This window comes from Prionailurus bengalensis, chromosome E2, assembly GCF_016509475.1.
Source record: "Prionailurus bengalensis isolate Pbe53 chromosome E2, Fcat_Pben_1.1_paternal_pri, whole genome shotgun sequence".
In the NCBI taxonomy this organism is placed as follows: domain Eukaryota; kingdom Metazoa; phylum Chordata; class Mammalia; order Carnivora; family Felidae; genus Prionailurus; species Prionailurus bengalensis.
Window position 1 is genome coordinate 30,060,014 of NC_057352.1, and position 72,089 is coordinate 30,132,102.

Here is a 72,089-nt window from a genome sequence, read left to right on the forward strand (position 1 = left end):
CTATATTTGTTATTGTTGTTATTGAAATTTTTATGATCGTACTTGTTTGCTTACCAGTAGATCTCTAGTTCCAAACATACAGCCTGATTAGTAATAATTATCAGCCGTTGCTTACTGATAATTATTCACTAATAAAATAAAGAAACCTATATATTGAATAAATGAATTCCTGGTTGTGATAGGCAGCTTCTAATCTGACTCCCAGTGATCTCTGCTCCTAGGAATTTTATATCCTTGGGTGTGGCCTGGGCCTAATGACTTGCTTCTAACGAACAGTCCAGCAGAAGTGATAAGATGTCACTTCTGAGATTGAGTTACAAAAAAACTGATTTTTATCTCACTTTTTCTTTTTTTCTCTCTCTCTCTCTCCCTGCCTTCTTGCTGGCTCATTCTGTTGAAGCAAGCCGCCATGTTGTGAGTTGCCCTATAGAGAGGCCCCACGTGACAAGGAACTAAGGGCACTCACTCCAACAGCCCATGAAAAGCTGAATCTTGCCAACAACCACTGAGTGATCTTGGAAGTGGACTCCTCTGGTCTAGCCTTGCGACCACAGCAGCCCCGGCTGATAACTTCATTGCAGCCTCGTGAGAGATTTTGAGCCAAGGAACCCAACTAAGCTGCACCTAGATTCCTGACTCATGGAAACTGTCAGATAATAAATGTTTTGAGGCCATTGAGCTTCGGGGTAATTTGTTACACAGCACATGAAAACGAATACAATGATAAAGATAATAATACATGATAGAATGATTTGGATATTCAGGAAGAGATTTTTTTTAAACCCGAGCTTCTAACAGAGGATCTATTTCCCTGGGCTCAGTCACTAGCACGTCCAGAATCATCCTTTTCCCTTTGTGTCTTTTTTCCCATTTCCTGCTTGACTGTTGGAGGCCCATAGCAAGGAATTAAAAACCCGACTCCCTTATGTATCAACTGTGTGAACCTGGCCAAGTTACAATACTGCTCTGAGCAACTTTCGTCACTAATAAAATGGAAATAATGACAGCCCCCTCACAGAATTACTATGAGGGTTACAGTGGCCAGAACCTGGATCAAATAGCCCAGAGAATCTGGAACCCAGTGGATATTCAATAAATGTTGGATCTTGTGCCTGATATCTACCCGTTTAATATTTGCCACAGTTTTTAAACCTCATTTATTGCTGGCATCCTCTTCAGAATTATTCTTCAGAAATCAATAGATTTCAAGTATCCTCCTTATGGAAATGAGTTCCAGTGTGGTTTCTCACCAGACAGAGAAGAGTAATAACCCATCTTTGAACTCTTGTAGGCGGGCAAGTGATTCGTAGCATTCAAAAGTGGCAAAATCTAATAAGTATGAGGAAAGAAGAAGAAGAAGAAGAGGAAGGAGAAGAGGAAGGAGGAGGAGGAGGAGGAGGAGGAGGAGGAAGAGAAGGAGAAGGAGAAGGAAAAGGAGAAGAAGAAAAAGAAGAAGAAGAAAGTTTTGGTCTACCTACCAGTTCGCTAGGAAGCAGGCTTATTGTAAGGTCTGATACACAGCCGCCCTGCCTCCCACACCCCATAATACACATGCATTGTTGGCCATTGTGGAGACACAGAACGAAAACAATGCTCTGGAGACAAATCCAACATGTGCATGTATAGTGGGGGCTGGAGAGAAGGCCACAGAACACACACTACTGCTCCGAGAAGGTAGCCTCAGAGAATGCAGCAGCCCCAACACGAGAACTTAGGTCATTCGGAAAAGCAAGGAAGGGCAAAAGTTTTCATTTACATCCTACCTTCCCTTGACATCAAATACCACAATTAAGAACTTGCTTTTTAATAAACACGGTCTTGAGTTGGTAAGAGCCAAAGCATCATTCACATATCATTTCCTGCACCACTCAGCTCATATTAGCAGACTTAGGAAAGCATCAACCACAAACATGTTGCTGATAGAAATTTCCTAATGCAAGCAGTCTTTATAGATTTCTGCTATTTCAGTGTAGGTCTCCGAGGACCATTTGAATCCATATTAATTTCCTTTCTGGCAGTTATGCGGCTGAGTATGAACTGCACTATTTCACTTTTAATCTGTCAGTAATTTAGTAATGTGTAAACTAATTATGCACAGATATTAATGTAATCGGTTTGGGGAGCTATAAAATCAATGTGTTTTTACAGACTGCATTAAAGAGAATTGCGGTATTATAATCACATGTCAGTTACAGATAATGTTAAGGAATTAAAAAACGGATGTCACCCACACTTCAGGGAGCACCCACTAACTCCATCAAATAATATGAGCATGGCCCTCACATTTTCTGGCACTGCAAGAAAAATGCTAATCACACAGCGGGACAATCTTGCTTTGCTCTGATTCTGATCATATCACTGCTGCGACCCTCCTTCCCCACTTCTTCTCCCTTTTCCTCTGTGTTAAAGAAAAACTTGCCATTCAGAATCTCAAAAAGTAAACACAGATCACCCTTCTCGGGGTCGTGCCAATGTCTCACGGTAATGGTCTCTTCAAGGGCAGTCTACACAGTACAATTAACTGGACCATTACGCCGCTGAATATAGGTTGGAATGAATCCAGTAGTTAACGGGGGTGACTACAGCTTTGTATGACGTTTTCACTAGGTCCGTGACCCTATCCTGTGGCTATTTCTATAGGCAGTCTAAGACATGGTCAAATCCTTCCATGAGACTAGGGATATCTCACCATCTTGACCTGTGATTTTCCACCCCAAATAGAAGGAAATTCATCACTCTATGATAAGCCTTGAAATCCTGGGACACTACCTGTTCAATCAAGTGCTTGGACAAATTCTAGAAATTTACCTTCATAAACCTGCATTGAATGGATTCCCCTAACCCCCTGACAATCTTTTCTCTGATTCTTTGCCCTCCTCTAAACAGTTAGGCCATTCTCTTGTGTAGCCCTAAACATCAGTGATGTCTCTGGCAGAACCTGCTATTATATCCCTACCTGACAATATTGGAGAGGTCTCAGGCCCAACCTTGTAGCTTAAGGAGGCATTGATATAGAAAGAAAGTAGGTCTTGGGAGTGCCTGAGTGGCTCAGTCAATTAAGCATCCAACTCTTGATTTCAGCTCAGGTCATGATCCCAGGCTCATGGGATTGAGCCCTAAGTTGGGCTCTACACTGAGTGTGGAGCCTGCTTAAGATTCTCTCTCTCTCTCTCTCTCTCTCTCTCTCTCTCTCTCTGCCACTCTCCCTCACCCCTCTAAAAAAATTAAAATTAAAATTAAAAAATGGCCAAAAACAGAAGAAAGGAAGGAAGTCCTGGATAGGAGATTGAGTTCTAGCTCTGGAGCTGTAACATTGGGCTCTGCTGAAAGACGGATCTGGGGAAATCATGATTCTGATATTCCCCGGATGTGTGGTTCCCCTATCACTTTGAAACTTACTTTCCTTGTTTGCAAAATAGGATGATAACAATATTCCTCGCTTCATGGAGGGTGAAATGGCTCAGTGCTCAGATACAGTGCTTGGATCGTCGTAAGCGTTCAGTACGTAGCAGCCAGTGGTAGCCATGATAATGATCGTAGCAGTAGTGGTAATAATGCTAATTAAAAAGCCTAATTTCTTTCCTACTGTAAAATGAAAGCTAACTAGATAATCTCGAGCGTCCCTTCCAGCTAGTAATTTTGACTCCCTGTGGTGACGGAACTAGCTGCATAAATGCTGCATCAACCATCTACTTGCAAAGAGGATCCTCAGGAGGAAGAAAAGGGTCAGCCCACTCCTAGGCTCCTCCTCTAATAAAGTCTTCTCACCTTCCTCCTGGATTCCCATCAATACATCCTTCCCCTTCATCACTGGTCCCTGCCCATCCTAGGGTTTGGCTTCTATTTAAATCCATCCTTCTTCTTACCCTCTGGTGTATCCCGTATGATCCACATTCAACAAATGGGCTTAGTCCTTCACTCATTCCCCAAGTATCTATTGACGCCTACTAGGGATGGAGAAAACTCTGCAGGGAATACGGGTATGGATCAAATACGTCTCCAGCTTTCTCAGAAATAATTGCCGTGGCGAGATGAGAGAAGTCCACAATACATTTAATTTGTTAGATCAACCTTTTCCAAAGCCCTTTTTGCATTAACTGAAGCCTGGAATCCCTCATGTGATGTCACTTGCTCTAATATCCTCACCAGTGGAAGTCATGTATCCCTTCACGGGCCCATGCGCCGCACAACCACGTTTATACAGCTCTTATGGTATATCTATTTTAAGTTTACCCATTCCACTCCTCATTCCATGGATGTATGCCAATCTCTAAGACTCACATCCACCCTGGTATTTTTGGAACCTGGTGCAATTTTTTTTTTTCTGCCACCCATCCTCTCTTGTCATTTCCCATAGTTTCAATACCCATTCAGCTGTCTTACTTATGTGTTTGGCCTCACCATGGGTCAAACCCGATGAAGGTCAACCACAAGCCACAATGGCCGACTACTGGCCCGACAACTCCAGTCATCATTAAATGAGATGTACTACAAAGAACAGTACCTGACATATAGTTACACCCAGAACTTTCAGCTCCATACTCTCCGCTCCCAGCTTTTTGTTGTTCAGTATCATAGCGATCATGTCCACCAGGAACTCATTCACAAACCACTTCCAAGCGGATATTCTTGGAGACAGTATTTGTCTCCCGTCCTAAACACCAACGACTGACGTTCAGAAGGATGGCACTGGTGGTCATTGTCCATGATCCTTAACATCCCATTATAGGAATTGAACACCATTCACAGGGTCAAGAAAACATAGCTTCATCATTCACATATTTAAATTTTGTGAAATCCAGTTGAGGTACTTGGCCAAAAATCCAAAAAAAGAAATGGAATAAAAAAAAATAGCCAGAAACAGAGTGCTCAAAAATACTATAAAAATATATTTTGCATGAGAAACCCTCATTTTACAATAAATATTAACATATATATTATTATTTGTATACACACGATATCACACAGGGCTATGAACGCAAAGGCACAGAAGTTGTTCTCTGCAGGTCATTTAGGTAGGGGATTTACCAGGGTAATTTTGATCATGTCCTATGACTGCTTTACAATATAATTCATATGAAAGACATTGTCCCATCATGATTTGTTTTACATGATTTTTAAAAAAAAAATTTTTTAACGTTTATTTATTTTTGAGACAAAGAGAGACACAGCACGAACGGGGGAGGGGCAGAGAGAGAGGGGGAGACACAGAATCCGAAACAGGCTCCAGGCTCTGAGCTGTCAGCACAGAGCCCGGCGCGGGGCTCAAACTCACGGACAGCGAGATCATGACCTGAGCCGAAATCGGACACGTAACCGACTGAGCCACCCAGGCACCCCTGTTTTACATGATTTTTGAGCATGTCAGTGAAAACCAAAAAAAGGATTTCAGGCCAGGCCCCAGTTTACCAGAGGTTGGTATTATCCATGACCAGCACTCTCTCATTCCCCAGGGATCCTAGAAAACCATGGATCTTAATTGACCTCATTGCCTTTTCTCAAACATTGTGTGTAATGAGACCCCATGCATCACCAGTAACGTGCTGACAGTTGTCTCTACCCTGAGATAACTGGTCTCCTCTTTTCCTCCCTACCCTGGATTCTTTAGGGGAAACTGAGGGTCCATTGTACCCATTCACACTGGACTCCTTGATCCTCCTCTCCAGCCATTCAGCTGGCTGCCAAAATGTTGCTGATACCAAGACTCCCTAGTTATTTCTCCTTTTCACATTAATCGTGAAGTCTAGTCCTAAAATAATTACCAGTAATCAACGTATACAGGCAGTGGCCTTCGTATCTTTCACCAAAGGAAATGAGGACAATGGTTTTTTCATTCTATCAAGAAGATCTCCCAACATAGCTTTTTATTTGCCAAGATAGTAAGAAAAATTAGCCCTGGAGAATTCTGTGTTATGACTGTCAGGACACGGATTATTGAGAAAGGAATTAGAATCATCATCTCTGGCAGAGGAAATTTGGGAAGCTGAGGGGATTCACGGGCAATGAGGACTTTCATGGTGAATGGTCTGGATTGTTGCTTCAGGCTTTAGCCCTGCTCCACTGATGGAGAGTTTATGAACCTTAGATTTTTATCAAGAATAACTCATGGGCTATTGAAAAATGTACATCTGAGTTTTCCGTGTATGGGGAAGATGAGCAATTCAGACATTTAGAGGACTATGACCGAGCTTATCTTGGGCCAACCGGGGATGCCACAAAAACACTGAATGTTGAGTCAGTGGACCTGGGTTCAAATCCTCTGTGTCACTTTGTAGATACTGGCCTGTGCTGTCGAATATGGTAGCAACTAGGCATGTGTGCTTTTTCAGACTTCAATCTAAGTTAGTGAAAATTAAATACAATTAAAAATCTGGGTTTCCAGGGGCACCTGGGTGGCTCCGTCGGTTAAGCATCTGACTCTTGATTTGGGCTCAGGTCATAATCTCGTGGTTATGAGTTCAAGTCCCACGTTGGGCCTGTGCTTCCAGTATAGAGCCTACCTGGGATTCTCTCTCTCCCTCTCCCTCTGCCTCTCCCCCATTCCCATGTGCCCACATGTGCGCATGTGAGCATTCTCTCTATCTCTCAAGATAAATAAATAGACTTAACAAAAATCCAGCTCCTTAGTCCCACGAACCATATTTCAAGTGCTCAATACCCCTGGGTAGCTAGGTGCTACTGCTTACACAGTACGGCTAGAGACTAAAGACAAATAAGCTTTGCCAAGGCCCAATTTCCTCTTCCGTTAAACAAAGAAAAAGATCTGTCCCATTTAACTCCCAAGTGTGTTCTAAGATAACGAACACAAAAGCACCTAAAAAATTATAAACATTGTATAAAAGATGAACGATTCGAAGGAAGGCAATTAATTTCGTCTTGAGCTTTTGAGCTTGAGCTAAGTAGAGGAAATCCCCACATTCTTATTTAAATCACTTGGTGGATTAAAAAAAAATAAATCTATGTGTTTCTCTAGTTATTGTAAAGTTGTTCCCGTCAGAAAAATAGGAACAGGCCAAGCTATGTCTAGATAGAGAATTATACCAAAGAAGCCAGGGTGGTGGCTTATACAGAGGAAACGTTGGTGGTCGGCTTGTCTAGTGGGACAGCAACGGGGAAGTGGCATTTCTTGGCGTCTCCCTGATTACTAAGGAAACAATGGGAATCCGGCTGTATTGGGGATTTATGTTCGTTTACTGTATGAATTGTCCTCAGCAAATACATGCGTCTTCGCTGCATTTGAAAATATCCATCTGAATTCTGCAAGCAAGGAACAGATCTTCATGGGTATCAGCATCTGGACAAGGGTAACTGGCCTCAAGAAGTAGGTAAAGGAGGGGGGACCTAGTAAGGGGAACATTGCTGAGGGAAGAATGGGGAAAATTTGCCAAAAGCTCAGAGGCACCTGGCAAGAAGAGCTGAAAGTATCCTGTAAGTTTAAGAGATAAGGGGTAAGGATTCTATAGCACAGCCCAGGCTGGTGGAGTAGGTATAATTGCCTTGGTTATATGCAACTGGTCATTATCCCCTCCATTATCATCATCATCATCATCACCATTATCATCATCATCTTCAAGCTTTGCATTGATATTGGATCTGTAGGTTTCAAAGTCCTTTCACATACATGCAGACATTTGTTCATTATAATAACTCACATACAAAGTACACTGGACAACCCTGGTTTTTGCCTGTCTAGCACCCATGTCTGCTTGCTCTGGTAACACCACCATAATTTACTCTGGAAAACCATCTCTTTCTCTCGATTTCAACGTAGGTGTTTCAAGTGGGGTGGATGCTACCCTGGATCCAAGTGTGAGTATAACCCTCAGGCCCTGACTCACCAGTATATTACATCCACCAACTGCAATGATTGGTCCAGGGACAAGTACGTGACCCCAGTCTGTCCAATGAAACACAATCCTGGGACTTTAGCTGAGACCATTAAGAAAGAGAAACCGGGGCGCCTGGGTGGCGCAGTCGGTTAGGCGCCCGACTTCAGCCGGGTCACTATCTCGCGGTCTGTGAGTTCGAGCCCCGCGTCGGGCTCTGGGCTGATGGCTCAGAGCCTGGAGCCTGTTTCTGATTCTGTGTCTTCCTCTCTCTCTGCCCCTCCCCCGTTCATGCTCTGTCTCTCTCTGTCCCAAAAATAAATAAACGTTGAAAAAAAAAAAAAAAAAGAAAGAGAAACCATCTGGGGCCACTAAGTTTACAGGATGAAGTCAGCAGCTTCTCTGGCCTTTGCTTGGTTGAGAACTTCTCTGAGAATGAACTCGGAACCAAGGAAAATGCAGCCAAAAGCTGGAAAGAGAGCAAGACTGAGTCCCAAGGACATGGTTTGAACCCTTAGGTTTCTATCTGCATGAGATCATGCTACCTCTGGACATTTTTGTTTGAGCCAGTCTGACTTGAGTATCTGCTATTGGCAAAGAGGTCCGGATAAGGCAGCTAAAAGAGATTGAGATTCACGTTTTCCAGATTAGAAAAACTCAGGCTTAGTACAATATCTATTCAACCATAATCTGGACCATTCCATTGTTTCTGGATATGGAATTTCTGAAGAATTTTCGAATCCAGTTAGCAGGAAAGATGGGAAGGAAAGGGTTGGCAGGCTGTAGCTGCAAAGAACGTTTAAGGGTCTCATTAAAAGGAAAGTGAAACAAGACAGAACAGAGCCATGCTCATGGCATTACAAGCCCTTTGGGAGAGTAGAAATGCTGAAGTTTACAAATGCATAAGAGGCAGCAGATAACTACAGTTGAGTTTACTAAAGAAACAGTGCTTGAAAATGGGACGGAATTACCAACAGTGGGATACCCATTGTCTGAGAGAAAACCACAGCATGTATCTACTTTAATTATTTCGTAAGTTGATATGCAATATTTCAAAGATATATAAAAGTATCCCTTAGTATCCCAGTGTAGGGGATATCTCCAAATACAGCATTCATACAGTGATCCTTCCAGTGGGTGAAATTCATGTACTAGGGTGATAGCTCTCAAAGGGCCATCCCTGGCCCAGCAGCTTTAACATCACAAAAATTCTTAGAACCTACCCCAGACCCACTGAACTCAAAATTCTGGAGGGGGCTTCAGCAACATGTGGTCGAATAAGCCTTCCAGGTGATTCCAATGTATGCTGAAGCCTGAGAACCACTGTGGAAGGATACCTGAACAAATACGTACGTATATGTTCACATGCGTGTTTCTGCGTAACTTTTTTTTTCAACGCTTATCAACCTCTTTTTCTGGGGGCCTTGACAGAGTGCAAAGAGTGTCATCTGTCTGAATCTAGCCCAGAGAAGGAATTACAGATTCAGATTCCTTTAGGTCTTTCTGCTTTGAGGAGTCTTCTATAGTCATACAGCCAACGACACTCAAAGTGGTTTGCAATGTGACCAGCCAATTTTCAACTTCTATCTTAGTTATACTTGAGTGGTAGAGTGGCTTCTAAAGATATGCTGTGCCTTTCCCACCCCCATCAAGCTTCCGATCTCTTGGTTATGTGATCTGATGCTAATCTAGGTACGGCTGTGAAGGGATGTTGTGGACATAATGGAAGTCCCAAATCAGTGTAACCTTAAGGTGGGAAGGTTATCCAGGTGGGACTGATCCCATCATGTGAGCACCCTTTAAAAGCAGAGCACTGGGGCACCCGGGTGGCTCAGTCGGTGAAGCACCTGACTCTTGACTTTGGCTCAGGTCATGATCTCATGACTTGTGAGTTCGAGCCCTGCATCTGTCTCTGTGCTGATGGTGTGGATCCTGCTTGGGATTCTCTCTCTTTCCCTCTCTGTGCCCTTCCCCCACTTGTACATTCTCTCTCTCTCTCTCTCTCTCTTTCAAAATAAATATATAAGCTTTTTTTTTAAAAAAAAAAAAGCAGAGCACTTTCTCTAGTTGGAGGCTGGGAGAAAAGTCAGAGAGATTTGAAGTATAAGAAAGTCTCAACATGTCATTGCTAACTTTGAAGGTGGCTAAGCGAGGAGGAATGTGGGCAGCCTCTAGAAACTGAGACAGTCCCCAGGCTGACAGCCAGGAAGGAAACTGGGACCTCAATCCTACTGCCACAAGAAAATGAATTCTTCCAACAACCTCAAAGAGCCTGGAAGTAGAATTACTCTCCAGAGCCTCCCGATGAGGACACAGCTTGGACGATACATTGATTTTAGCCTTGTTTTGCCCTGAAGAGAGAACCCACTCACGCTATGTTTGGTTTCTGACCTATAGAACTGTAGATTAATAAATGAGTGTTGTTTTAAGCTGCTAAATTTGTGATAATTTATATGCAGGATTAGGAAATGAACACAACACGAAAAGGAATATGGCAGCTGGGATCAGGGACTCAAGTATTTGGAGGTGCATGGGATCCGGTCATTTGCAAGTGCATAATTAAGACAGATAAAGTGGGAGAGGGTGGAGAGAGCAGCTGAGGGAAACTTCAGCTCGGTGAAGAAGAAAAAGCACACTGGGAGGAAGAGGAAACCTGACCGATGTGTAATTAGGAGAAACAAAGGAAGTCGTTGACAACCCAAGTGAAGACAGATGATTCCATGGAAGGTGATGGAAAGCGGAAGAGATCTACGCGGCAGGACGGTAGGGAACTGCACGGCAGCATTATTACTTTAGAAGCATGTTTACAGAGCATTTCACAATTCAAAGGCATTGTGGAGATCATATAACTCATCCTTCATTTTTTTTTTTAGATGAATATGTAGACACGGGAAGGATACATGAACTGACCCAGGTTACAGGGCTAATCAGTTTCTAAGTCCAGACCAGAACTCACCATCTCCTGATGCCTGTTTTTATTCCGCAGAACCCCGGCATCACTACAGCAAAGAAATAGCTAGTGTGGCCACTACGAAGAGAGCAGAAGCCTGCACAAAACAGCTGGGCCGTTGGTACTCCAGCATTGCCACATTAATCCAAGCCAAGATATGATGACTTTTGCTCCCTAGCCATCTACAAAGCCCATCACTTTGTCACCAAGCCAAATGCAATTAGTATATAGGGCATGCCCTTCCGGGGAGCCACAAACCTGATTAACAGGTTCGAAACTGGGGCCTGGGGAGCAAGACAGATGATACTGGGAAGCTCCTGCCCAGCAACAAAAGGATTAAGGGTGACCAAATGGTCAGGACAGAGATGTGTGAGGTGCCCAAATTGAGATGCCCTTCCCAGCATACACCCCCCCCCCCCAGCCGCACACGAGATTCAGCCCTGCTAAGCTGCTCTCCATCTATGTGGTTTTGTTTATTAAATAAATGATGGTTTATTAACCTCATAACCGCTGTCTCCCCCCCCCAACCCCCCAAGAAACTAAACAGAATATTCGCCTGGTGCAAAAGATCCTTTTGCTCACATTGGAAGAGAAGTTACCCACGGGCTGGTATCTGTTTCCGTGGAAACCAAAAATAAATATTGATACTGCGTTAATGGTCTGTGTCTCACTTAAGCTCCATTAAACTTCGAGCACTTGCAAGAAAACAGCCCATTGATGGCCCAGCTGAGGGAGAAGGAAGAGGCTTTATAAAAAGCAACAGTGTGGAAGGCACATGGGGTGCAGGCAGGATTTCTGAGCGCTTCTCAGCCAGGGAGCTCTTTATGGAATTCTTCCAGTCGAGGAGACCTACTTATGTGCACTCCACGTGTCTGGTTAAAATGCTAGCCCTGCCTGGATGGGTTTTTGCGGACCTGTCCTTTTTATAAAGAATCGTTGTGTGTTTTGGAAAGCTTATCTGTAGACAACAACATTTTCCAGGAACCCACATGCCCAAAGCACAGTGAACAAATGAACTGAGCATCCAAATTAGAATATTTCTTTCTGTACCGCTTTTCCCAAAGCAACTCAAGTGCAGACAACTGAGGTCAGCATTGTTGCCTTTTATATTTATAATCCTGCTTTAAGGAGCATAGTATTTGATTTATTGCATGAAAGTATTTTATAGCTTTAGCGCTGCTGCTCCTTGGAATAAGGAACATCACAGCCTGCTTAATTTACACAAGGGATGTTAGGACTATTTAATGGCATGTAAACATTTTATAAGGCAAGTTCAAATTGCAGGCGATATTTAATATACTTTAGCAAAATGGACCACAAATGGATTCTCGTTCTTATTTATTGGCCCAATCTTTCTTATGGCATCAAAAGTGAATCGAGTTTTAAAAGGTGTTAAGAGTTTTCAGTACAGTTCGTGACACTGGGCACAATGGGTAAGTCTGCATAAAACGAGCAGCACGTGAATTAATTCCAGAACCAGGGCAACCACGAGTCCCCGAATCAGACTTCATTGTATGGCTTCTGGGGCTCAGGCAGTAGGAGCGCCTGGGCACTCAGCCCCTAGCGAATCTCAAGGCCTCGAAGTCCAGAAAGCCCTGGGATGAACACTGGGAAAGAACAGGGTCCATAAAGGGTGGGTTCTTGCCGTGTAAAGCACTGATGGGAAAATCCCTGACTAGCAGAGTGCAGACTCAGGGAGTATCATTAAGCTAGATCGGAGGGTCCTAGTTGATCATGAGGGTGCCGCATAGTCCGTGTGATGAGCTTCCAAAATTTCTAAGGAGTGGGTCTATGAGTTTTGCCTTTCTAGAATCTCTTCAGGAAGCACTCCGCCCCTCCGACCAGGGCCCATGTGCTGAGGTGGGGCTGACACCACTTTTTCTGCCTGACTCCAGGGCTGTGTGAGGAATTCGGCGTGCTGGCCAACGATGCCGGGAAGGCCCGGGACCCACGCGGGATCAGAGAAAGCCTTCTGTAGATTGAGGTTCTGGTTCTGGGGGAGGGACCCTGGAGCTGTTAGCAGCCATTTGCCCCCTGGAGCGGAGAGATGGCCAACAAGGAAGCCACCTCACAGAAGAGCAGTGCTGAGGGGGTATCACCGAGGAGGACCCAGCCTTGCTGGACCTCACCTTTACTCCTTGTCTCAGGGCCAGTAAATTCCACTTTTTTAAATGTTTATTTATTTTTGAAAGAGAGACAGAGTGTGAGTGGGGGAGGGGCAGAGAGAGAGGGAGACACAGAATCTGAAGCCGGCTCCAGGCTCTGAGCTGTCAGCACAGAGCCCGACGCAGGGCTCGAACTCACAGACCGCGAGGTCATGCCCTGAACCGAAGTGGGACGCTTAACCGACTGAGCCACCCAGGCGGCCCTCCATTTTTGACTTCTTAAAATTTGTGTTTAATCAGGATGTGTCACACATCCCGTAGGATGTTAGAACCAGCCCCCGGCTTGCTGTCGGGTAAAAAGATGGGAGAACTAGCTTCCACGTCCCGTGGGTTGAGTCAAATAAGGGCCTGATTCTAGGAGAGGCCACACAGTGCCCCGAATTCCTGAGATGTTTCCAGTGAGCCTCCCCGAAAAAGAAGTCAGCGTTGACCTCTCTCTCACAGCACGTAGCTTGGGTTCCATTTCTAGCTCGTTTTCCCCTGCCTTCTTCCAGATTCTGTTCCTGGTTCAGACACGGATCTGGACAAAAGCCGTTAGTCTTTCTGAGCTCTGTCATCTCAACTATAATAAACCTCACAGCAACTAATATCCACTTGCATTTTCCCCCAAACCCCTTCACACCCAGATTTCAGGATAACCTTGCGAAGGAGGTGATCTTATTCCCATTGAATAGACAGACAGAGATGAACCAGGTCCCCTGAAGTCACCACACTGGCAGATGGTGAAGCTGGTTCCTTGCTTTCCAGCCCTGGTTGAGGACATCCCACTAACTCCTCGTCCCGGGCCCTGCTTCGCCAGTCACGCCTGCCTCCTCGTTTCTTCCCTCTCTGTCAAGGCAGCCTCGTGGGTCAGGCATCGTCCTTCCTATTTTATAGATGTAGAAACGGAAGCAGAGAAGTTAAAGTGAATTGCTCGGGGCTCTGGTGGAAGGACGGGCACCCAGGGTTTGTTGTGGATAACAGAAGTCATTCTGTCTACTTTGTCACTGCTGGGGCGGTGGACGGGTTGACGTGACAAAGTCCACCGTATAATTTTGCCTCAGCTGGCCATTCATTGACATTTCGCCAAATAGTTTTAAAATGTCTTCCATGTGCTACGTACACAGAAGCAAGGCAGATGTGAGAAGACAAGACAGTCACTACGTCATTATGGTCCATGCTGCTAAGTCATAAGGGAAGATGATGAGATCCTATAGGAGACACCGGAGAACACAGAGCATCGCCCAAGGTGTGGGTGGGCAGAAGGGCACTGGCGAAGAGGCCAGAAAAGGCCAACCAGAGACAGTGCTGCCTAGGTTCCATTTAAAGGATTGTGCAGAATCTAAACCAATAAAAGTGTTCTAAAGGCCCTCCAATATGTAGATTTTCTTTGCGGGCGTAGTTTTAAAAGTCAGAATGACATTTTACCGTAGCTCTTCCCCCATTTAGACTTTCTTCTTCTACTGGCTCCCTCTGGCTTCAGGAAACCCTTTGATGTGTGGCTGCAAAGGGCTCTGCCTGGGGGTGGGGGGGGGGGTGGGGGCTGCTGTGGGCCGGACCATATTTCAACCAAAACAGGGATTCAAAATGGGAGACCATTACCAGTCATGTAATTAAGGCTGCTGAAGACATACTGCTTATGAAAAGGAAAATGCTAGCGCCGATTATGAAATTTATGAGGTGCTTACATCCAGCGGATTGGAGTGAATTATCTAGTTCCACCGATGCTCTGACCCATTTAAAATGAGAACAGAAGAGGGCAATCTGTTTGCCTCTCAACACCCTAAGAGAAGGTAAAAGGGGTAATTTATATCTGTGTATCTGGCCGCTTATTCAGCCTAGCCTGAGATAATGAGTTTGTATTTACATCTGGAAACCTCGCCCAGCCAGGAGATGATACGCCACAGGGGAAAGCAGAGTGAAATTCGCACATGTCCTCTTTCTGGGCACCTCCGCCCAGGAAGAGAATTCATTCTGCTCATGAAGAGCCTGTCTGACGTGGGATGTGCACGGGTAGGAGTGAGGAGGCCTGCGATTTCTCCCCGTTCCATGCTGGCCTGTTCTCGTTTGCTGGGAAGAGATGTCAGAGCTGAAGGGCGTTGTGTGGGGTTCTCGGCACCGGGCCTCCCTAGACAGGCATCCTCTGGTCCTTGGGGGTTCGTGAGGCAGGCATATTTTGGTCATGGCTGGAGCAGACTTATTGACTCTGCGATTATAAAGAACTGTTTTGTTACCCAACCCCTTCTCTGCACTCCAAATTTAAAACAAAGACTCTAAGCCGCGACACCCAATTCATTTTTTAAAATATAAGACAACATTTTACAAAACACCTAAAAATCAAGTTCTACCTAAAGAGAGTGGGAAACATTTTCCTGAAGCGCTGTTGGCTGAGGGGAAGTTTACATTCCGTCTGGGCAAAGAGCGTCCCCAGAGCATGTGGTACTCAACTGGGGATGACTTTTGTGTCCCCCACGGGGAACTTTGGCCACGTCTGGAGACATTCTGTTTTAACGGTTACTTATTTATTCTGAGAAAGAGAGAGAGACAGCGTGTCAGCAGGGGAGAGGCAGAGATAGAGGGAGAGAGGGAATCCCAAGCAGGCTCTAGTCAGGACAGAGCCTGATGTGGAGCTCAAACTCACAAACAGTGAGATCATGACCCGAGCCAAAATCAAGAGTGAGGTGTTCAACCAACTGAGCCACCCAGGCACCCCTGTCTGGAGAGATTTTTGACGGTCACAGCTGAGGGGATGCTAACGGCATCTAATGGGTAGAGGCCAGGGATGTCGCTAAACATCCTACAGTGCACAGGACAGTCACTGCCCCAATAAAGAATGACCTGATCCAAAATGATGAGGGTACAAAGGGCGAGAAGCCCTGTGTGCCTGTCACACAGAGTTAAACACTGCTCCCACCCTTCAGCCGCTTGGATTCTACTGGAGCGAGCACCAGCCAAATGGACATTTCCAAAGAATTAATAACATTTTAATACAGTCTTAGGAGCCAGACCTATCAGAAGGGAGATTCAACACAACAAGGATATGGGGACGGAGACACATCACTGAGAGTCTGGAATGATTTGGTCAGGGCTGAGAGGTGGCCCCCGAGTATCATGTTTAGAGAGACCTTGGTGAGCTCTGAAGGCTATTTTGAGGGGGCAGAGGGGGCAGAGCCCAGAATGCAATGACCTGAATGTAGAACAGCGCGTGAGGATTCATATTTTCTCAGGAAGTAGCCAGCAAAAAAAAAAAAAAAAAAAAAAAAAAAAAGGCATTTTTAAATCTTTTAGTGTATGGATTGTTCACCTAATCAAAAAACACATTATAAAAGTAATGTGACAGCTAATGTATATTCAGCAGTAACATACATTAAGTTAGAAATTGCGAGGGGTGCCTGGGTGGCTCAGTCAGTTAAGCCCCCAACTCTTGATTTCGGCTCAGGTCGCGATCTCACAGCTTGTGAGTTTGAGGCTCACATCAGGCTCTGCGCTGACAGCGTGGAGCCTGCTTGGGTTTCTCTCTCTCTCTCCCTCTGTCTCTCTCCGCCCCTCCCGAACTCGTGCAAAATTGTACTCTGCCTGATTCCCAGCGAGAATTCACTGAGTGACAGTTATGATGCTATTCTTACTATCCGTTGCTTACCATAACCATCTTGTCTAGAGGTCAATACTCAAACAGGCCACAGGAGGTAGGTATGAAATACATATGTTGCAGGAGGCCCTGTGTGATACAGTAGGGACTGGTGGGGACTACGAGAAAACAAAAATGCATGCCCTGTCTACAAGCATTAAAATAATAATAATAATGATGATGATAATAATAATAATAATGGCTTCTGGGCACACACGATATATTTGTGGATTGTGTGGTTCACAAGCCACCAGTTTCTAAATGCTCGTCAAATCCAATCCCCTTTGTAATTAGAAGGAAAGAAAGGCCCAGCGAAGGAAAGAGAATTAATGGTGGAATCATTCCTATCACTTTCTCACATTCTTCTCCTGCCCTCTCACAAGATTATGAAATCGCAGAACGTTATTCATATTCCTTCCGCAAAACCGAAGGGTGTGGAGACGACTCCATTTAATGAACCCAAGGACATAAGCAGAATAGTTGGGAGCAACCGAGGAAGAATCATTAAGAAATTAAGTTCTTCAAGAAACCTCTTGTTTTCTCTTTTTCGGCAACTGATTTCTGTTCCCATGGAGTATAAATGTCACAGAAGTTTAGAGGACAGGGTTCCTGCCCCCGCTCCATTAACAACCTTGCTGACATTAAAGATGAAGTGGGAATAAAATACATAATTTCAAAATCATAAAAACACATGATTTCATTAGTGCCATATTCAGGGGTTCTCACCTACATCTCAGAAGACTGAGGTATTGATCTGACTATGGAGCTGTGGCAATAAAACAATGCTCTATTGACTGCCCCCGCAGGGTCGCCTAATATCATTTATTGAAGGAAGTTGAATAGCAGAGGGAAAGCGTTGCCCCAGTAATAAGTGGTAATTGCCGGGAAGTGAGGCATTGCAGTCCTCATTGACCCCTGCATCCTGATATTTTGATGGATTCTATGTAACTCCATTAGGATTGGCATTGTAATATTACACCAGCTCAGCTGTAGAACAACAGACCTCCGTTTGGATCATTGATTTTTGATTATACAGCTCCTCAGCATACCCTACAAGCAATTCCCATTGCTGGGGCTGGGGTATCGGAGCTGATAGGGGTAACAGACGGAACACTCCCTAACTTCCAGTTGCTTCCACAGTACTAGAAAAGAGCCGCCTCCTCCAGGAGCATGAACATGGAGACAGTCACAACACCCACCTTCTTAGTGGATGGAGTAAACTCGACTTTCATATTGGGGCCACAAGGGGGACGGCACAATTAGGGCACGTGTTTTTGAAACAAACTTAAGGTATGCATTGAAGTTGGCTCACTATGTGGGTTTTTACATCTCCGTGATAGTTTCACCTGTTGTTGTTCTTGAAAATTCACATCGGAAGAGATGCTTCCATTTTTCTTCCTCCTTTCATTCAAACAACGCTACTTATAGTCCATGAATCAGTGTCCCTTCTGGTTGGTCGCCCTTGGGAGAGGAGGTGAATACTCAGATGGGTTCTCAAAGCCCATCTCCATGACCACAGAACTCCGGACAGCCCCTTCCATTGGATGTGATTCTGATCATGTGGCTGCACAAACTTTAGGTTAGGTTGTGAAAAAAAAAAAAAAAGGAGATAAAGAACTTGAGTGATATGATAAAAGACGCGTAGGGAAGATTTTCAGAACAAAAGCAATGAGTATTCTCACTGTGATGATGTTTGGTAACTATCCTTCAATAGGAGAAAGCCTGAGTACCCCACAGGCTCCATTAATTAATTTATAAGTTGAGACTGGGCTCCCTTCTATGAATAACAATTTTCCATGGCATGTCATAGCTGATTGTTTCAGAGGCTGTGTTGTCTACAACGATTCCCATGATGCATTTCTACTTGTCTCTCTCAGAAGTGAGGATAGTGTTGGGCACATGGTAGGTCTAAGAGCCAAAAGGTTTTCTTGGGAAAAACCCTGAGCCTCAGGGGTTTTGCTCTCTGGCATCAAACCTTGGCAAACTCTACAATCATCGAAGAGGATTATGGGTCAGAGAAGAATGGGTTTCCTCTGAATAAGGTCCAAAGATATCCATGGGCAAGGCTGAAAATGACAGAAGAGAAAATGGAAGCCCTCTCTGCCTTGTTTCCACGGAGGTTTCTCTCTTGTCACACTATTTTCATGCTTCCTGACTTTGTTCGTGTGGTTTCCTCTTCCTAGAGCACCTTTTCTCTAGAAAAATATTCATTTGTCAATGCCCAGAAGTTCTTCTCTCAATATCTGTGGTCTTTAGCCTTATCCACGACCCCTTCTGCGGGTGAAGACATCCAACTCATGTGACTTGGGCTTCCCCAACATCTAACGACATTTCATCTGACTTTGTTTCCAGTGCAGAATTTCCACAGGGAGGGAATATGCTAAGAAGTCCCCTGGTGGGTATCTAGGTTGCTCAGTCGTCACCTTTTTCACTATGATTTAATAAGCATCAGCCTGGCATGCATTCATCCGTATGTGTGAGTTTGATTAATAGAAGTCCCTCCCTTGAAAGGAAAATCTATTTTGGTGTTCCTGGTTTTCCTCAGGTGACATGCAGCCTCAAAAGGGATCCTTCCATCCCAACCACAAGTCCAGTTACATCACTCTGTTCAGAGGAGTTCGTTTAAGACGTTCTACGATTTCTGGGGGCGCCTGGGTGGCTCAGTCGGCTGGGCGTCCGACTTCAGCTCAGGCCATGATCTCACGGTTCGTGAGTTCGAGCCCCGCGTCGGGCTCTGTGCTGACAGCTCAGAGCCTGGAGCCTGCTTCTGATTCTGTGTGTGTCTCTCTCTCTGCTTCTCCCCTGCTTGCACTCTGTCTCTCTCTCCCTCAAAATAGATAAACATTAAAAAAATAAAAAAGTTAAGAAACAAGCTAAAGAAAAAAAAAGAAAGAAAGAGGTTCTACGATTTCTGGGATTCCACCAAGCCCATGTGTGACTGGCGAGAAGAAGAGCCTCTCCAAACCAACGTCAAGGCACTGTGATTCTAGAAAACAGTTGGTGAGGGTTAGGGTGTGGCTAAACAATTAACTCCACAGTGATTCTCAGGAATAATGAGGAGGGAGGGAGCCCAGGATGAGACTGGACTTTCTGATAAATCGCATAGCTGGGGACGTGGAGTGATGGTAACCTGCCCCCATTCAGGTCAGTCAGGACTTCCGTCCCCATCTCACCACTGGAAGAGACAGCAGCTGGTCACTCAGGCACTGGAGCCAGGCCACCCTCTCCACTGCCTGGTGGCTCAAAGGGCACAGCATTAATGGATTCTCGGGCTCCCTCTGTGATTTCCTTAGTTTTGATTGACAAAGTCAGTCTGTCTGTCTTTCTTGGTTTCTTTTTCTAAAATATGTTTTTAATGCTTATTTATTTTTGAGAGACAGAGAGACAGGTAGGGGAAGAGAGATGGAGACAGAATCCGAAGCAGGCTCCAGGTTCTGAACTGTCAGCAGAGAGCCCGACGCAGGGCTTGAACCCACGAACCGTGAGATGGTGACCTGAGCCAAGTGGGACACTCAACCCCCTGAGCCACCCAGGTGCCATCAACAGAGTCTTTCTTTAGACATGTTAATAGAGTGTTACTCAAAGGTTTGCTTTGTTCTGGTTTTGCTCTCTTTCAAAGTATTACTCCTGCAAGGGACTCACAAAAAAGGTGATCCATGACCACAAGTATGGGAAATGTGGCACACGAGTGCTCTTGGGATTAGTGTGCCACAGGTTCCGAAAAGTCCTGCTCGCCAGAAACATTTTTACAATCTTTCAATTTTTTTTTTAAGTTTACTTTTTTATTTTCAGAGAAAGAGTGCGCGTGCGCGCATGCGCGTGTGAGAGCAGGGGCGGGGCAGAAAAAGAGTGAGAGAGAGAATCCCAAGCCGACTCTGGGCAATCAGCGAGGAGGAGCCCAAAGTGGGGCTGCATCTGATCTCAGGAACCCTGAGATCGTGACCTGAGCCCAAATCACGAGTCAGACGCTTAACCAGCGGAGCCACGCAGGCGCCCTTCATTGAAATGATTTTCAATGCACCATCTCTAAGCTATTTGATGGCAGAAATCTTTTTTTTATTTTTCCTAGCCTAACAATTACGCCGGTCAAGGGATTAGTGATCCACGGAACATAACTTCAGGGAGCATTTCGTCAGAAATTAGTCAAGTCTTGCCCGAGAGGCATCCTGTTTCTTGAAGGTGATTTTCCTCCTCTTTCATCGTATTCAAATGTTCATTATTATTTCGTGAACGTGGCCTCCTAGAGACTAACCCCCTTTCCTTATTTCCAGAAGTTTCTCGGGGTGCCTCACTGCTGCCCCTGTGCCAGCCCACACTACCGGGTTTTCTAATATGATTCTAAATTACTGCCCCAAATAAATATGTGTTGCTAAATGTCAGACCCTTTAATGTGACGAAGGAAACCTTGTTCCTATATACTTCCTCCTAAATGCATTCTGCTAGAGGGCATTTAAAAAAAACACACACACATTAAATTTTATGATGACTTTAACAAACAAGTCAGTGATCATGATTTCAGTATGAGCAGCATGCCGTGCAGGAGAAAAGTCAGCAAAGTCAGGGCATGTAGAGTGTCTGCTTGGGGACGGCTGCCTCTCTCTCTGCAGCGAACGCAGGTCAGCTGACTCTCTGATGCTATAGTTAAAACATAGATTCTAAATAGTCAGGCTAATGACTCCGAAATTAAAATAGTCCTGGCCCCTGGATGCAGCTAGTAATTAACTTTTAATTTTATACAGAAGCATGTCATGCTTTTGACCCTTGACTTTATTTAGTTCTCTCCTGGCATTTCAAAAGCAGGATCTGCTAAATAAGGTTGTTAAAATCAGTATTACAGAGAGAAGCAATTGCACAAATGTGCATATGGAAATTATAGCCGGAGGGGCACTTCCGAGAGAAGCTGCCTCCGTGAACTTAAATTTGTGCTAATTGCTATGGCTATATTATTCAAAATTATAAATTAGACTATTAGCAAATGGAGTTATGTAAGACCTATGGGAGCACAACAATTGTCTTAGAGCCGTGGAATGTTACAGCTGAAAGGCAATTTATGGAATATCTGTTAATACTGTTCTCTTACTTTACAGTTGGGGAAACTGAGGCTGAGTGAAGGAGCCTGGATTGCCTGAGGTCAGACTATTAGGGGGAATGTGGTTTAGTATGCTGAGGAGGGGGGGGGCGGGGGGGGCCTGAAAGTGGGCTTTTTTTTTTAAGTTTATTTATTTATTTTGAGAGAGAGAGAGAGCATGAGAGGGGCAGGAGCAGAGAGAGAGAGAGAGAGAGAGAGAGAATCCCAAGCAGGCTCTTGGCTGAGCCTGAGTGGGGCTAGAACTCACAAACCATGAGATCATAACCTGAGCCAAAACCAAGAGTTGGATGCTTAACTGACTGAGCCACCCAGGCGCCCCTGAAGGTGGGCATTTTTATTACTGTTATTTTCCAGTTTTCTAAAAAGCAGTCTGGCCTTGAACTTTAATGTCTGTACTCTTGAATAGTGGCTCTCACCAGATGTGCATCTGGTCCAACAAGGAAGGGTCCCACCCAGCTAGTTGTTCTATACTCAGACCAGCTCTACTCTACCTGGTCCTCAACCCACTGGATTCACTTCCTGCCAGCCGGTGAAATTACTCAGACAAGCCAATCACATCCTCCTGCAGGACCCAAGGGACACTTCAACCACATGTTACTGGAAATCTTGCCTCCCATAGCCCCTGCTGGTTCGTTCTACTTCTGAGTACAGTTCTGTGTGGCCCTGCAAGGCATGTAACGTTCTCCTTCCCCAGGCTGTGCATATATCCAACTCACAAATCGCTGTCAATCTCATCTGTCCAGTATCGAGTGTTTTTAGAACAAGGGATCCCTCCTTTACAATGGTGTGAATACTGAGTCATCAGAAATCTCTCCTAGGAACACAAGAGTCCTCCAGTTCGCAGGATCCTGTCTCTTTGGAACACTCTGATTGCTCTAGCCTGCCCCACTGGGGTCCATGCCACAACATTCTTTGCAAGGGGCTTTCCAACATCTTTCTCTTAATCGTACACGGTTTTCTACAGGAGAGTCTAGGTAAACACAATTTTCTCCATCTCCTGACATTTTCAGTGATGTTTCATCTGTTCTTATTGATTGGCACTCTGGGAAGCTTCCTTTAATTGGCTCTATGTGTGTGTGTGTGCCCAGTGTCTTAAAAGAAGCTGGATGTCAAGAAAATAAAAAAGCCCATTGCAGAAGCTAGGCTGTTATAATCCAGCAACTAATACACCGAGGACAAGAGATGCGGTCTGGTCTCTGGAAGGAAATTCTAAACCATGACTATAAAGTTAGCAACCTATAAGGTCTGCTTTACAACAACAACAACAACAACAACAAAACACCTAAATTTTATACCTCTATCACCAAAACCAAAACCAAAACAAAAACAAAAAACAGTAAGTTTTTAAAAATCACATTGTCTATTTCCATATAGCCTACTCTACTACAGGTAATCTCAATATTTAAAAACAGGTTATATTTCTAAGGTTCATGTATAAGTCAATTTAGGAGTGGCCTTGGAAAGCATTTGCCCGACGCATCAGTATCAGAAATTATATGTAAGTTCATATGTGAGACCTGAAAGGCTTCCTTAACCAAATTACTTCACGGCTGGAAAATATTATATGCCATGAACCACAGTAGAAAATAATACTTTTGAAATATTTTGAATCAAACATAATGTTAAAAAAATGTCACCCAAAATTGTGGCGTTCCTATCTAGGGTCAATTTTGTTACCTGAAAAAAATGTGGATTAGGCAATGTCATTAGTGTTTTTCAACGTGACTAAATGTAAAATTATTGAATATAAAATACATTTTGTAAGATTTTTTAAAAGTAGGCTTCATGCCCAGAACAGAGCCCAACACAGGGCTTGAACTCACGACCCTCTGAGATCAAGACCTGAGCTGAGATCTAGAGTTGGACGCTTAACCAACTGAGCCACCCAGGTGCCCCCATTTTGTAAGATCTTAACTTCAAACTCAAGAAGACATAATGAGCATGTTTATTCCTTCTTTCTCCCAATACTTCATAAAATGACAGGAAAACAACCAACTAAGAAAATATTACAACAAAGAAAGTAGAAAGGAGGCCATCAGTAGCTGAGACATATTAACACAGAAAACATGAGAGAAAGAGACAAAATTGAGATAGGATTTCAATCAACTAAATTTAGCATCATACAAACAGGGATTCGAGAAAGAGAAAAGAAATCAGAGGAAACGAGCTGGGAGAAAAATCATATAAATCATACAAAAATTATATAGAGTTAAAGAAAGAGATGAATCTTTACCAAAGGCCATCCAGTGAAAAAAAGACTCACAAATATCATTGTGAAATTTTAGATCAATAGAGGTCCTAAAATAAAAGACACTAAAAATGAAGTAAAAAATCCTAAAAGCTCCTGGGTATATAGAAAAAAAATACTAGATTAGCCACAATGAATCCAAATTTGATGGCATCTTTTTGTTACTGACTCTGGATGTGAGAAGACAATGGAGCAATATATCCAAAGTGCAGAGACAATTGTTTTTGAATCAAGAATTCTATATCTAGCCAAACTATCATCTCACTGTAAGGGGACAAGACAGTATTTTCAAACCTTTAGGGAACATTCAGAAAGTATCAAAATGCATCCATTCTGAGAAAGGAGCTCCCTAGTAATTAATCCCAGGATATTAGCTGTGCAGAAGACCTAGAAATCATTTGGTTCACATCAAGTCATTAGGTTCTTTTTTTTTTTTTTAATTATTTATTTACTTTTGAGAGAGACAGAGCATGAGCATGAGCAGGGGAGGGGCAGATAGAGACAGAGACACAGAATTCAAAGTAGGCTCCAGGCTCTGAGCTGTCAGCACAGAGCCCAATGTGAGGCTTGAACTCACAAGCTGTGAGATCATGACCTGAGCAGAAGTTGGATGCCCAACCAACTGAGCCTCCCAGGCACCCCTCAAGTCATTAGGTTCTAAGAAGAAAGTCAGCAAAAAAAGAATGGTGTAGATCTCATGAAATAGATAGAAATAGTAAGAAACTAAGACAAATTCTGACACAGCAAGAAGTTAGGCATGCATTGAATACATTGCTTACGTTTGATCAAGATGAAAAGAGCCTAAGATAGTGTTTAATCCACATTTTCTAGATACAAAATTTGAGGCCTGAATGGGACAGCCATTTTGGGGATGACACACTGTTCAAATGTTTTGTCTGATTTCAAATTTTCCAAAAATATTATTCTCTACTGTGGTTCATGGAAAATATTCTTTTTTTTCCCTTTCCAGCTGTATAACCAAATAATTTTGTTAAAAGGGTCTCTCAGGTCTAATGTGTGAACATGATGTCTAACATGATGTCTAACACTGAATTGTGGGGAAAACGCTTTTTAAGGCAACCATCCAAAATTCAAATGACAAAGAAACAAAAACCAGCATCAATCAGCAGCAAAAACAGCAATCGAACCAAATCAAACCAGAAGGTAGGTATGTGGAGCTTCGAATGGCATATGCCATTGTGCAATCGATAACAATACCAGTAAGAAAAATCCATTTGCCTTTGACGCAAAGCCCATTCTCTTTTGAGTGGTGAAAAAGTCATGACACTAAACTTCTAGAAAGGAGACATAATTCAGATATCCTTCCTTGTTCTTCAGGAAGCAATGTTTACATAGTTGTATCACTGAACATAACATTTCTGAAATGACAGTCAAGCCATTAGCAATCTTGAAAAATTGACTAACAAAATATCCAAATAGTATAACTCAGAGATTCGAGGGAAATTATCTAAAGTTGCTGGAACAAGGGATAAAAATTTAAGTATATCATTTGATATTGCAGTGATATAACTTTCAAATACTGGGTAACATAGAGGTTAAGGGATGCTACACATGTGCTAAATTTGCACTTTTATGGCAAAGATTCTCAGTTGGTGGATAATATCCGGAGTTGATTCACCAAGAAAGAGTAGTTATAGCATAGTCGGCTTATAGAGGTAACAAGAGAACTAATGCAGAAATGTTAAAAGTTGGTGTTTGGGGAGAAGAATGGTGGGTGGAATGGGGAGGGGCAGAGGACCATTTCTTTTTGTTACAAACTTTCAGCTATTGTTGTTTGCTACTGGTGGAATTGCTACTGTTTCACGTGCATACTGCATCCATATATACCCACATATGTTATCTTTAATGCTAAGGCACAGCACATGGAATTTCTATGAATACTATACAAGAGTTTCTTCATATTCCTAATTTCCTTTACCAACATTAATTCCTTTTTCCTTGGACAGGTATGTCACTTGAACTCCAGCCTATGAGATTCCTTCCATGCGATTTGCCCCCTTTTGTGTAAACCTCATATCCCTGTCTTCCTCCTTCTCAAGTTTTATAGACCTTCTTCTTGGTTCTGGAGGCCCCCAAAGTTATTTGCCTCAGGGCCTTTACATTGGCTTTTCCCTATTCCTTGGGAGACTCTCTCGGGCCTTCTTTAGACATGTCTTTCCACATCGCTCAGGTCTCTGCTCAATATCACCTCTTCAGGAGGCCCTTCCTTGTATCTCTTGTTAGACACAACTCTTTTTTCACTTTTCAGGAAACTCATTTTCTGTGAAATGTATATTCATATTCAAGAGTGCATCCACATGCTTATATGCCTTTTGAATAGTATTTATAAATCGAAATAGAATGAACCCAGTGCATCTCAAATCCAGCTGATAAATAAGACATTACTGCATGTTGGAAGCCCTGGTGGTTCTCTAACCAATTTTCTTCCCCTCTTTCTTCCTCAGACTTAGCAATACTGATGAATTTCATGTTAATAACGGCCAAGCTTTCTTTATATTTTTCCCTTATCACAGCCGTATATGTATTCTTGAACATTTCACTGTTTGGTTTTGCCCATTTTTGAACTTTCCATAAATAGAATCATTCTACAGAATTCTATAGACTCATTCTATAGTTGCTATTTCATTCAATGTATCTTTGATATTGACTGATGTTGATGTGTGTAGCTACAGTTTATTGGTTTTCATTATGAATATTATTCTATTATCAGACAATACCACACTTTATTCCCTCTGCTACAGGTGAGCATTTGGATTTTTCCAGATCTTTGTTATTGTGAACAACGATCCTATAAATGTCTTTGTACATATTCTGGCCTTGGCAAGACTTTCTCCAGGATTGGAGTGGTGGCATCACCGGCCATATGCATGATCACCTTTGGTCTAAACACTGGTTGAACACACAAATAAACTATTCTTGCCATATAGGTTATACGTAGAGTCACTGACTTAAAAATAGAAAAAGTGATGAGAGAGGAAGACTTGATCATGAGTAAACAAGAAGGTAGCAGAGATGAAGAAATGGAGTGTGGGGGAGGGGAAGTATGCACGCGTTAAAAAAAAAAAGGATGCAGTGGAGTTGGAAATTAATGGAGCTACGGAGGCAGAGGTAAAGTAGCATGAGGGCATGAGTACAATGTCCCTATTTAGGAGGGTGGAGAGGAGGGTACCGAAAAGGAGCCAGAACGGAAGGTCACCTAAAAAACAATTCCTTGCCCCAGTCACCAGGTGGCAGGATTGACCCAGGACAGTGTAGTTGCTACTCTGCTTTCAGGTGTGAGGAAAAGCACCAGCCAGTGTCAGATGATTTATGAATGTCAAGTGTCGCCAGAAATGAGTACATTGGTGCCTTTGTAAGTTAGGCGCTTACAATTTTGGAGACTCTGTTGTCTATACAGTCTCTGTTATGGTGACCTAGACATTGAAATATTAGTTGGCAAAGTGATGGATATAGGTGATTTTGTTTGAATTCTGCTGCTCGGCTTCCTTCCCAAAACAATCAGTGTTTGGTGACGGAACGATTTAATCGACACACATATTTGTGTCTAATATAAAGTATGTTCTTATCTCTTCTTTTCTGACCGTAGACTCCATCTCACGGATATTTAACACACCCTTCTACAAATCCAGTTTTAAAATGGCAGTTGGTAGGCTTCAAGTCTGAGTTACTTTTGACTGAATTTGATGAAGAGTTGATGATTATTTGCTTAAGCCGTAATCAAATAAATCAGCTGCCCACAGGCTTCAGGAGCAACATGTAGGTAATTAACTTTCCAAAAGTTGAGACCAGTGGCGTGACCTGGCTGACAGGATCAATGAAGGATTCTCTGTGCCAAGTTTAGTACCTAATCAAACTTCACGGGCTTCGAGTGGTGAACCCAACTCCAACCCATCAGCATTCAAGACTATTTACCTTTGATAAAACATCATTTCCTCTTTCTAATGAAGAAAAAACAAATGATGTTTTAAGATTTTTTTTTTTAAGAAAAAGAAAGAAGTGAAATGGGCTTTAGATGTTAAATGCTTCTTCCTGAACAACTTAACACGTAAATAGGTCAAACAAATAAGTGAAAGGAAAGGAAAAGGGGGGGGGCAGCCATCGAGAGAGTTGAGACAAGAGTTTAGGAGATTGTCTTGGTGAGTTCAAGGAGTTAACAGTAAGGAGCACTTTGTTTCTCAGGAAAAAAATAGGAATGCTGACTTTGACTTTCTCTGGATTGGGTTGGGAATAGAGAATACCGAAGGACTTGTGATTCACCTTACTTCAGAACCCAGCCATCTTGAATTGGTTGGGAGAAGATGAACTTCTACAGTCCATGGAAGATTCCGCTGGTCTCACTTGGAGATCACAGTCTTTGATTTCTGTCCAAAAAGGGATGAAATGGACCCCCGAATAAGTTTCATGGTTTCAAGTATCCACTCCTTTTTCTGGGCTACTGAGGCCCAGGGGCAATTTTGGAGTATCCCCAAAAGTGTATCCTTTCTCTCTTCTCCTAGTGTGTCTCTGGAAAAACCACACACAACTTCAGATCCAACCTACAACTTGTTCATCTGAATGACTAATCTCAACAGAGATTTATCAACAGGAGAAATTCTTTATGACTCGAAGTGCTTTCCTAATTCATATGTAGTACACCTCTGATCCCAAGGGGCTCGAAAAGTGCAGTAATTACCCAGAAATGCGTTGCTCAGAGTGTTTTATTGCAGTTACAAAATGAAATGTATACATAAAAATTAGGAGAACCGTTAGATGCAATGTATTAACTAGGTATTATGGGCATCCTGGCTGTGGCTATGACATCATCCAAAGCCAATCAGAAGTCTCCTAGCAACCTGCTTCTAACCACAATTCATAACCAGGTCGTATTTCAGGGCCTGCTTCTTTCACAGAAATTGTTCATAAAACAAAATAAAGGCCTGTAATGTACATGAAGCTTATCTGATCTGACTGTTTACATTTCACCGCACTCTCCAGAGCTCTCCTTTCTTCTCCAAAATAGGAAATTCCCTTTGAAGAAAACGGGAAGATATTATTAAAAATAGAAAATTCTTTTGAAACTATATCTTAGGATCATACTAAAACCTGGGAGTTTGAGGAACTAAAGGGAGAGGTTATTTCCAGAGAAAACTGTAACCTTACTGAAACAGAAGAATATGAATTATTACTGTTACTATGTGCACTATTATTATATTACTGGAATATGCATTATAAAAAATTGCTTGCTCCTCAGGATTTTGCAAAATAAGTTATGTTTTCTGACCACAAAATAAATTATTTCAGTTATATATGTGACAAATGTGGTCCAAAGGGTAGAAAAAAATCTACCTCTGGGAAAATGGAAATAGTAGGATTTGCAGACAAAAAATTAAATTGTTGTTTTTCCCACTACAATGATTTTCATCATTCATTCATGACATAACCACCCTAAGATTTGCCCAGATCTCAATGATGTCTTTTCCTCATCATCATGTTATTTTTTTTTCAAAAAAGACTTTTTTTTTTTTAAATGTTTATTTATTTTTGAGAGAAAAAGAACGTGAGCGGGGAAGGGGCAGGGAGAGGGAGACACAGAATCTGAAGCAGGCTCCAGGCTCTGAGCTGTCATCACAGAGCCCGACGCCGGGCTTAAACTCACCAATGGTGAGATCAGGACCTGAGCTGAAGTCAGACGTTTAACCAACTGAGCCGCCCAGGTACCCCTGTTCTGAATTTTTAAAAGTTTTCCATTAAAATAAATACACATACAGGAAAGCAAACAAAGAATAATATAATCTCTGGATCTGTTAAAGTGTTAAAAAAAAGGTTCCAACTTTTCTGTTCTTCCTTAAATTCAAATATCCAAATTTGATTTGAAATAACTAGTTTCATTTTAACAAACTTAAAATAGCATTTAAGGGACGCCGGGTGGCTCAGTCGGTTGGGCGTCCAACTTCAGATCCGGTCATGATCTTACGATTTGTGAGTTCGAGCCCCACATCAGGCTCTGGGCTGACAGCTCAGAACCTGGAGCCTGTTTCAGATTCTGTGTCTCATTCTCTCTTTGCGCCCCACCCCCACTTGTGCTCTGTCTCTCTCTGTCTCTCAAAAATAAATAAATGTAAAAAAAAAAAAAAAAAAGAAAATAGCATTTAAGTATGAAAAGATTCTGATATTTTCAAACATTAATTTCTCCTAATTCCCCCATTAACTTTCACACTGGAATAGGACTAAGGTAGAAACAGCTAGCTGCCAAACAAATATCCATTCTTCTCCTTTTCTCTATTAACAGTAGCTTGATTTGGGGCTTACCGCAAAATAGAACTTTCCTAGCCTTACTTGTAGCTAAGTATGGCCATGTGACTAAATTCTGGCCAATGAACTGTAAGTAGAAGTGTGATGGAAACTTCCGGAAAGGTTCATTAAAATTAGACTTCATCTCCACAGAGAAGCCAAAGCAGCCACCACGCCAGCCCTGGAGAGCCTGCACCGATTACGTTAGAGAGAAAAAACCCTCTACAGTTGGAGATGCTGCTAAAACTTGGGGTTCTCCTTTCACACAGAGCCAGACTTGATTCAGAAGTTTCCTCCAAGGAGATGTCACCATCTCGGAGCTGGATGGGAATTAAGCAGCCATTTACGAGTCCCATACCGTGTCATGTTAAGAGGTATTTTCTATACATGATCTCATTTAACCCTCCCAACAATGCCCTGACATAAATATCATTGTCCCCAGTTTTGAGAAGAGGAAACTGAAAACATTCAGTTTCAGGCTACATGTAACATGAACAGTAGTTTCATGCTACACATGTAACATGAACAGGTTCAATCCCAGGTCCGTCTGTGCACTTAACTGCTACATTATGCGGACCCTCATCCCACATGTCATCCTAAAAGGGCATGAGGTCCCACTGGGCCTTGAAATTCTGCAGAAGAACAATGGACAGGAAGGGACATCCTCAAGCACTTACTGTGTCGTATATAGGACTCTGTTTATCACAACCTGGGGATTACCAATGCACGGACAGAAGAGTTGTGGCTGGCCTCTATGCTCATGGGCTTAGGACAGAGTTAATCAGTGGGCAGACATATGGTGGCCTCTGGAATGCCGATCACAGCCCCTTCTCTTCCTGAGGGAGAATCAGGAAACTTCTCGCTTTGCCCTCAAGCGAACATCTTTTCTGTAACGTCTTTCATTATTTCGTCTAATAAGATCAGAGCGATAAAGGTAAACACTGTATTGTCTTGCCCTACACAATAGGGGAAAATAAAGGATTCTATTCTCTGACTCTATGTAATATTTGATTTTTCAGTAGGAATACAGCAAATGATGACAGCCATGTGTAGAAGTAAATGTTTGTGTTCACCTAAGAGGGGTTGTGATGCGTAGAGTAACGTGAGCATCTTTGACAGGCAGAATATTTTGGGCAAAGTGAAATCTTCCTGTTCATCCATCTGGACCAAACCTGGCTATGTTTTAAGGGTTTCTGTTGGTTTATAGCGCTTCATGCTTTGCATTCATGAGTCCCTGGCTGAACTAGTTCCCTTCATCTTGTAACTGTTCCTTTTTTCCTACTAGCATCCCACGGTCTGTGAAAGTCCCCAAGATGCTGCCGAAGGGAAAGATTTGACTTCAAGTGGCTAGCACAGTGTTGAGAGGGAGTACGCATATGTTGACCGATAACAAACTAGAAAAGGAGAAAAACAGAGTGGTTAAGCACTGATGGGGGAGGCAGATGGCCTGGGTCTGTTTCCTGACTCCTGGTGCACGTGGGACGTATGACCTCGCATGAGTCACTGGACCTCAGCGAACCTCTTCCGTAAAGTGGAGAGGATACCAACACTTTCCTGAAGACTTGGTGAGAGAATTCAATGATGCATCTAATAGACACCCTGTAAGCAGTAGCTCCTGCCTTCCATTTTATTGGTCTTTGTTCCAGGGCAGTTCGCCAGAAGGGGGCACTGTGGAACCACCCACTTCCTCTAGGCAACCTTGAATTCTGATTTGCTGATAAGTCAGTTGTGGGAAATACTTGATCTACTCTATTTTCTCCTTTCCCCTCGCCTTTCCTTTCTTCTAAAAGGCATGATGGAGAGAGCACTCTGTATAAATCTTGGGATGAAAATGAAAACAACTCCTCCCTAGCCAGTAGAGTTCAAGTCTGCCAGTGCCCTGAAGGCGCCATGTAGTGGCTTGAAGCCACCACCCCGGACAGGGACGCTTCAAGCTTTGCCCTTAGCCCAAATGCAATCTGCTTCCTCTGTTTATATGGCTATCTCTTTCTGGCACCGGGAGCAGAGACTGACTTATTCATATCTGTATCTCTAATACCTAGCTTAGCACTGAGTACCGAGCGGCCGCTCAATAAATATTTGTTGAAGAAATATTTGAATGGCAAAAAATGAACTAAACAAACCATCCGGTTTGTCCCAGAACTCACATCACCCCTTTCAATTCTGCTCTTTCCCATAATCAGCAGGAGCTATTTAAGGGAATAGAGAGATTCTCACTAAAAGAAAACCAGTGTTTCATCGTGAGGTAGAAGAAGCTTCCGTGTCCTGACTTAGATTATTATGAAACTTTCCTAGCGAAGCAGAGAAGAAAAATTAAGTAGCGAGTGAGAGGAAAGAAGAGATGAAGAGACAGCTTACACGGCCCGCCTGTCCCGCAGTGGACAGAGTACCTCCAAGCTGGCTTAGAGGCCTCACTCGGACAAAGGAAAGGGCTCTTAACTTGTAAGGGTGGGTGTGTCCGCTTGGGACTCTTTGTCTCCCGGGTCCCAAAGGAGAAGGAATTTCCATTTATTTGTCCCATCCAATTGCTGGGTACATGCTTAGCCTCCCTCAGAACAAAAATCCATTATCAGTAACCATTGGTCTCCGAAAATATGCTGCTTAGCTTTGTGCTCAAGGGCCAGATGGCAAAAAAAAAAAAAAAAAAAAAAAAAAAAAAAGCAAGCACTGCTCCCCAGTTGCCTCAAAATTATGTCAAGATCCCCTCTTCAGTCTACTTTGTTTGGTATATAATCAAAGAAAATGTCCTTAGCACTAGAGTTTTTTGTGTGTTTTTGTGTTTTTCGTTTTTGTTCTGTTCTTGTTTGTTTGTTGTTTTTAAAGAAGAAGCTGTCTGAGGCTTCTTAAGCTCGTTTGTCTCCACCATCTCCTCTCTGACTTCCGAATGGTCTTTACTACTGTGTCCCCCAGCCCAGACCACCATGGCATGAGTTGCCATTAATATGTCATTTCCCTTTCCTGTTATCACAATATCAAGGACCTTCGCGTTGACCTTTCTATCAAAACATCCTTTGTTTAGAATGAAAAGCTATTCACTGTTAGACTCTTATCTATAGGGTTTAGCCAGAGGATCAAATCCAAAGAGCAGAATTCGTTTACTTTGTATTAAATGAGCTCAGTTAAGAAGTCTCAATTTTGGCAGAAAGGTGCATTAATCACAAGGAAAAGAACAGATCTCGCTTTTCACAGCTTCTGGTTTACTTTCAATACAGTTACACAGTGAGGCTTTTGTTCCTGAAAAGTAGCACTGTATTTAAATACAGTAAATATAACAAAATTGCCTTCTTAAAATTACACAAGAGTTCCTCCAGCTCAGGATATGCCCATAATGACCTCAGTGTTGCACGAATAACTTTACGGCTTCAAAAAGGCTCTAAATTAGTTTGGACAGATGGGTTTTATCCCGGGGAAATCAATGAGTTTTTGTGAGTCTGACTTAATTTTTATGCAGCTAGCACTTTGAGATGAAATTAAAATATGTATGAAAAACATATTAAAGTTTCCCTTGGGTCTATAGTTGTTTGTACATTTACAAGGTGTTAAAGAGATGATTTAAAAACTAACTCTATAAGGGATCAATGCAAGCAGACCATGATTTATGGTCTTTCGTGACATTTTTGACACTTTAGGCCTAATGTCTTGTGCGTGTTGAACCGCTAATTATCTTTTAATTCATAAGGGCTTCGTGGTATTTTATAAGTGTAATATAATATATAGGGCTGGATCACATAGAAAAGCTCAGAGAACAACATGCTTTACACGTTTGGTTGAGTGGCTAACACGTGTAAGCAAATTTGGGCCGAACCTGGCTGGAAACACTTCTTCTTGATGCCGTAACATTGAACCAATGCTTTTACCTGCCCGGCTCTAGAAAAAATCACAGATTTACTCTTTGTTAAGGTATGTGCAGGGTTAAGGCCTCAGTGGATTAGAAATCATATTTCTAATACAGACCAAATAGTTATCCCGTGCCTGGAATACGGTAGGCACGCAATCAATCTTGACGGAATGAATCAGTAATTGAATGGTAACTGAATCGGAGGTGTATTTCATTCTAGCTTTTCTCTTTCCTCCCAAATCCGATTATTCAGCAAGGGTCATCTGGTGATACAATAAATACTTCCCAAACATGCCCTGTACAGCAGACGGTGTTCTAGGCACTGGGCGGGGAGGGGGCAAGAAAGCTGTAAGGTCCGGCTGACGGGGAGCTCACAGCCTGAGCTCCCAAGTCACAGTAACGCCTTGAGGAATGTCAATTTGGGTCTGCTAAGGAATTCTCTAATTAGCCTCCCCAAATGGGGCAGGAGTCCTTCAGGGCCTGGGCACCACGAAGAGAAGAGGAGGCCCCTTCTAGGTACATTTTATGATCGTTCTCTACCGTTCCCGGTTTATACCAGCCCTCGGAGGTAAGGACTGATATCAAACCCGTATTACAGAGGATGAAACCAAGTCATAGAGTGGCTGCTATTGATCAAGAAGCTGGAAAGAAGCTGAGGCAGGCAGGCTGACTGCAAGACCACATTCTCAACCACCACACCGTACATATATTTGGAATCTTCTGAGCACAGTCTGGGGAACCTGTGTGGGGCCCAAGAGCCCTCTCTGTGAGTGCTGGGACCAGCATGGGACGCTGGTCTCAGGAAGCAACAGCCTCGTAGGGCAGTAAGACAGGTAAGCGCCTTAACTAGGCACAGCACAGGGTAGATGGGGCTGAGTATCAAGAGACAGGGAAAGGGCTGCTCCTACGAAGGAGAACGTATCCAGGCGGGGGGAAGAGAAGAATCACACAGGATATGGATTTATGGAGCCACGTATCAGGAAGGCGTTCGAATGACAATCCCGGGAAATCCCGGGAAATCCAGTCCTCCGCGCCTGCGATTTTCCTCATGCAAGAAAGTCTGGGGGTGCTGCAGACGTGCGGATAAGAGCTAGAAGGTCTAGTTTAGCCAAAGCATAGCAGGTGTGGAGCAGTTAAGTGGGGACTGCAAGGGCATATTGGGATAGAATCACAGATTCCCTTGCCTTGAATACCTCCTCGCTTGCAAGGTAGATTTTATTTATTTATTTATTTATTTATTTATTTAACGTCTTTATTAATGTAATTTACTTATTTATTTATCTTGTAAGATACATTTTAATTCTAGAGATAGCAAGAGTGCACGAATAGTATTTTGGGTTATTTTTTTTTCAACCTTATTGAGAGAAAACTGATGCACAACAAATTGCACTATTTAAAATGTTTAATTTGCTGAGTAGCAACATGCGAATACACCCAGGAAATCATCACCGCAATCAAGAAAATGAATATTTACATTACCCCTCGCCTAAACTTCCCTCCCGCTCCTTTGTAATCATCTCTCTTTCCACCCCTGCCTCCAGGCGATCATTGATCTGCTTTTTCTCACTATAGATGAGCTTGCATCTTCTGGAGTTTTTGAGATTCACTTATTTTGCTGCGTGAATCAATAGTTGTTATTATTATTGTTATTATTGCTGAGTAGTATTACTTTATCCGTTCACCTGTTCATGAACATTTGGGTTGATTCCAGTTTCTGTTACTAATAACTCGCTGTGAACACTCATGTGTAAGACTTTGGGTGGGTGTGCCTTCGTGGGTGTGCAATGGTCTCCTTCTGTCATTTTAATTTGAAACTCCTTAATAACCAATGATGCTGAGCATCTTTTCATGTGCTTACAGTCTGTTCTTCTATTTTATTTGACGAAGGGTCTGCTTGCATTTTTACTCATTTTTTTTAAAAAAATGAGTTGTTTTCTTATCACTGAGTCCGATGAGTTCTTTATATATTCTGGATACGAGCCTGTTGTCTGATATATGTGTTGCAAATATTTTCTCCCGGGTGGTGGCCTATCTTCCTTTTAACAATGCCTTTGGAAGAGCAAAAGTTTTTTAGGTTTTGCATTTAGGTCTAGAATCCAGTTTCAGTAAATTTTTTTTAAGGATTTTTTTTAAGTTTATTTATGTATTTTGAAGGAAGGGGTGAGAATGAGCAGGGGAGGGGCAGAGAGAGAGGGAGAGAGAGAATCCCAAGCAGGCCACACACTGTCACCGTGAGATCATGACCCGAGTCAAAACTAAGAGTCAGCTGCTTAACCGATTGAGCCACCCAAGGAGCCCCTCACTCTGAGTTTCTTTTGATGTATGGTATGAAGTAAGGGTTGATGTTCTTTTCGCCCCCCACCCCCAAATAGATATTCAATGGATTTGGCATTATTCGTTGAAAAGACTTTCCCCTTTCCATTGAATTGCCCCAGAACTTTTGCTGAAAATAGATTGGTCATATATGTGTAGGTCTATTTATGAAATCTCTATTCTATTTCATTGGTCTCTATATCTATATATTTTTTAATATCAAACTATCTTTATTAGGGTAGATTCAAATTAAGTCTCGGGGCGCTTGGGTGGTTCTGTCGGTTAAGCATCCAACTCTTGATTTTAGCTCAGGTCATAATCTCATGGTTCGTGGGATGGATCCCTGTGTTGGGCTCTGAGCTGACAGCATGGAGCTTTCTTGGGATTCTCTCTCTTTCTCTGCCCCTCCCCTGCTCACTCTCTCTTTCTCAAAATAAATAAACTTTAAAAAATTAAAAAGATAATAAAGGAAGTCTTGAAATCAGATAGATTAAGTCCTCCAAATTGTCTTCAGTTATTCTATGCTCTTTGTGTTTTCATATAAATTTGAGGATCAGCTTGCCTGCCAATTTCTAGTTTAAAAAAATCTACTGGAATTCAGTCGAGGTTGTGTTGAATTTACGATCAATTCAGAGAGAACTGCCATCTTAGTAATAGATGTAATAATCTATGAACTATCTATGAAGGCTTTCTTCAGTAATACTTATGAATAACATCTATAATGATGATCAATGAATGATATCTCTAATAATCCATGAAGTTATCTATAAACATTATCTATTTCTCCAAGCAGGCCTACTTTATTTCCTCTCAGCAATATTTTATAGTTTTTAATGTAGAGGTCTTGGGCACTTTTCATTAGATTCATTCCTAAGTATACTATGTCATAGACAAACCTGAGCAGTGGATGACCAAGGCTGTCCAACAGTGGACAACAGAAAGAGTTAAAGAAAGGGTTAGGGGGATATAACAAAGTCAGCTGAAGAAATAAATTAGGTGAACATCCAATGTCAGCAAACACTGACCTTTGTGAAGACGGAGTTTTTGGAAGGTGATGGCATACAGGACATGTCACCCGGGAACCACCACCGGGAGGGTAGAGAGCCGACAGGGCACAGAACCCTCCAGTGAAAGACGAAGTTCAGAGTATTAAATGTTGCTGACTTCTAAATTCAGCTTGTATGGAAATAAGGTTCAACGTGGTCCAGACAAGTGGCTTCTGAAATGCCTTCTCCTGCAAGATGCCTTTTAAACAAAAGGTGGCCCTCTTTGCCTTAAGACTACTGAGGACACAACTGGGGCCGGGAATCTGAGGTTTGAACCAAGGAGGTGAAAGCTTCTGGAAGCTTGGAGACCACCCAGACCGTCCTTTCCAATGAAATGGAAGGCCTCACGTATGTGGAAAATCTAACTTCGCATCTAAGAATCTGTAGACGTGTGAATATAGATATGAATATAGATATTAATACACGTTCTTAGATCAGTATATGCATAATATGCATATTTTAGATGAATATATGTACTAATACGCACATTGGTATGCATATTCTCAGATGAAATATATACTAATGTACATATTAATATACATATTCTTTCATGTACGTGTGTACATCTCTTCAAACCACAGTCACCGTGAGCCGAGCGAATTCATGTTTCCAGAGGAAGATGAAGACAGGGAGGTAACCCCTAGTGAAGGAAGAGGAAGGAACACTTAAGTTAGCTCCTACTGTTTGCAAGGCTCTGTGCTAACAAGCCTCATGATTATACTAGAGAGTTCAACTCTGAACAATCATGTATTTAAGTAGATATTAGTATTCTCTTTTAACAGATGAGGAAACAGGCTTAGGTAAGTTAAATCATTCCCACAAGGTTCTGGTTAGTGACAGAGACAAAGGCAGGTCCTGTGACGACAAAATCGATGAAACATCTCCTTCGCCTTGCTGAAAACGAGCACCGACGAGTACGGCATGGAAAATCACCACGGCATTATACTTTATTAAAAAAAAAAAATCCCAGTGACAAGTTCATTTAGCCAATATCACGCCTACGGGATTTTTATTTTTATTCACCCACATGGAAAAAGATGCAAATAAGCCGCATACCTGCATTTATATTTGATTACTTTCTAGTTAAAGCAAGTCATTAAACTGTTTACTCACATTTATGAGGCCAGGATTTGAATTTTTATGCATTCTAGTTAAATAGAGAGCATTTTCCTAATTTTGCAAGCTCTGTGGCCATGAGACCTGAGATCACCCACACCACTGCGAGGCCGGGGAGTGGCCCCTCGTGCATTCATTCGACTGTCCGATCCGGACAAACTTCTGTTTGGTTGTACACCAGCAGCACAAATACAGGAAGCCTTCCTCCTTTACAAGCGAAGCAGCCGACATGCACCACGGGTACAAATTGGTTGTAAAAAGCTGTCATCAAGGTGAAATTGATTGCCCCCCAAACCATGAAAGTAATAGCATCCTTGGTAGCTATTGTTTATTGAGTCTCTTTATATATTAGGCACCCTGCTAAGCACTTTACAGATAGGATCTGTATTTTTTTCTTAAGTGAGTCTATTTCCTCTACCCAGAACATTTACCATCTCAACTGTTTCTCTCGGTGGCCCCATCCTTCAGCTCTTTTCCCTCAGGAAGACTTCCCCGACCTCGGGCTAGGGTAGATCCTTCCATTCTATTTTTCCATAACTGCTCATGAGTTCCTTATTGCGGTACTTGTCTATCCCAACACTCAGCTCACTTTATGATAATTCATGCCCACCCGTCTTTAATTCCCAGGAGACTGTAGGCTCTGCGCGATCAGGAGCTATACCTTTGTTGCTAAGTAACTATCTCAAAAATGAATATGTCATCCCCAATGCCTATTTTATGCCCAACCCTGGTTATTTGGTACGTGCTTCATATATGTTCCCTGAATACAGTGGAAATGATAATCAGCCCCATTTTATGGATGAAGAAACTGTGGCTCAGCAAAGTTAAATCGCCTAAGAGATACTCAGCTACTAAATGTCAGAGGCAGAACTGGAAACAAGTATCTCTAAAAGCCTTGTCAACTATACTGTAGTGCCTCAAGAAATTGTCACCCTCTCCGAGGATATGATCTTGCTCCAACCTAAATCTCTTCTTAGTTATGAATATATATGTATGAATATATATGTGTATGAATATATATATGTATGTCGATATGTATATATATGTGTATATATATATATGTGTATATATATATATATATATATATATATGAACTTCTTGTTTCTCTTATGTGTTTCTAGGCAGCATCCAAAAGACTTTTCTTATCTTCATTCCATGGGAAAACAAACCTTATTCTATTATTGTCTCCATCTCTCTCCAGGAATCAGAACTATCTGTTTTTGAGAGACAGAAGAGGGTGAGAGCAGGGGGAGGGGCACAGACAGAGGTAGACAGAGGCTCTAAAACAGGCTCTGTCCTGACAGCACAGAGCCCGATGCGGGACTCGAACTCACAAACCATGAGATCATGACCTGAGCCGGAGTTGGAGGCTTCACGGACCGAGCCACCCACGCACCCCTGGTTTGCAATTCTGTTACCACATGGCTGCCTTGTATCCAAATCTACCAACTGGGATGATCTGGAAGGCCAGGACTCTGGTGGTTCGCTGCTGCCTTGTCCACAGTGTGGTGCCCACAGTAGGACCCCATGGATGAACTGAACACGTCTGCCTTGCCCCATGCCACAGAAGACACTTGCTAGATCTCCCCAACTCTTGCAGGCAGACGTTGAAACAGAATTCATGACAAATTATGGGAAGACAAAAGGATGTTCTGCACAAAGTGTTTCATTCAGTCACCGAATCCCTAGCCCGCGCATTATGCTCTATACTCTTGCTAAAATAAGCTGTCAAAAGAACAACCAAACCATAATACATGAAATGGAAAGTGAATTGAGAAAAGAAATTTCTTTGAGATTCCCTCAGACTGCTAGGCTGAGGTTTGCATTTGATCAGCCTCTTCTCCGTCCTGGCTACGACTTGGGGATGTCAGTCTGTCACTGAAACCGGCAAGTCACTGTTTTCAGTGCAAAGACTGTGGCCTCACTTCTTCTGTATCCACCGTAAGGTCTGTGGTGGAGTCTTGTTGCCAAACCTACGTTGGAGCCACTCAAAGCAGCAGAACCCAATCGCAGGTTGGAAAGCTGTCACTAAGCCACTAAAACAAATAGTCTAAGATTCCGAACCAAGATGAAGTCACCCAAGGCAGGTACAAATCCTGACACGAAAGGAACTCCGGTTTAATAAGGAGGGTACCTTCTTTTATTAGCCAACAAAATATCTGGGATTGATTTAATGCTTGTTTCTACGGAAACTTTGATACACTTTGGCCATTCCTCCCACAAGCCATTCACTCTTTTTTTTTTTTTTTTGAATGTGTATTTATTTTGAGAGAGGGAGAGGGAGCAAGAGAGGCAGAGAGGGGGGGCGGGGAACAGAGGATCTGAAGCAGGCTCTGTGCTGACGGCAGACAGCCCGACGCAGGGCTCGAACTCACGAACAGCGAGACCATGACCAGAGCTGAAGTTGGGCATTGAACTGACTGAACCACCCAGGTGCCCCAATTCAGTCTTAATTCAGTGAGAGACTTTGGGGACACTGCAGCCGTGGGCAGGATGGAATGGTAAAGAGAGATGATAACCGAGATCAGCGTGCTCTGGACGGTACCAATCAAAAAAAGAATGAGTTCAGTTCTAAGTGGGAAGCCAGCCTTCCCACAATAGACAACACTGTTTTCCCAATTCTCTGTTGCCCACGAAACACATGCATTGGTTTGAAGCACAGTGATTCCCATGCCTTAGTGCCAGACTTGGTGACACACGGCCGTACTAGCTTTCTTTCAGCTGCTTGAATATTCCATGCTTCCTCCTACCCCGGAGCCTTTGCATGTGCCTCTTCCTCTCCCTAGAATGCCCTTCTTAGCTTATTCACTTTCCCAACTTTTATTTCCTTGGTCAATTCCTCCTCATTTATCCGATTTCCAGGTCTTTTCAGATGAAATGCAGTTTGGTAAGGAAATCTAGCCATGACTATCACCTTCCACTTGCACATTGGATTCAACCCAAGAGTTGGACACTCTTTTAGCACCTCTGATCTTACGACAGAACGGTGCACCCCAGTTAGATATTTCCAGTTATATATGCATCCATGCAATTTGGTTAATAGCTCTCTCCTCCCTCTAGGGTGCCCTCTTGGAGGGCATGGGCTGGGTACATGTTGCCTAAAATTGCTTTGCCCGTGCCTAGTCCAGGGTCTGGCACAGAGTAGGGCCCAATTAACATCTGTTGGATGAACCTTTGAATCGTTGCAGAGCACGGTCAGTTGTGCGAAGGACCCCTTCGAGAATCAACTGAAGAATTCTGGCCTAAAAGCTTCGTAGAGAAGTAGAGGCATTGAACCTCAAATCAGCAGCCCCCGTGCAAATTCACACCCCAACTCTGGATTTCCTCCGAATCCCCAAATCCAACTTGGGGTGTGTTCAGCCTCTCTCATTTCCTTCAGTGAGTTTAAACCAGAGCGTGCTCTGTGGTTTAATTTCCTCTTTGAGAAGCAGGTACTGTAACAAAATAGTAAGAGCCATGGCTGGGCTCTAGACTAGCACACACTCACCAGCCCCATCCTTGGAAGGCTAGCCACAGACAGGGGGAGATTATTAACACAATAAACCATAATTCTGCAAATTTGTACTCAGGGACCTTTTTATTGCCTGGTTGGGGACTATTTAATCTAAGGCTTGACTCCTTGGTTACTGGATTACTTGGTTACTAAGTAACCAGGTAATTGACACATGAACCACAAGGATTTACAAAAGATGCAGTATCCAATATTAATTTTTATGAACTTAGTAAAAACTCAAGTTACATATTTAGAGTTTTAAATGACGTTTATGGCATTTTTAATATCCACATTCCATATCATAACCAATTTCCTAACAGGTTTAGGTTTTCTCGTAATACTGGCTCTGAGAAGGCTACCCTGAATTTTTGCCTTTATTGATAATTTTTTTTATAACTCTCTGGCACCACATAAATGATTCTAAAATTAAAGTACCTGAAAATGTTTCCACGGAGCACATGCATAGTCTGGGCCTTGTTCTCCTGTGAAGTTTTCATCTATCAAATGGTGAAAGGGGTTTTAAGTTTGGCACTTAAGACCTGTCTTCGAATTCCTTCTTCACCGTTTGCTGTGAGACCTGGCCATATCAGGTAATCTCTGAGCTTTAATTTCCCTTTAAGTAGCAACAGCTCTTCAGTTTGTGGGGAGGTGGTGAGGATTCAATGAAATAATAAGTGAAGGAATGTTACAACCTATAAAATGTTTTATTAATAACAATGCATTTTATTATTAATAATAATATAGCTCTTTTATTATATCAGTGTTTTATTAAGAATAATAATATTGCAAATGTTTTCTTATCCACATGTTTTATTAATAATAATGTGGAAATGTTCTACTGTTCTTATTAAAGCATTCTTACATTCTTGTCTTTGATTCCATATGTACCATGATTCCAATAATAGCCTTATAACTACTTTCATGTAGTTGCCGAACTTTTAAAACATCTTTTCGTTCGAGGACCTTCTTTCACATCCTAATTTGGAATCCAGGAAGAGTGGGAAGTGCCAGTCTTAATGGTTTATTTTATTTTATTTTATTTTATTATTTTTAATTTTTTTTTACCGTTTATTCATTTTTTGATAGACAGAGTGTGAGTGGGGGAGGGGCAGAGAGAGGGGGAGACACAGAATCGGGAGCAGGCTCCAGGCTCTGAACTGACAGCATAGAGCCCAACTCGGGGCTTGAACTCACGGACCATGAAATCGTGAGCTGAGCCAAAGTCGGACGCTCAACCGACTGAGCCACTCAGGCGCCCCAGTCTTAATGGTTTTTGATTTCACTATGTTCAAACTTAGCCTTGGCCAGTGGATTTTAATCCTCTCACGGAACATCCTCAAACAAACCAGTCAGGGAGACACGTCATCGCTGTCCCAGGGGTCCCCAGTGTTGAGACAACATGCCCCTGGGACACTGGTCAGAGTGCCCAGTTCTCTATAGCCTCAGGGATCCCCTTGCCACTCCATACGTTTTATTTTATTTATTTTTTAAGTTTTCCTAATGCTTATTTATTTTTGAGAGAGAGAGAGACAGAGAGAGCATGAGCAGGGGAGGACAGAGAGAGGGAACACAGAATCCGAAGCAGGCTCCAGAATCTGAGCTGTCAGCACAGAGCCTAACACGGGGCTCAAACCCATGAACTGCGGAGATCATGACCTGAGCCGAAGTCGGATGCTTAAGCCACTGAGCCACTGGGGTCCCCGCCACTCCATTAATTTTAAAGAAACACAAGGACATCTGTCAGCAGGAATCAGAAAGAAGGAAGCTTGGGGTTTTAAAAGCCTCATTTCACCCCAAGCTCATATTTGCCTCTCCAAACTGGAATTTCATTGGTCAGAGTACCCAACTCCATACATTCTCCCTCCTGGAAGGAGGCGGGAGTGAAGCAATGGGACCTTTTGGCATCTAGAGTAAATAATGCCATTTCACAGGCCTCTTTGCAGGCAGGAGCCGAATAGTTTTTTAGCTCTTCAAGGCAGCCTGAGGGCAAGGAACCTATCAGACCTCCCCAGCTCTTGGTTCTCCCTTACCTTATAAAAAGCAAAATGAGAGCTAACATTTGTATGGGTCCTACCTCTTTATAAGTGAGGCGTATTTATTTTGTTTCATTCTCTTCCAATAATCCCCCCAGAGAGATACCATCTAGAGGGAATACCCAGGTTCAGAAAGGTTAAGTGGCTGGCCTGAGTTCACACAGCCTGGTGTGGGCAGAACCAGGGTTCTGAGGAGGTCCGCATGCCCTGCTTCTCTCCGCTCTACCCCTGGGTACTTCTAAATTATGCTAATTGCCTGTCCCCTTAATTTCAGCTCAGTATCACGTTCCTCCCGGACCACACCCTTCCAGTCCTTATTAGCATGAAGTCCTACTCTAATCATTGGGTTTCAGTACTTCCCCCCCACCCTTTTCCAAATCTAATTGAACATAACTTGCTAAGCCCTCGCTGCTGTTTAATCTGTAAGGCGCCCTGGCTGTGCCTTCCTCTACCTCCCTTCTTGGTTGACAAAGGAACTTCACACAATAAGGCATTTTTCCCCCTAAATAAAGTAATTGCACCACTGCGATGGCCCCTGTATGCCGCAGCTCCGCGGCAGAGTTAGATCCCATCCACATTTCATGATCACCTACTATTTTACAAGTCTGTACAATGCCGGCGTGAAACGTCCTCTCTGGGAAAGGCCGACAGAGAAAAGGGGGCTTCAGGTTAGAAGACAGAAGTGGAGACAGACCCTCTGGGACACATCTTAGTTCTAACACTGACAATATTGCCGCACGCGAAGTCAGAGCGGTCTGACTTAGCCACGTCGATTCTTCCACACTGATTTTTAAAATTACCCCGTGAGCAGCGTGTGGGAAGAATGCCCTTAGAGCTTTTATGCCACTGCATCTCATTTCTGTGGGAGAGACATTCTTCCGGCTGCTGCGCACTATGAATACATTCGAAGAAGGAAGCAGATTATGGGCCTGAAAAGCAGGGGGAAGAGAATGAGGTGACCCTTGCTTCACTTGGCTCTTAAAAGCCTCTTCCTGAGCAATGCCCCGCCTCCCCCGGAGAAGTACTTGAACCTCGAGTCTCCCGTAAAACAGGTTCCCTGGCCCTGGGAGAGAAGTGAGGCACCCCCGAAACAGTCCTCTGAAGTTCAGGGGCACAGGTGAGTCTCTGCTTCTCATACACTGAGCTGACCTCTCGCTCTCAAGGGGCACTCAGGCCCGCCCAGGAGTGTTCGCCCCTGCCCCTCCCGCAGCCTGAGTAACAGATGAGCTAAATAATAGGTAACACATGTACGAGTTTTTATAGTTTACAAAGTGCTTTTTACATAGTCATTACAAGGCAGGGCCTCTCCAACAGAGAGGCCAGCCCCTTTCTGATTTTTGAGGCACCAGCCGTATTTTTAAACGAAAATGGATTTTATAATTATGTTTTTAATGTTTACACAAACAAACCGGGGCCTTTAGCACAGGCACACATACACACACACACACACACACACCCCCCACCAATACGGTCCTTTCTGATTGTGCTATTGAGAAGAAAATTACAGAATATTAAAAATAATCATTTCCAAGGCTTTATGGGCAGTATGGTTCAGTGATAGGGCACAAGTTTACAGTTGTAAGTAAGCTCACTGGCTTTTTCTTTCCGGTCTCGGAGCACATCTCTGTGACTGTGGATATAGATTTCAGAATCTTCTAGAATGTGACACCATGCACCACCCAGTGGTCTCTTGTCCCCACTGTGATAGGCCAATTCCAAGGTGGCCATCCATCTGTGACCTCAGGAAGAACTTCCTGCTCTGCTACACTTCACGGGTCCTGTTTCAGGGACATATTCATGATCTAATATACTTAAATACACAGGCTGATGCTTAGGGAGAAATAGTCTTCTAAGCCGAAGTATGATATGAACGGCTTAATAAGCTCTTTGATGGCATGATAGCCACGAGCAGTGGGAAGACCCAATCTCTTGTGCTGGGTGTCATTTTCAGAGGGATTCTGATACCTTGGCCTTTGTATAACAACTTCTATGATTTGGTCATAGGGTTGTAAGCTGAGAAGTCATAGTGGCGCCCTCAGCCTTCACCTTCTGGGAAAATCACCCTTTGTTGGATTTAATCACACTATTGTTGAACGAGGCATCAAATAATCCAAGTAGAGTCCAGAGACCGTTTTCCCTCTCAAAGATAGACACAACTTAATATAATGCCCTACTTAGTGGCTGAGGTCAGTTCTTTTTTAAAGAGTCAAGAATCCTGCAGTTCCCTATAGAATTCAGACCATTGGTTGTTTTATCAGTTACTGTACTTTTTTTTTTTTTTTTTTTTTGGCTGTGCGTCAAAGAGACCTTTTCTCCGACTACCTTAAACAAAAAGGAAATTTGTTATCTCATTTAATAGCAAGTCAGGAGGTAAAGTGAGCTACGATCAAAAGCACAATGAGGGATCCAGCTCTGATCTTCAGCTGTTTCCTTGGCACCTCCTTCTTCTCTGCGCCCACTTTTAGGTGGGAGTTAATTCAGCAGGGTCGTTGGCATTTCTGCACATCTTGCAAACAGAGGTGCTCACTGCCTTTGTTGTGGACTATGGTTATAAAAAAGAGTTTGTATAGGGAATGGCTTTGGAAGATAGATAGTGTCCCCCTCTGGAGCAGAGAGTAGACCTGCCAACCATCCTTTATAAAAGATCTAGGTTCCCGAAGCTCAAAATTCCTGGCACACACACGTCTTACCCCGGTCTTTTTGCACTGCCCTGAAGGAATCCGGGTTGGGGACCAGATGCAAATATGCTGAGGTTCAGGCTGTTTGCTGTGACGTGACTAATAAAGCCTTCTGTCTCTGACCCAGGAAGGAGTCTTGTGTTGTCTTTCAGCGTCTATGAGACTGCGGTAGTCTAATTTTTCAGCTCGCAAATGGGGTAAAAAATATCATCAGACCTTTCATAATGCATGTGTCATCCAGGTGGATTTTGGCATGAGCATAATTGTGACTGCCGTTAGCACTGGGGCAACAAACAGGCTTTCCTGTTTTAGGTCTGTAAGGAAGAGAGAAAATCTCTTGCTTAATTCTAGAATATTAACCTTAGCCTTCACTCTATGTGGCTTGAAATAGGTCACAAAACTGTTGCAAGGACAAAACAGTCACAGGGAGAAATGCAAGGGCTCACTGCTTAAGCCTGGGATCCTGAACCAGTCGTTGGTAAAGCCGGCTTCTCTTGAATCACATGGGGCGTGTAGAGACTGAAGAAAATCTGGATTCTGTTAGGAAATAGAAAGAAATGGCCACTGGCCACCAAGAGTCTTCTATCTACAGAACAGTTGTGACAGAGCTACCCATTGGCTACGTACTTGTGCATCCAAATTAACCTGTGCTTTGGGAAATTTATTAACGCAAGCTCTCTCCTACCAGCATCACATGGGGGTTTGCCAGTTGTGCTTTCTAGCTGCTCGTATTTCAAGCCAATGGCTATGAGTTTAGACATTAAGGGATCTGGTTCAGATCATAAATGTTATACAAATCAACCAGTATGGATTAAATGCTGCCACAGTCTATAACCACTAAACGAGGGTCATGATTTCAGGCTGGTTAATAGACTCTAATATACTAAATGGTTTTATGAAACCCTAGTCCAAAGGCATTCGTCATAAGTGTGAAATCGTATATGGTCTTGTGGAAAAGCAGCAAGTCACAAGCAATTCTGCCTTCCGCTCACAGAGGAAGGTTGGAATGTAAGCTGACCGCTGACTTGGGTGGCCATGCTTCTTGGGGACAGAGCTACACTGGCCTTTGATGGGATGCAGTTATACCATTGGGGATACGTTCATGTCAGGAAGAGGGGTTGTGCTGATGAGTATTGAAATGCTTTGCCCATAGGGAGGGTCACTGGACTTTGGTCCTCTTCTCCTATCCCCAAACAATGACTAGAATGTACTTCTGTGAGGTTGCTCATAATACATCCCCATATGGGCTTATTAGAGAGGAAAATTGGTTCTATGAGCTCCAGTCCTTCAGAGAACATTCTTTCTGCCACTGGACTGAACCCGAGTTTGAAGATGAAACTCAATGCCCAGAAACAGCCCAGCTATCTCACCTCCTGTCTGTAGGACCTTGGGGGTATTACTTTAATTCTTTGTGTCTATTCTGCCATTGTTCCTAAGTAGATAATTCCAAATATGTCATGAGCTGCTGTGAATATTAAATAAGGTAGTGTTTATGAAAGAAAAATCTCTTAAAATCATGCTTGGCATGTGACAGAGACCCCATATATGTTAGTTACTATTTAATTAAACTCAGAAAGTTATATTCATAAGCAAGATAGTTTCATAATCAAACTCAGTACTCTTTTTTTTTGAAAATTTTTAATGTTTATATATTCTTGAGGGAGAGATAGAGAGAGAGACAGAGTGTGAGTGGGGGAGGGGCGGAGAGTGAGGAAGACACAGAATCTGAAGCAGGCTCCAGGCTCTGAGCTGTCAGCACAGAGCCCGACACGGGGCTTGAACTCATGAGCCGCGAGATCATGACCTGAGCCGAAGTCAGACACTTAACTGACTGAGCCACCCAGGCGCCCCAGTAGTCTTTTTTTTTTTTAATTTAGATGCCGTAAAATACATATTCCCATCCCTTCCTTCAGCAAAATTGCCTCTTCAAATTATCTTGTAGCTCTGAAAAAGACTTCATCTGTTTTTTTGTATCTGGAGGTCACTTCCTAATAGTAATAACTGGGTTACTCATGTATGATGTGAAGTAGGCAGAATAATGGATCCCCAAACATATCTACTCCCCAATCCCTGCAACCTGTGACTATGTTCTCTTAAAGGCAAAGGGACTTTGCAGATGTGATCAAGGACCTTGAAAGGGGAGAATGTCCTGGATTATCCATGTGGGGCCAATCTAACACATAGGCACTTCAAGTCAGATATCCTCTCCCAGCTGTGGGCAGAGGGAGGCATGAGCACGAAAGAATGGTCCGAAAGATGCCATATTGTTGCTTTGAGGATGGAGGAAGCGCGTATGAGCCAAGGGATGTGGCAGCTGGAAAAGACAGCTCTCAAAGTGGCACAGAGAAATGCAGCCCTACCAACACCTTAATTCTAACCCAGGATCACGTTTCCAACCGATGGAATGGTAACATAATACATTTGTGTTGGTTTCAGCCACTCGGTAAGTTTGCGGTCATTTGTTAGAGCAGAAGAAAACTAATATACTGTGAAATAGGCCTTGTTCCAAATGCTTAGCATCTTTTATCTCGTGCAATGTCATAAAAACTCTCTAAGGTAAACACTATAGAAAATTAATACTTAGAGGGATTAAGTAAGTTGTTCAAGATCTCACAGCTCAAGTCAGGGCTTGGACCTGCCTCCAAAGCCTGCCAATTTCATTCTATATTGCTGGTGACAGTCGCCTCCTTGCCTTATCATTTAATCCCTCACAAAACTGAATTGTTAAAGGAATTCAATAAATAACTGAAAGCTGTAAATACGCTAAATCATGACGATTCCTCTGGACCGCCATTTGCATTTGCCGTGAAAATCGCTTAGCAGCTTTGCCCACTGTCCATCTTCTCTCGGTTCTTCTAAGACACCTATAGCGAGCGTAGTGGAATTTCTCGAGTTATTCTTATTAAGGGGACACTTTAATGGAGAAGCTCTCACCTTAAAGAGAGGGCAAAGCTATCAATAGCGCTCAGAGCTGTGGTTTCGGGCACCTGCCTATCTCAAGATTTGCAGCGGAGGCTCTACCTTCAGCTCCTCTAACTCGCAGGAATGTTTAGCAAATTTCCACCCAGTTCCTAAAGTTCCTAAGCATCCTTGAGGCCTTTAAATCTTTCACCATTGTAGTTTGATTTTTGTTTGTACCTTTTGTTCCTGACAACTCCATTACCCTGGAAAGCTCCCAGCCTCCTCCCCAACCAGCCAAAGACCTTCTCCTCCTATCTCGTGCCTTATCTTTCATGGGGAGCAACTACATATCCTCTAATCCATTCAGTTGAAAGTTACCCACTACTTCTTTCTTTTCTTCTCTTTTCTTTTCTTTTTTTTCTTTCTTTCTCCCTTTCTTCCTTCCTCTCTTTTTCTTTCTTTCTTTCTTTCTTTCTTTCTTTCTTTCTTTCTTTCTTTTCTTTTCTTTTTTTCTCCCTTTCTTCCTCCCTCCCTCTTTCTTTCTTTCTTTCTTTCTCCCTTTCTTGCTTCTTTCCTTCCATTCTTTCTTGCTTGCTCTCTCTCTTCCCCCTTCCCTTCCTTCCTTTCTTATGCTGAGTTAAAACTCCTCTTTTTCTTAATCACTCAATTCTCTCACCTGCTTCCCAACCCCCACGAAATTAGACAAGCTTTCTAAGAGCAAGAACGATGGTGTGGTAGACAGAACCCGAGTCAATGCTGGGCAGATGGCAGCAAATCAGCTCCATACCTGCCCCTTCATTATTTTAGGTAGGAACTGGCCATGTACATGAACCATCGTACCATTGTAGGACATTGAGAGGGATCCCAGGGATCGTCTAATCCCAAGTCCCTGCTTCTGAGTTGTAGCTTTGGAGGCCTAGAAGCAGATGTGTGATTTGTATGGGGGTCTCCCCTTTCCCACCTCAGGGCCCTACGTGGTTACAAAATCCCAGTAGCTATGTGGTCAGGTTTGCCACACTTCATGCCTTCATCACTCTGGAATTTCGGACATCTTCCCTCTCCATCTGCTGGGTCTTCCAGAATTACAGCTTTTCAGGAGTGCCTGCTCCATTACTCAGGCAAGGCCTGGGTAGGATTTGCCATATCCTGAGTGAGTTGAGAGTTCTAAGATGTTTGCTTTGTAAAGCGGAGACTTCGCTCTACTTCATAGTGACTTCCTCGCACATCAATCATGTTTTCTGGTAACAGCGTCATGGGAGAAATGTGATTTGATCTTACACAGAGGCGATCAAGTCGCTGAACCTCTGGACTTCATTGGGGGTGGGGGGGTGTTATGGCAAATGCTTACTTAATGACGAGCTCGTTTTTGTTTTGTTTTGTTTTGTTTTGTTTTGTTTTTTAACCACTTGAGCCTTGATACCACCAGTGAGCAAAGGCACCGCCCACGTGGGCTGTCAGGCTGAAGGGAAACACAGAAAACCTGGGAAAGAAAAGTGAAAATGAACAGAAGGTAAGGAGAGGAGAGATACAAGGAGAATAAGGTGGGGGGTGGGGGAGACTAAGGGGAAGGAGAGCACCAGAAATGGAAAATAATGGGGAAATTGAGGAGTCCAAGGAGAGAAAGGAAAAAGGGAAGGGAGGAGAATTGGAAAGTGGAATATGAAAGTGATTAGGAGGAGGAGAGAGAGCCGTAGAACAAACCGGAGACAGGAAAACTGATGGGGATGAAAGTCAAGAAAGGCACAGAGGGTCGAACTCCTCCTTTGTCCTGATGCCTCCCCTCCCTGAACACCGAACCCTTCCTCGTTCCAGAAGCCGTTGCACCAAGCCCAGAGCTGGAGGAAGGAGAAAGCGAGGCAGGGGTCAGGGAGAACATTTCCAAGCACGTCACTCAACCTATTAGACTAACGATAGGAGCTGCCTCGTGACCGTCTACAATGACGACGTTGTAAAAGGCCGTCTAACATTCAGAGAATCAAAATGCAATTTAAATCATCACAAAAGGCTCTTGAAAAGATAAGGAGGAACTGTGCTCTAGGACACGCATCCAGCAACGTCACCCTGAACTCTCCCTTCATCCTCCAGCCGCTCAATCCCGCTTAGCTTGGCAGATCTCCTGGTCCCTTTCCTCTGTCTCCTCCAAGTGAGTCTCATTCTCCGTCTGCCTGTCTGTGCTCTTCACACCCGCTTTCTGATACTAATAATAGGGACACCACCTGGCCCAAAGCAGGTGCTCATTAAAAGTTGCTTAGTGGAAAAAAAAAAGTTGTTCAGTGAATAAATAACAGCCGTAACAATAATAGCTAGCATGTATTGGTCTCCATTCTCTATCATGGGGGTCAATTAACCTCTTGGACCTTCTTTAAACTATTCCCTGCCCTCCTTATCCAGGTCCAGATGTTTCCATGAAAGCACGAGAGACTAACAGGTTAATGCTGACATACATCCCAAAGGCCGAGAAACAGAGAAGTGGGGAGGTCTGGGAGTCAGTTGAGTGATCAGGCAGGACCGCTCAGCGGGTCTAATTGGGACTTTGATTCCACGGAAATTATATTGGAAGAGGCAATATTGGAAATTATATTGGAAGAGGCAAGCTGACCCTCCACAGACATGGCAAAGGTACCAAGGTCTTTGAGCGTTTAGACTTTAGATGCTCACATCTTAAAACAAAACAAAAAACAAAAACAGAGGCTTTTTTCTAAATAAACTCCTCTCCTGGCAGGGTTTTCACCCTGGTTCTCTAACTGTAGAAGCCAGACGCCTCAGGAGAAGGAGTCAAGGCGGCTGGTGGGTGTTAGGCGGTGGGAATGGGGAAGGAGTGAGGTATTTCAGCCGATGGGAAAGTGTAGACCATCTTGCCCCCTCTACATGCTGAAGTCCTGCTTGAGAAATGACCCACTTTGCAAGCTAGTATTGATACCATGTCCCCACACAGGATGTAAGAGGGCCTGAAGTGGCTGCCTGGGACAAAACCTTTAGTGGCTGCTCATACCAACAGTCAGTGGAGAGTCTCTTAGATGTAAGGGAAACAGACACCTGCCAACACAGAGCCGTTCTTTTCGACCTTCGCCTTCCCCGTAGGCATTCATATTGTTCTTATTGGGAAAAACTGGAGGGGGGGGGGCGGACACAGAAAATGTGTTGTCTTTCCCATGGAAGAATGGGTTTCAGTTTTCATTTCCTTCAAAGAGAAAGTTCTCCTTGGATTTGGGGGAAGCAGTGAGGTCAGGTGCCATGTCCCTGAGATGAAGGCACACTTCCCCGTGCAGGTATTAGCATATAGTTGAGGTCAGAGGATCTAGAGTCCCGCTGCCTTGAGTTCCTGTGCATTGGGCAGGTAACTTGGCTCTTTGAGCCTCAGTTCCCGCATCTGAGAAATGGGTTATCATCCAGCTCGTGGGGCTGTTATAAATAAGATAATGCACATAAAAAGTTTAGCCCACCGACATAGCTCAATACATGCTAGCTATTGTTATGGTCGTTATTTAGTCACTTAGTGAATATGAATAAAGACCTGCTATGGGCCAGGTGGTGCTACTGTTAGAAAGCAGAGCCAGAGCATAAGATACGCGTCCTTCCTCCAGCTCACGGTCAGTCCCGCAGAATGCCACATATATTTTACGCGTTTTCCAAGCCCCCCTCCTGATCTGCCCTCCATGCACAGCCAGATTCTTTTTATGTTTCTTTCTTCTTCTTTTTCCTCTCTCTGTTCCCTTGTGTCTTCCTCCCCCCATCCCCACCCCTCCTCTAGCTCTCCTTCCTCACCCCTCCCCCATTATTTTTTTCCTTTCCGTCAGATCCCTCCCTAAATCTACACGCACCCAACAGAGGCCAAACCTCAAAGCCAATAGGCAGTGATTTCTGCCCAACAGCAGGCATTTGTCGAGCGCCTACTGTGTGCGGGCCCTGGTGCTGTGGGTGGGGCCAGTACCCCCCGGCCAGCTGAGGAGACAGATTTCGGACACAGGGTGAGAAGTGGTGACAGACAGGCTCGTGGTAACTGAGGGGGAGCGAGGACTGGTCTACAAGAACTAGCAACAACTGATCAGTTCATTGCAGAATATTCAAACTAGAAGTTCCCCCGGAGAACGTCCAGTATTTCCCAGAGTGGGCTCTAAAGAACGTTAATAAGGGATCCACAAAAACAATTCTTGTCAAATACGACTGGGAAACACTGAACTAAGAGAAGTTAATCGTTCTTTGCTGAAGGACTGCTCAGTCCTTAACTTGCTAAACTTCCGGAATCTCCAGGAGGTGCTGAAATGCAGCGTTTTCCTCAAATTATTTAACTATAAAATGATATTCTCAGGGAGAATGCTTCCAATGAGGGTACCATGGAACATACTCTGGGAACTGATGATGTGGTCAAATCCCACTCCTCGTACAGGTGAGGAAACTCTCCTTCCCCGAGACCAGGGGAAGTGACCTCCTCAAGGTCACCCCACCATTTACTTATCTGTACCTCCCAAGAAACTCCAATTCTTCAAACGGACATATACAAAGGGCTTGTCTTTGGACTGAAATGAAATTTTACCCTTTTAGCCTCATTCAGCCTCCTCCACTTCTGGCCACCACCCCCGTTAAGCTTCGTGACCGAAATGGATTTACTCAGAATGTTCATAGCGAAACAGGATGGAGTGAAGGCTGCAGACAAGCAGGGGACACACGCTGAAAGGCCCGTGCTGTCCCCACTCAGCACTAGAGATTTGCTGTCACCTTTCCACGGGACAGGCGGAAACTGACTTGTGGCAAAGACCGGCTCTGTTACCATTTGTCTGTCCCAGCACAAGGCTGGTAACCCCAGGGTGGTGCTCTTTGTAGCCTGCTCAGCCCATGTTTTGCAGCTGCAGGAGGAGGCTGGGGAGCCAGGAGGCAGGAGTCAAGCCCTAAAAAGGGTCCCCAGAATAGGAAATAGTCACACCTGCAGACACCGGCAATCCTAACATTTTAAGTCCAGTTTTTGTATCGTTGGCTGACAAACGCGATGGAGACATCCCACATACCTACATGAAAAACTCCCAAAATACTAGTGAGACTGAGTGAGCCTATGAGTGCACGCGTGAGCTCGTGGGTGTGCGCGTGGGTGGCATATTTATGTCGAGGGGGCCCGGAAGCTTCAAACCGGAAGGGAGCACAGTTTGTTTGTACCGAGGGCATCTCAGTGTGGACCCGTCACTTTAAAACCAAAACAACCAAAAGACTGCCGGCAACAAGCACGCACGCACGCGGGGACCGACGTACTTTTGAAAGATGTATAGGCACACCTGTTAAGCCAACAATTCTAGTTCTAGGAACTTGTCCTTCAGAGACGCTCACAGGTACGAACAGAGATACCCGAAGAAGGATGTGCGTCGTTAACGCCGTGTGCAATAAGAACAAAACGGAATGTGGCCCAAATGTCCATTTGATCAAAAACTGTATCACCTTACAAAGAAGGAGGAAGCTGTTTGACCTGATCTGGGAAGCTCTCAAGACACCCTAGGAAGTGACAGGGGAGGTACAGAGCAATGTGCACGGTTTGCTTCAATTTACATAATACACGCATGCATGCACACAAGATTTACATATACCTACATGCACGCACGATTTACATATATATGTCTATATATATGCATATGTATACACACACACACACATGAAGGCACACTCAGACACACATGCCCCTGTATAGGGAAAAAATGGAGAGGCTGCAAAAAAGTCTTAGGTCCCTGAGAGGGGGGTGTGGTGGCTGTAGATAGAGGGTCTGGGGAGAGAAGGCTCCAGGCTGGCCCTTCACCGGGTATCCTGTTGTACAGTCTGGATGCATTTGAACGCTGTCCTCGTGTAACTTCCTGCGGGGCGGGGCGCAGGTTTTCAAGGGTCAGCACTCCAAAAGTGCTTCAGACTCACAGATGCCGACAGGGTCTTCCATGTCCTCCCGCTACCCTGGGAACGCTCGGAAACTCTTGTTGAAATAGCGGCAGAAATGGAGGCGAGGCCAAGGCCGGCTCTGCAATGCGCCGGGCGCGGGGGTCCACGTCCCCAGCTTCTCACAGTTATTTCAGCTGCCCTGCCTGGTTCCGCACGCTCCGCGAAGCATGGCGACAATTTGGCCCAGAATAACAGCTGCCGATTCAGGAACCCATGGGGGAGCGTGGGGAGAGGGAGAAAAAAATAAGCTTTGGAGAGCTATTTTCTTCTTCCACTGTAAAAACTCAAATGCCGGGGCGGGTGGGGGGTGCAGGGGGGTGGGCAGAGGGACGAAACAACACCTTTGTCTTAAATCTTCGGTGCAGCAAGCGAAGGTTTTCAAGGCTGCACAAACTGCTGATGCCTTTTAAGCCTTCACATTCTGGCGCTGAGCGCACATAACATACAAATGAAAAGGATCGGAGGTTTAATTTAGAATTCGGACAAAAGGCCCAGACACATGTGTCTCCATGAGAGTGTTCGGGTGGGGGGGTCGGGGTGGGGGGGGGCAGGCAGTGACAGCCCGTGTCACTGGCCGCTGCATACAGGCTGCTTTGGGACTTTGATTGGGGGACTCGTTCTGATTTTAACAAGTTTGCCAAGAAGACCTTCAGCTGGGCTGCATATGAGGCCCTGCTATTTTTAATATAAATGTAATGTTTTTAAATCCATCGACGGTGTCCTAAACCAGATTTGGTCGTAAGCAGCTGTGCTGAAATTGTAAAATCTCACCCTTGTGTCTGGTTTCACATCTGGTAACTCACAGCTAACAGTTAGAACTCTCCAATAGTAATTAAATGTTTTCTTTAAAAGAAAAAAACACCCACAATCATATATGGCAGAATGCATTATTAAGGGGTATTTTGATTCACAACAACCACCACCGGGAAGAATCCAGCGAGGATTTTATAGGTAGTTGGGTACTTTTAGGTACTTTTTTCTAAAGGTGTTGATCAAAATAAGTACATGTTACAAAAAGCAAAGGCAGTTTGCAACGGGGTGGATATTGAGTAACATTAAGGGACCATAATTGCTAGTGAGGAGAATTCCTCCTCTTTGATGTCAACCATGGTTTTTCTTTTTTGTTTCAGAAAGGAAGAAACTTCAAAAGCCGTAATTTCAGGACAATAAAGTACTCACATTAATATAGGTACCGACTTTAACTGTTCTGGAGCTCAGGGGGGGAAAAAAAGAGCGTTCAGGGTGAGAATGTGGTAGGGTGAAGGAGAGAGAATTCAAATGTTTTTCGATTTCTTTCCTTACACCATTTTAAATATGAATAAGTGACACCAAGTACATTGATCACTAATATCACCTTTAGAAACACATGCAATGTCGCCAGGGAAGAACAGTTCATTGCCTATATTTTGAAACACGTAGTTTTATTTTCTCGTATTGAGTCTGTTGATACATCATATTCAATTCTGATTCCCCCTAACAGAATAAAGATTCTGGTGTAACTAGCAAGCCAAAGAAAAGATGCTCTATAAATGAACCACCTTTTCTGTTTCTGACATTTTGTCGGGGAGGTGTAATTTTAATAAGGTACGAAATGCAAATTTGCGTTCTCCAGTATTTTTTTGTTTATAGGTGAGTTTTTCATTTTATAAACTCTCTTGTTGAGGTATAGAGAACGTGAAGGAAAAAAATGCACCAAATGTAATTGCATAGAGCTCAGAATTTAAAAAAAGTTTTTTGAATGTATATTTATTTTTGATAGAACACAATCAAAAGGAGGGAGGAGAAGAGAGAGAGGGAAACACAGAATTGGAAGCAGGCTCCAGGCTCTGAGCTGTTATCACAGAGCCCCATGCAGGGCTCGAACCCACAGAACATGCGATTATGACCTGGGCTGAAGTCAGTCGCCCAGGCGCCGTTCTTCTTTCTCTTCTTCTTCCTCTCCTCCTCCTCTTCCTCCTCCCCTTTCTTCTTCTTCTTCTTCTTCTTCTTCTTCTTCTTCTTCCTTTAATTTTTTTAATGTTCGGGCTCAGAATTTTTGAGGTTAACTTTCCTTCACATTTGAAGTGTAGAATTCAGTGATTTTTAGTGGATTTTTCTGAGTTGTGCAACCACCATCCCAGTCTATTTCTTAGAATCGAATGATTTTTTTTTAAAATAATAATGACTAAGAGAAAGGGGGTGGGATACAGGAAAACCTCTGAAAGAGGGTGCACTTGAGGACCAAGCCTCATGTGTGACACTGAATGGCTTTAGTCCTCGGCACGTGTGTGGAAAAAATTAAAGACCGTGCAGGTTCCTGAGAACCAACTGATGTCTCATTAGAAGCCCTGAAAACATACCAGCAGACCTCTGTCTTTCCACGTCCTCTACACTTCCTTAGGTGTAAACAGTAAGAAGGCTTCTGTTATAAGCACTCTTGTGGTCCCAGCAACCTAACAAGACAGTGAGCCAGAATCGGTTCGGTGAACACAGAGCTCAGAAGTCTGACTCCCAACACAAATGACTGGGGGGGATGTTAATGACTTCAGAATAAAATTCGTAGGGCTGGGCAAACAGGTGCCATGCAAATCACCCAGGATGGGGAACCCGTGCTCATGGTGAGGCGTAAGGTGCCAGTCAGGAAAGCAGACTCTCCTGGGCCCCCAAGCTGCTTCTTCCCATAAAAGTGGGGGCGGGGGTGTGCATAGTCTCCAGGAGCTATTAGGCGTGGGGGCCAGGAGGAGGAAGGAAAAGGCTAAAACAGTGAAACCCACTGCTTAAAGGACAGAGACACCCTTGCTCCAGAGAGGGCTTCCTGGGAGAGTCAAGACACTGCATTAGGTATCTGCTTCCTTAGTTATAAACTAAAGATGATGTTTGCGGACACCGAGGCTGCACTGCCCTGCGGGCCAAGTACACACTCGGGATACTTTTGCCTTGACATATGAACCGCTCTGGTCTCCATAAAGCAGAACTCTTAGGGTATTGACACAGATGCAAGAGCCCTGAAAGGTGACTTAGAGACAAGCTATGGGCCCTTATCCAAGCCACTTGGATAATCAAGCAGCCCAGCCGATCACCTCGTTTGGGATTGACCTTGCGGGTGCATGGGATCTAGTACATTGTCAAGCGAGCTGGTGTGTGGGATAAGATCTGCCATAAGCCACTGGGTCGATTCCTTCTTCTCTCTCCCTGGGCCTCCGTCACTCATCTGCAATGGTAGTTCTTCCCCAGACATCCCACGGACCCCCCAGTCTCGTGCAAAATGGTGGGAAAAGTCCAAGAATTCAGCCAACGGTCAGCAACCAAAACAATTCCTTGTCCGTTGTTGGCCATTGAAATATCACAGACCCATCTGTCCTTTGAAAAAGAAAACAGCTAGCGATATCCGGTTTGTGGTTCTTTCTGAGACGTTCTGCCCAAACCTCAGTTCCAAGAAAGACCAAGAAAAGGAGAGTTGCTCTCCCATTGAGGAGAAATGACCCCATCTTTTTTTTTTCACAGACTCTTAACTATGGCCCCCTTCAGAACCAGCTGTCCTTTGAACCCTGCAAGGCAAAGACAACTGCCATGGAGTGGTCATTTAATTCTCTCTCTCTCTCTTTCTGATGGCAAACATTAACTGCTGGCTACAACAGGACCACCTGCAATGTGTTAGTCATTAAAAAGGTCACCGTTACTAAACATTTTAAACTGTGAATAGCTTCAGATTAAATTAGGTGTAAAAAAAGTCATTTCCTCTCTGTGATAAACTCAAACACCTGCAGTAGAAGCTCATGTTTACCAGGGACATAAAGGGCCTCTCCCACTCGCAGACCATTGGGGGGGGGGGGGGGGGGATAAAAACAGAAAGCCCCATTCTGCCTGCTATCTCTCTGTCCCTCGTTAATAGGATTCCCTAAGTTTAGCGATTGTGTGCACAGCTCCTTAAGGTACGTGACCATCGCACGGACAGGAATCAAAACCACCATTTGCGATTGCTTCTTGAGACCTTCTTCAACACCTCGATGTAAATTTCCTTGTATTTTTTTTTCTTTTTTGTTGTTTCCTCCTGGGTTTTCATCTCATTTGAATCCATTAGAATGGTCAGCGTCCTATCAGCCTCTGGCGATCACCCACCACTCCTCGTTGTTTGCAAACGAGCCAAAGTGAGGTAGAGCAGAGTGAGTGTCGGTGCCACGCAGGGAGCACGGACCGTGTGCCAGGCATTGTACTAGGTGTTGGCGTACAAGTTCCAGAATGCCCCTCCCAATGGCATCCCGGCTTCACAGATGAACACACATCGGGCTTTGAGAGGTCAAGTCGCCGCCTATGGGAGGCTCATGGCTTCGGGAATTGTCCTCTCCCTGTCATTACCAGGGCCGAGGCCACCATCATGTCCTACCTGGTCCATAGCATGAACCCCCCCCAGTGGCTCACTCTGCGTCCACGCTTGCCTCTCCGTGATTTGTTTCCCGCACGGCAATCAGAACAGGAGTTGGAAGGTTTAAATTGGATTACATCACGCCCCCCCATCCTGCCACCCACCACTTTCCCATCACACCCCATGGATTCTCACTGCAGTGAAAATAAAATCCGGACTCTCCTATCTGATCTTGCCTCTGACCTCATACCACTCGCCTCTTCCCCTCCCACGTTCTGGCCACGCAGGCCTTTTCTCTCTGTGCCCATGCACACCACGCCTGTTCCCTCTGCTTTGGAGGCTCTCCCCGCAGATGCGTGTGCGTGACCTGCTCCTTCCACTCAGGCAGGTCCCGCCACCTTCGGGCCTTTCTCATCATCCGGTCTGGCCTGGACTCCTCCATCAGGCCTCTCCATCACATCCTCCCCCTCTCTGTGTTGTCTTTATAGCTCTCAACACTAGCTGAAGGTTCGTGCTCATTATCCGTTCTCCTCCACTAGTATGAGCATCCCAAGAGGGCGGGGATGTCGTCTTGTTCTCTGCTGTATCCACAACGCCCGCACAGTCCCTTGCCTAGGGTTGGTGCTTCGTGAGCAAAAGGAGAGATGAACCAGTGAGTCATGGAGTTGAACCTAGGTGTCTGTAGCTCCAAAGCTGGTCTGCTTTCTGCTACATAACTGTGATTAGAGTTAAGCTAGACACTGATGCTTGGGTACATGAGCAGGAAACCCTACTGACTCCAAAGAGTGTTTTGTAACGCTGCCCTGCACCTTCACCCCAACGTGATCTTTTTTTTTTTTTTTTAATGTAGACCGCTCTAAATATTGCAATGGGTATCCTGGGGGGAGGCTTGCGGCTAGGTACTTCCATACTCAATCCTTATGCTTAACTTGTATGTCCCAATTTTTGTTCCTTGCCTTGTGTCATTTGTATGCGGGTTTATCGGTCCCAAAGACTACTACTTCCTTTGAAGGCATCACTAGGTGGCATTAATCCGCCTTTCTTTAAGTAAAACTAAGTCGTTCGTTACACAAGCCCCTTTGATCTAGAGAGACTGACTTCCTTATTGTCCCAACATCGTTTTTCTTTGTTTCTTTGCGGTTCTCTGTTCTCCACCTGTATCTGCTGGAACGCCATAGTGGACGCTCAATAAATGTTCGTTGCAACCCAAATAAGGCCCATCCTGCAATATAAACTGTAAAACAAACCTGGCAATTCAAGAAGGGCCGCACTGAGTTCTGCATTCCGTGACAGTCGTCAGACATAGGCATCGATGTGCCCAGTTAAGAAGACACATACGCCCCATGAAAATAATTGGGAATTGTTAAGAAGAACGAAGGAGGAAATAATCCTAGTGATATTTAAATTTGAACTTTTTTTTTTCTAACAGCTGGGTAGAAATTTTGTCTGGAAACAACCTGAATTTCCATTAATTCAAAAATAACTGTTCCAGACACGCAAAAGCTAAAGGAGTTCATTACCACTAACCTGGCCTTACAAAAAATGCTAATGGGATTTCTTTAAGCTGAAAAGAAAGGCAGCTAATGAGTAACAAGAACACATATGAAAGAATATTTCTCACTGGAAAGGTAAATATATAGTAAAGATACTGGATGAATCACTTATAAACCCAGTATGAAGATTAAAAGACATAAGTAGTAAAAACTATAATTAAAATAATTAGTTCAGGGATTCACCAGATAAAAAGATGTAAAATGTGACATAAAAAACGTAAAACATGAGAGGGAGTAATAATGTTGAGCTTTACAGTGGGATCACACTTAAGTTATCAACTTAAAATAGACTGTCACCAATAGAAGTTGTTTATATAAGCCTTAGGGTAGCCACAAGGCAAAAACCTACAGTAGGTAAGCACACAAAAGATGAAGAGAAGGGAATATAAGCAGACCACTAAAGAAAGCCATCAAACACAGAGGAAAAGAGTAAGAGACGAATCAAGGAACAGACAGGAGCTACAAAAACAGCCAAAAAACAATGAACAAAATGGCAATAAGCAGAGACCTACCAATAATTACCTTAGGGGCACCTGGGTGGCTCAGTCAGTTGAGCATCTGAATTCGACTCAGGTCACGATCTCATGTTTTGGGAGTTCGAGCCCCCATGAGCCCCACATCAGGCTCACTGCTGTCAGAGCAGAAATCTTTGGTCTCCCTCTCTCTCTGCCCCTCCCCTGCACATGTTCTGTCTTTCTCTCTCTTTCAAAAATAAATAAACATTTTTAAAAATTACTTTAAATGTGGGTGCCTGGGTGGCTCAGTCAGTTAACCATCTGTCTCTTGGTTTCAGTTCAGGCCATGATCTCGCGGTTCATGAGTTCAAGCCCCGCATCAGCGCACGACTAGTGTGGAGCCTGCTTGGGACTCTCTCTCTCTCTCTCTGACCCTCTCCAGCTCTCTCTCTCTCTCTCTCTAAGTAAATAAACTTAAAACAATTACTTGAAATGAAAATGAACGAAATTCTCCAATCGAAAGACAAAGTGGCTGAATGGGTTAAACAAGACCCATCTACATTCTGCTTACAAGACACTCACCTCGGATGCAAGGACACACACAGCCTGAAAGTGAAAGAATGGAAAAAGATATTCCATGCAAATGGAAACAAAAAGAAAGCTGGATTAACTATACCTATATCACACATAATAGACTTTAAAACACAGATAGTACTAAGAGACAAAGGACGGTGTTACATAATGATAAATGGGCAAATCCAACAAGAAGATATAACATTTATAAATATTTACGAACCCAACATAGCAGGATATGAATATATCAAGCAAATATTAACAGACTTAAAGGGAAAAATTGATAGGGATACAATAATAATAGGAGACTTTAATATCCTACTTATCTCAATGCAGGCAGAAAACCAAGAGGGAAACACTGGCCTGAAATGACATGTTAACCAGATGGACTTGACAGATATTTCTAGAACATTCCATCCAAAAGCAATAGCACCCATTCTTCTGAAGTGCACATGGAAGATTTTCCAAGATAGATCAAATGTCAGGCCCCCAAAAAAGTCCTAACCATTTAAAAGGATTGAAATCATAATCAAGCATCTTTTCTGACCACAGTGGTATGAAACTAGATGTTAATTGCATGAAGAGAACTAAAACTCACAAATGTGTGAAAATTAGACAACATGCTGTTGGATAAACAACGGATTGAAGAAAAAAATCCAAAGAGAAATCAGAAAATGCCTTGGGACAAATGAAAATGGAAGTGTCACATACCCAAATTTGTGCGATGCAGCAAAAGTAGTTCTAAGAGGAATGTTCACAGCGATCAATGCCCACCTCATGAAATACAAGGTTCAAGTAAACAACCCAACTTGACACCTCAAGAAACTAGCAAAAGGAGAAACAAAGCCCACAGTTAGTGGAAGGAAGGAAATGACAAAGATTAGGGCAGGAATAAATGAAGTAGATACTAAAAAGACTGTAGAAAAGATCAATGGAACTAAGAGCTGGTTCTTTGAAGAGGTGAACAAAATTGGCAAATCTTCAGCTTGACTCACCAAGAAAAAAAGAGGACTCAAAATCAGAAATGAAAGGGATGTTAAAACTGATGTCACAGAAATACAAAAGATTATAAGACGGTACAATGAACAATAACAGGACGACAAATTGGAGAACCTAGAAGAAATGGATAAATTCCTAGAAACATACAACCTGCCAAGACTGAAACATACTGAAATAGAAAATCTGAACTAACAAATTACTAGTAAGGAGACTGAATTAGTCATCAAAAACAGTCCAACAAACAGAACAGCTTCACTGGTAAATTCTGCCAAATTTTCAAAGACGAGTTGATCCCAGTCGCTCTGAAACTCTTCCAAAAATAGAAGAGAAGGGAACTCTCACAAATTCACTTACAAGGCTAGTAGTACCCTGATACCAAAACCGGATGAGGAGGCCACACAAAAAAATGACAGGCCAATATCCCTGATGAACATAGATGCAAAAATCCTCAACAGAAAATTAGGAAGCCAAATTCAATAATACGTTAAAAAATCATATACCAGGATCAAGTAGGATTTATTCCAGAGATGCAAGGATGATTTAATATCCATAAACCAGTCAATGTGATACACCATTAACAACACAAAGGATAAAAATCATATGCTCATCTCAACAGGTGCAGAAAAAAACATTTGACAAAATTCAACATCAATTCATCAGAAAAACGGTCAACAAAGTGGGTAGAGAGGGAGTGTACCTCAGAATAATAAAGTCCATATATAGCAAGCCTACAGTTAACATCATACTGAATAGTAAAAAGCTAAAAGCTTTTCTTCTAAGATCAGGAACAAAGCAAGGATGCCCACTCTAGCCACTTTTATTCAACCTACTATTAAAAGTTCTGGATGGAGCAATTAAGTAATAAAGATAATAATAATAATAGGCATCCAAATTGGAAAGGAAGAGGTAAAATTGTCACTATTTGCAAGTGACGTGATATTATATATAGAAAACCCTAAAGTCTTCATCAAAATACTGTAAGCACTAATAAATGAACTCAATAATATTGAAGGATACAGAATCAATATGCAAAAATATGTGCTTCCATACACTAATAATGACCAATCTGAAAGAGAAGTTAAGAAAACAAACCCATGAGGCACCTGCGTGGCTCAGTTGGTTGAGCATCTATCTGACTCTTGATTTTGGCTCAGGTCATGATCCCAGGGTCGTAGGATCGAGCCTCATGTCAGACTCCATGCTTGAGATTCTCTCTTTCCCTCTGCCCCTCTTTCCCATTTGTACGCTCTATCAAAGAAGGAAAGAAAGAAAGAAAGAAAGAAAGAAAGAAAGAAAGAAAGAGAAAGAAAGAAAGAAAGAAAGAAAGAAAGAAAGAAAGAAAGAGAAAGAGAGAAAGAAAGAAAGAAAGAAAGAAAGAAAGAAAGAGAAAGAAAGAAAGAAAGAAAGAAAGAAAGAAAGAAAAGAAAGAAAAGAAGGAAAAAAATCCCATTTATAATTGCATCAAATATAATATAATACCTAGGGATAAATTTAACCAGGGAAGTGATAAACCTGTACAATGAAAACAGCAAGACTAATAAAGACTCATAAACTAATAAAAGAAATTGAAGAAGACACCAAATAAATAGAAATTTATTGGATTAGAATGGATTAGAAGAATTAACATTTTTAAATGTCCATACTACCCAAAGCAATATATAACTTCAAGGCAACCCCTACCAAAATTCCAATGGCATTTTTCATATAAATGGAGCAATCTTAGAATTGAATGAACCATAAAAGACCCCAGATAGCCAAAGTCATCCTAAGAAAGAATAACAAAGTTCAAGGCATCATGCTCCCTGATTTCAAATTATATTACAAAACTATAGTAATGAAAACAGTATAGTGTTGGCTTAAAAAGAGACACATAGGGGCACCTGGGTGGCTCAGTGGGTTAAGTATCTGACTTCAGCTCAGGTCATGATCTCGCAGTTCATGAATTCAAGCCCCACATTGGGCTATATGCTGACAGCTCAGAGCCTGGAGCCTGCTTCAGATTCTGTGTCTCCCACTCTCTCTCTGCCCTTCACCCACTCTCTCTCTCTCTCTCTCTCTCTCTCAAAAATAAATAAATATTAAAAAAAACAGACACAGAGATCAATGGAATAGAATAGAGAAATAAACCCACACATATATGCCTCATTTACAACAAAGGAGGCAAGAATAAACAATGGAGAAAGGACAATCTCCATTGGGAGATCCATTGTCCATGGGAAAACTGGACAGCCATGTGCAAAAGAATGAGACTGGACCATATTACTTGATACTATACACAAAAGTGAACTCAAACTGGATTAATGACTTGACCATAAGACCTGAAACCATAAAACTCCTAGGAGGAAATATAGGCAGTAAGTTCCTTGACCTGGGTCTTGGCAACCATTTTTGCACTATGACACCAAAAGCAAAAGCAACACAAGCCAAAAAAACACAAGTGAAAGTAAGTCAAACTACAAAGCCTGTGCAGGGCAAAGGAAACCATCAGCAAAATGAAAAAGCGACCTACAAAATGGGAGAAAATATTTGTGAATTATATATCTAATGAGGGGTTAATATCCAAAATATGTAAAGAACTCATACAAGTCAGAAAAAAAAACACAACAATCTGTCTTAAAAATGGGCAGAAGACTTGAATATTTCCAAAGAAGACATACAGATGGCCAATAGGTACGTGAAAAAATGGTCTACATCATTAATCATCAAGGAAATGCAAATCAAAGCCACAATGAAATATCACCTCACACCTGCTAGAATGGCTGTTATCAAAAAGACCAGAAATATCAAGTTTTGATGAGGATGTGGAGAAAAGGGAGCCCTTGTGCACTGTTGGCGGGAATGCAAATTGGTGCAGCCCCTGTGAAAAACAATATAGAGGTTCCTCAAAATATTAAACATAGAAAAACATGACCCAGCAATTCTACTTCTGGCTGTTTATCTAAGGAAAACAAACAAACAATAGCTCAAAAAGACGTATGCACCTCCCCCATGTTCATTGCAACATTATTTACAATAGCGATACAAGATATAGGAAATTACAATAGTGATTACAAGATATAGGAAAAAAAAGAAATTGTGGTGTGAGTGTGTGTGTGTGTGTGTGTGCATGTGTGTCATGAAATATTATTCACTCATCAAAAAAAGGAATCTTGCCATTTGTGACAACATGGATGAACCTCAAGGTTAAGTAAAATAAATCAGACAGAAAGACAAATAACTGTATGTGATCTGTCATATGTGGAATCTAAAAATAAACAAACCAAGCTCATAAATACAGAAAGCAGACTGGTAGTTGTCAGAGGCAGGGAGTTGGGGGTTGGAGAAATGAGTGAATTTTGTTTTAGTTTAGTTTAAATAAATGGAACTTAAAAATAGCTGAATAAACTGTGAAACCTCCTATTATGGAATATTACTCAGTTTTTTATAAAGAATGAGCTAGCTCTTTACTTATTGGCCTGAAAGGATTTCCATGGTATATCGTTACATGCAAAAAAAAAAAAAAAAAAAAAAAAAAAAAAAAAATAACGTAAGTTATCCAGAATACAGTGTGATATATAAAAGCCTATTTGTATTTAAAAATGTGTTTACATTCGTATTTAAAAAATGTGTTTATGACCCAGCAATTGCACTACTAAGTATTTATCCAAGAGATACAGGTATGCTGATTCATAGGGGCACATGCACCCCGATGTTTATAGCGGCACTATCAACAATAGCCAAAGTATGGAAAGAGCCCAAATGTCTATTGATGAATGCATAAAGAATATCTATATCTATATCATCTATATCTATATCTATATCTATACCTATATACATACATACATACATGTATATATGTATATATATATGTATATATATATATACACACACATGCATACACACACAATGGAATATTACTTCGTGATCAAAAAAAATGAAATCTTGCCATATGCAACAATGTGGATGGAACTAGAGTACATCGTGCTAAGCGAAACAAGTTGGTCAAAGAAAGATAAATATCATACGACTTCAATCATATGTGGGATTTACGAAACACAACAGATGAACCCAGGGGAAGGGAAGGAAACATAAGATAAAAAGAGAGAGAGAGGTAAACCGTAAGAAACTCTTAAATACAGAGAACAAACAGGGCGTTGCTGAAGGGGTGGCGGGTGGGTGGGGATGGGCAAGATGGGCGATGGGCGTGAAGGAGGGCACTTGCTGGGATGAATACTGGGTGTTATATGTAAGTGACGCGTCACTAAATTTTACTCCTACAATCATCATTTCACTCTATGCTAACTAACTTGGATTTAAGTAGAATAAAAAATGTAAAAAAACTAAAATAAATAAAAATGCGTTTCTAAGCATGTGTCTATTTGCATGCGCATGGAGAAATGTGTGAAGGATGCACACCAAGCTATTCAAATCTGTCATCACGGTGGGGTGGGAATAGAGGGGTTGTGGTAGAAGCTAGTCCTTGACTTCTCCTTTATACGCATTTGTTCTGCTTCACTCTTTCCAATGGGAGTCCTGCTTTTGAATAAAAATATATTGGCAAACAAAGATTAAAATAAAATGCAATGTTTTCTCTGGACTAGGGCAGACATTTCGGCTAGATAATCATCTTCAAAGTGTTCAGGGACTAGTGAGTTAACTTTCTTCTCTTGTTCAGTGTCCCCTGGTGAGCTCATCTCTTGTTCACAAATCCAGTTATCAAGAATAAATGGCAGGCTGCTGGGAATTGACCCTAAGGAACCAGTCCAAAGAGAGAAGCTCAGAGAAAGCTCTCTCCTTGGGGTTATTTATCACATTGCTGTGTTGTGCGACTGTAATACTGGATACAACATAAATATCCTACAATAGAGAAAAAGCTAAATAAACTATGATACAGTCACTTGGAAATATTAAGAAAGACTAAAATCGAGGCATCCAACTCTTTAGAGTACCCTGTCAGATGCTCGTATTGCAATGTTAATTGAATAGCACAGTACACAAAACTAAATTCTGTGAGTACCTTTATGTGAAAATGACCAGAAAAAGACAAGACAGAGGCACAACCGGTAGATTAAAGTGGCTTAGCGTGACACTTAGAAGCAGCCCCCCAAAGCTCATGCAGTCGGGTTATTACAGGGATGTTAAGTAGTCACTCTGAGAGAACTACCCCTAATTGTATAAATCACTGGGGGATGTCAGTCCTAGAGTTATATGTCTAGCTTAAAATCATTTAAGAAGGCGATAGTTTGGCCAATATTTTCAAATAGCCTGAGAGCATCATCATTTTTTTTTTCCTTCTACCAACCGCACTGCAAGAGGGAGTTGCACGTATCTCAGGAGATAAGAAAGAAAACAAGATGCTTTGTTTTGTGAACTTGGTCAGTGTCCTGTGAGATCTCAGGGAGAATTAGTTTTATTATTCCTAAACCTCATGAAGAAATGTTAAGTCTAGTTCAATTTGTTGACAATCCCAAGAGAAAAACCATGTGAAGGTCACAAGAAAAGGCTAGTCTGCAGAAAATGGTGGATGGAGCACTGGGCTGGGAGTCAGAAGGACTTGTATTCATTCATTCATTCATTCATCACTCTTTCATTCATGTCTGTTGAGGGTAATGGACTTTAGAATGTAAGTATGTTAAAACCATCTGGCCCCAGATCCTCAGGAAGTTCAAGCTAGGGTGAACATCCAAGGTCAGAACCAAGTAATTGTAGTATAGTGTACTAGGAACAGTGATAAAAAAAAGGCTATTATGGAGTATGAAGGAAAAAAAATTCCAGTTCCTCTTGAGATAGTAGGTTTGACTCCAAAACACAGATTAAATAACCTGTGTTATTCAACCAGGTTCCAGAACATCGGCTATTAGGAGGCAAGATAGAGCTGTGGTTAAGGACATGATTTTGGAGGCAGGCTCAAATCCCACTTAACTTCAACAGAGCGATTTCCTCATCGGCGAAAAGAAATAACACTACATGCCACACAAGACAAGTGTCGGAATTCCAAGAGAAGTTACCCATGCAGACTTTAGCATACGGCCTGGCACATAATTCCAGCCAAATAGATGGCAGCTATATTACTATGAAATAACTTCTCAGCCTCAGTTATTTGGATCAGAACAAGGCAGATGGTACGATACTGCCGTGGAATATAAATCATTTGCTGCTGCGGGCACTGGGTTTTGATCTGCAGGGTGTGAAGCTACATTCTTAAGCATCCCAACCTTTTACTATTAATCATTTCCCTTGGAAACGTTTCCGGAGCCGGTCTCCGGAGTTAATTCCTTCAGTGGGTTGTGGGTGTGTGAACAGGAGGGATCTTCCTCATGTGGGAGCCATCCTGCCCTTCCCTGGTGTGGTACAAATTAGCAGGAGATTGTGGGGCTTCTCGCCTGCTCCCGGGGGCCCCTCCAGGGAGGGCTTCTCGACAGAATTGCGGTGTGGCCTGTCATCACCACTAACCACTCATTTCTCAACTGACATCCTGTGTCACTCTGTGCATCCTGGCCAGGCTGTGGGGAAGGCGCCTGCGGAGCAGTAAAAGGCAAGGAGACATATGCTACGCTAGGGGAACAAAGGGGGTAGCTGGGCTGGGGAGGAAGATGGAATAAAAGCAGGCCCTCCTGAAACCGGGTACCTCATACACAAAACCAAGACTTCCCGTTTGCTTTCCAGAGTACCACGAGGTTGCTTGGGCTGCACTGGGTCATCTTGGATCGGACCACACTCCGAGGCAGCTGCTGATTTCCTGCAGTCACGCCAGCATTAACCTTCACAAACAGGACCATGCACGTAGAGAACAATCATAAAACCGCAACGTCACTGAGCCTTACATTTGTTGTTGAATTATTGCTTTGCTCACCTATCAGTATCATGTCCATTTCATAGGTGAAATAACAGAATCAGAGAGATTAAGGTACGTCTCCAAGTTTGCACAGCTAGCAGGAGGTGAGCCCCAGTTTAAATGTTGGCCTGTGGGCTTAATCTCTGGGCATGCTGCCTCCCAGTGAAAACGCTATAAAATGACGAACGAGCACCCAGAAAGGGTCTCATGAGCCCGCTGAGGTCTTAATGGAAGCCTCTGAAGTCCTAAAATAAAACAAAGACGTCTCAGGGTGCCTGGGTGGTTCAGTTGGTTAAGCGTCCGACTTCGGCTCAGGTCATGATCTCGCGGTTTGTGGGTTTGAGCCCCTGCATCGGGCTCTGTGCTGACAGCTCAGAGCCCGGAACCTGCTTCGGATTCTGTGTCTCCCCCTCTCTCCACCCCTCCCATGCTCATGCTCTGACTCTGTGTCTCGATAATAAATAAGCGTTAAAAAAAAAAACAAAACACCAAAGAGGTCTCCTGATTAAAAAAGAAATTATAATAAACAACAACAACAACAGAGAGGTCTCCTGAAGGGATTTTATTTAAACTCTCATCCACCTTAGCTGTATAGCATGAACTAGTTTCACTGGATCAGGTCTTACTGAGCACAGGAGAATTAGGACAGGTGGGTGGGGAAGCTTTTGTTGTCTCTCTCTTCAGAGAAAGAGGCTCTGGACAGAGGGATTCTCTGATTCCTGAGAGTGAATGAGAGCCCTGAGAAGAGAGACAAAGGCTCTTGGAGAAGGATTATGGGGAAGGGAGTGGAGAACAGGATGAAACAGGACTAAAAGGTGTTAATGTGTCTCCAGCACAATTCCGTCAAGGCTGGCCCTGCTGATTCAAAGGGTTTGTTCTCAGCTCTTCATGTTCAGAGGGGGTTACCTGGATCTCCTTGATTTGGACATTCTCACATTCTATGGTTCAGCAGGTGCCAGAAAGCTCAAGGCGCCATTTGTTTAAAACCTTGGCCTTAGAGAACATCAAAGCCAAAGCCATCCCCAGCAGTACTGGGTCAAGGTCAACCCCAGCCGACAGGGATTTACTCCTCACCTAAGTGACGGCACCTGTCCTGGGCACACAGGTGGCACAAAGCCACAATCTGGGTGGTGCTGAAAGACCAGTAAGAACGAGTTACATGTGCCCGAGGAGTCATGGCTACTGGAAGCACTGACATCAAACTCCTCTTGATGGGTCATTCTGGCTTTGAAACGATGATCCTCGAGTGAGATGACGAGGGGCCGGGAAGAAACAAAGAGGAAAATAAGTGAAGAGGAAGTGAGTAGGGGAGGGGGAGACCAGCAAAGGATCAGAAGCAAGGACACCCAAGAGCAATGAAGAGACAGGGACCTGGCAGGAAGATGGGCCCAGAAGAGGCAACCAGAGAAAGTTCCCCGTGACTGAGGAATTCTAAAGCCCTGGACTGAATGCCTGACAGTTAGCACCACATGTGTACTGGGTTGTGTTTAGAGGCAATTTGCTCCCCCATCATTTTCCTTGTTTTCTTCTTCGTTTTGGGTTACAATGTGCTGCATTCAACTGCCTGTGTAAATGGAATTTAGGGGAAATCATGAAAATGGGGCTCAGTTGCTGGCTTGGATTTTCAGGAAGCAACGAGAAGGAAAAGCTACAAGAGGGGAGACGTGAGGGAGACTGGCCATCAAACATCCTGCAATTCCCCCTTCTCCGCGGCTTCGCTTTCTACAGATTCAGTTACCCGCGGTCCGGAAGCAGAGAATTCTCCTTCGGACATGCAGTCAGAAGCTCAAGAGAAGGGCAATCTCCCAATCTCCCTCAAGAGAAGGAAATATCCCAATGAGATATTTCA